This window comes from Triticum urartu, chromosome 5 (genome assembly GCF_003073215.2).
Source record: "Triticum urartu cultivar G1812 chromosome 5, Tu2.1, whole genome shotgun sequence".
Taxonomy (NCBI): Eukaryota; Viridiplantae; Streptophyta; class Magnoliopsida; order Poales; family Poaceae; genus Triticum; species Triticum urartu.
In genome coordinates this window covers 386,740,049-386,812,137 of record NC_053026.1, presented here as the reverse complement: position 1 = coordinate 386,812,137, position 72,089 = coordinate 386,740,049, and the positions used below count along the sequence as shown (strand labels likewise).

The following is a 72,089-nucleotide window of genomic DNA, read 5'->3' as shown; positions in this document are numbered from 1 at the left end:
AGGGGCCTTGAAGGCTCGAATACAAGAGCTCGATCATAGACGAGTTAGCGGAAGCAACAATATCTGAGTACAGAAATTAGTTAAACAAGTTTGCCTTAATAAGGCTAGCACAAACTGTTGGGGAACGTAGTAATTTCAAAAAAAATCCTACGCACACGCAAGATCATGGTGATGCACAGCAACGAGAGGGGAGAGTGTTGTCCACGTACCCTCATAGACCGAAAGCGGAAGCATTAGCACAACGTGGTTGATGTAGTCGTACGTCTTCATGATCCGACCGATCCAAGTATCGAACACACGGCACCTCCGAGTTCAGCACACGTTCAGCTCGATGATTTCCCGCGAACTCCGATCCAGCGGAGCTTCACGGGAGAGTTCCTCAGCACGATGGTGTGATGACGGTGATGATGTTGCTACCGACGCAGGGCTTCGCCTAAGCACTGCTACGATATGACCGAGGTGGAATATGGTGGAGGGGGCGCCACACACGGCTGGGAGAGATCAACAGATCAACTTGTGTGTCTAGAGGTGCCCCCTTGCCCCCGTATATAAAGGAGCAAGGGGGGAGGCCGGACGGACCTCTATGGGCGCGCTAGGAGGAGGAGTCCTCCTCCTAGTAGGAGTAGGACTCCCCTTTCCTACTCCTACTAGGAGGAGGAAAGGAAGGAGGAGAAGGAGAAGGAAGGAGAGGGAGGAAAAGGAGGAAAGGGGGTCGGCCCCCTAGTCCAATTCGGTTTGGGCTAAGGGGGCGCGCACCCTGCCTCCTCTCTTCCACCACTTGGCCCATGAGGCCCATTACTTCTTCCTCGTATTCCCGTAACTCCCCGGTACCCCCGAAAATACCCGAATCACTCGGAACCTTTCCGATGTCCGAATATAGTCGTACAATATATCGATCTTTACGTCTCGACCATTTCGAGACTCCTCGTCATGTCCCCGATCTCATCCGGGACTCCGACCTACCTTCGGTACATCAAATCACATAAACTCATAATACAATCATCACCGAAACTTTAAGCGTGCGGACCCTACGGGTTCGAGAACTATGTTGACATACCGAGACACGTCTCCGGCCAATAACCAATAGCGGAACCTGGATGCTCATATTGGCTCCCACATATTCTACGAAGATCTTTATCGGTCAAACGGCATAACAACATACATTGTTCCCTTTGTCATTGGTATGTTACTTGCCCGAGATTCGATCGTCAGTATCTCAATACCTAGTTCAATCTCGTTACCGGCAAGTCTCTTTACTCGTTCCGTAACACATCATCCCGCAACTAACTCATTAGTTGCAATGCTTGCAAGGCTTATAGTGATGTGCATTACCGAGTGGGCCTAGAGATACCTCTCCGACAATCGGAGTGACAAATCCTAATCTCGAAATACGCCAATCCAACAAGTACCTTCGGAGACACATGTAGAGCACCTTTATAATCACCCAGTTACTTGTGACGTTTGGTAGCACACAAAGTGTTCCTCCGGTAAACGTGAGTTGCATAATCTCATAGTCATAGGAACATGTATAAGTCATGAAGAAAGCAATAGCAACAAACTAAACGATCAAATGCTATGCTAACGGAATGGGTCAAGTCAATCACATCATTCTCCTAATGATGTGATCCCGTTAATCAAATGACAACTCATGTCTATGGTTAGGAAACTTAACCATCTTTGATTAACGAGCTAGTCAAGTAGAGGCATACTAGTGACACTATGTTTGTCTATGTATTCACACATGTATTATGTTTCCGGTTAATACAATTCTAGCATGAATAATAAACATTTATCATGAAATAAGGAAATAAATAATAACTTTATTATTGCCTCTAGGGCATATTTCCTTCAGTCTCCCACTTGCACTAGAGTCAATAATCTAGATCACATCACCATGTGATTAACATTGATAGTTCACAACATCATGTGATTAACACCCATAGTTCACATCGCCATGTGACCAACACCCAAAGGGTTTACTAGATTCAGTAATCTAGTTCACATCGCTATGTGATTAACACCCAAAGAGTAATAAGGTGTGATCATGTTTTGCTTGTGAGAGAATCTTAGTCAACGGGTCTTTCACATTCAAATCCGTTTATGTATTTTGCAATTTTCTATGTCTACAATGCTCTGCACGGAGCTACTCTAGCTAATTGCTCTCACTTTCAATATGTATCTAGATCGAGACTTAGAGTCATCCAGATCGGTGTCAAAGCTTGCATCGACGTAACTCTTTACGACAAACCTTTTGACACCTCCATAATCGAGAAACATATCCTTATTCCACTAAGGATAATTTTGACCGTTGTCTAGTGATGTACTCCTAGATCACTATTGTACTCCATTTCCAAAATCAGTGTAGGGTATACAATATATCTGGTACACAGCATGTCATACTTTATAGAACCTATGGCTGAGGCATAGGGAATGACTTTCACTCTCTTTCTATCTTCTGCCGTGGTCGGGCTTTGAGTCTTACTCAATTTCACACCTTGTTACACAGGCAAGAACTCTTTATTTGACTGTTCCATTTTGAACTACTTTAAAGTCTTGTCAAGGTATGCACTCATTGAAAAAACTTATCAAGCGTCTTGATCTATCTCTATAGATCTTGATGCTCAATATGTAAGTAGCTTCACCGAGGTCTTTCTCTGAAAAACTCCTTTCAAACACTCCTTTATGCTTTGTAGAATAATTCTACATTATTTCTGATCAACAATATGTCATTCACATATACTTATCAGAAATGTTGTAGTCCTCCCACTCACTTTCTTGTAAATACAGGCTTCACCGCAAGTCTGTATAAAACTATATGCTTTGATCAACTCATCAAAGCGTATATTCCAACTCCGAGATGCTTGCACCAGTCCATAGATGGATCGCTGGAGCTTGCACATTTTGTTAGCACCTTTAGGATTGACAAAACCTTCTAGTTGCATCATATACAACTCTTCTTTAAGAAATCCATTAAGGAATGCAGTTTTGTTTATCCATTTGCCAGATTTCATAAAATGCAGCAATTTCTAACATGATTCGGACAGACTTAAGCATAGATACGAGTGAGAAACTCTCATCGTAGTCAACACCTTGAACTTGTCAAAAACCTTTTTGCGACAATTCTAGCTTTGTAGATGGTAACACTACTATCAGCGTCCGTCTTCCTCTTGAAGATCCATTTAATCTCAATGCCTCGCCGATCATTGGGCAAGTCAATCAAAGTCCATACTTTGCTCTCATACATGGATCTCATCTCAGATTTCATGGCCTCAAGCCATTTCGCGGAATCTGGGCTCATCATCGCTTCCTCATAGTTCGTAGGTTCATCATGGTCAAGTAACATGACCTCCAGAACAGGATTACCATACCACTCTGGTGCGGATCTCACTCTGGTTTACCTACGAGGTTCGGTAGTAACTTGATCTGAAGTTACATGATCATCATCATTAGCTTCCTCACTAATTGGTGTAGTAGTCACAGGAACAGATTTCTGTGATGAACTACTTTCTAATAAGGGAGCAGGTACAGTTACCTCATCAAGTTCTACTTTCCTACCACTCACTTCTTTCGAGAGAAACGCCTTCTCTAGAAAGGATCCATTCTCAGCAATGAATATCTTGCCTTCGGATCTGTGATAGAAGGTGTACCCAACATTTTCTTTTGGGTATCCTATGAAGATTTACTTCTCCGATTTGGGTTCGAGCTTATCATGTTGAAATTTTTTCACATAAGCATCGCAGTCCCAAACTTTAAGAAATGACAGCTTAGGTTTCTCGCCAAACCACAGTTCATACGGTGTCGTCTCAAAGGATTTAGATGGTGCCCTATTTAACGTGAATGTAGCTGTCTCTAATGCATAACCCCAAAACGATAGTGGTAATCGGTAAGAGACATCATAGATCGCATCATATCTAATAAAGCACGGTTACAACGTTTGGACACACCATTACACTGTGGTGTTCCAGGTGGCGTGAGTAGTGAAACTATTTCACATTGTTTTAACTGAAGGCCAAACTCGTAACTCAAATATTTTACTTCTACGATCATATCGTAGAAACTTTTATTTTTGTTACGATGATTCTCCACTTCACTCTGAAATTCTTTGAACTTTTCAAATATTTCAGACTTGTGTTTCATCAAGTAGATATACTCATATCTGCTCAAATCATCTGTGAAGATCAGAAAATAATGATACCTGCCGCGAGCCTCAATATTCATCGGACCACATACATCAGTATGTATGATTTCCAACAAATTTGTTGTTCGCTCCATTGTTCCGGAGAACGGAGTCTTAGTCATCTTGCGCATGAGGCATGGTTCGCAAGCATTAACTGATTCATAATCAAGTGATTCCAAAAGCCCATTAGCATGGATTTTCTTCATGCGCTTTACACCAATATGACCTAAACGGTAGTGCCACAAATAAGTTGCATTATCATTATTAACTTTGCATCTTTTGGCTTAAATATTATGAATATGTGTATCACTACGATCGAGATTCAACAAACCATTTTCATTGGTGTATAACCATAGAAGGTTTTATTCATGTAAACAGAATAACAATTATTCTTAACTTAAATGAATAACTGTATTGCAATAAACATGATCAAATCATATTCATGCTCAACGCAAACACCAAATAACACTTATTTAGGTTCAACACTAATCCCGAAAGTATAGGGAGTGTGCGATGATGATCATATCATTCTTGGAACTACTTCCAACACACATCGCCACTTCACCCTTAACTAGTCTCTGTTCATTCTGCAACTCTTGTTTCAAGTTACTACTCTTAGCAATTGAACTAGTATCAAATACCGAGGGGTTGCTATAAACACTAGTAAAGTACACATCAATAACATGTATATCCAATATACCTTTTTTCACCCCGCCATCCTTCTTATCCGCCAAATACTTGGGGCAGTTCCGCTTCTAGTGACCAGTCCCTTTGCAGTAGAAGCACTCAGTCTCAGGCTTAGGTTCAGACTTGGGCTTCTTCACTTGAGCAACAACTTGCCTTTCGTTCTTCTTGAAGTTCCCTTTCTTCCCTTTGCCCTTTTTGAAACAAGTGGTCTTTGTCAACCATCAACACTTGATGCTTTTCTTGATTTCTACCTTCGTCGATTTCAGCATCACGAAGAGCTTGGGAATTACTTTTGTCATCCCTTGCATATTATAGTTCATCACTAAGTTCTAGTAACTCGGTGATAGTGACTAGAGAACTTTGTCAATTACTCTCTTATCTGGAAGATTAACTCCCACTTGAATCAAGCAATTGTAGTACTCAAACAATCTGAACACATGCTCACTGGTTGAGCTATTCTCCTCCATCTTGTAGGCAAAGTACTGTCAGAGGTCTCATACCTCTCGACACGGGCATGAGTATGAAATACCAATTTCAACTCTTGGAACATCTTATATGCTCCATGGCATTCAAAACGTCTTTGAAGCCCCAATTCTAAGCCGTTAAGCATGGTGCACTAAACTATCAAGTAGTCATCATATTGAGCTAGCCAAACGTTCATAACGTCTGCATCTGCTCCTGCAATAGGTCAGTCACCTAGCGGTGCATCAAGGACATAATTCTTCTGTGCAGCAATGAGGATAAACCTCAGATCACGGACCCAGTCCGCATCATTGCTACTATCATCTTTCAACTTAGTTTTCTCTAGGAACATATCTAAAATAAAACAGGGGAGCTAAACGCGAGCTATTGATCTACAACATAGATATGCTAATACTACCAGGACTAAGTTCATGATAAAATTAAGTTCAATTAATCATATTACTTAAGAACTCCCACTTAGAAAGACATCCCTCTAATCTTCTAAGTGATCACGTGATCCAAATCAACTAAACCATAACCGATCATCACGTGAAATGGGGTAGTTTTCAATGGTGAACATCACTATGTTGATCATATCTACTATATGATTCACGCTCGACCTTTCGGTCTCAGTGTTCCGAGGCCATATCTGCATATTCTAGGCTCGTCAAGTTTAACCTGAGTATTCTGCGTGTGCAAAACTGGCTTGCACCCGTTGTAGATGGATGTAGAGCTTATCACACCCGATCATCACATGGTGTCTGGGCACGACGAATTTTGGCAACGGTGCATACTCAGGGAGAACACTTTTTATCTTGAAATTTAGTGAGAGATCATCTTATAAAGCTACCGTCGAACTAAGCAAAATAAGATGCATAAAAGATAAACATCACATGCAATCAAAATATGTGACATGATATGGCCATCATCATCCTGTGCCTTTGATCTCCATCTCAAAAGCATCGTCATGATTTCCATCGTCACCGGCATGACACCATGATCTCCATCATCTTGATTTATATCAATGTGTCGTCACATGGTCGTCTCGCCAACTATTGCTCTTGCAACTATTGCTATCGCATAGCGATAAAGTAAAGCAATTATTTGGCACTTGCATCTTATGCAATAAAGAGACAACCATAAGGCTTCTGCCAATTGCCGATAACTTCAACAAAAAATGATCATCTCATACAACAACTTATATATCATCACGTCTTGAACATATCACATCACAACATGCCCTGCAAAAAACAAGTTAGACGTCCTCTACTTTGTTGTTGCAAGTTTTACATGGCTGCTACCGGGCTTAGCAAGAACCATTGTTACCTACGCATCAAAACCACAACGATAGTTTGTCAAGTTGGTGATGTTTTAACCTTCACAAGGACCGGGCGTAGCCACACTCGGTTCAACTAGAGTTGGAGAAAGTGACACCCGCCAGCCACCTGTGTGCAAAGCACGTCGGTAGAACCGGTCTCGCGTAAGCGTATGCGTAATGTCGGTCCGGGCCGCTTCATCCAACAATACCGCTGAACCAAAGTATGACATGCTGGTAAGCAGTATGACTTATATCGCCCATAACTCACTTGTGTTCTACTCATGCATATGACATCTACGCATAAAACCAGGCTCGGATGCCACTGTTGGGGCACATAGTAATTTCAAAAAAATTCCTACGCACACGCAAGATCATGGTGATGCACAGCAACGAGAGGGAAGAGTGTTGTCCACGTACCCTCGTAGACCGAAAGCGGAAGCGTTAGCACAACGTGGTTGATGTAGTCGTACGTCTTCACGATCCGACCGATCCAAGTACCAAACGCACAGCACCTCTGAGTTCAGCACACGTTCAGCTCGATGACGTCCCGCGAGCTCCGATCCAGCAGAGTTTCGCGGGAGAGTTCCGTCAGCACGATGGCGTGATGACGGTGATGATGTTGCTACCGACACAGGGCTTCGCCTAAGCACCACTACGATATGACCGAGGTGGAATATGGTGGAGGGGGCACCGCACACGGCTGGGAGAGATCAACAGATCAACTTGTGTGTCTAGAGGTGCCCACTTGCCTCCGTATATAAAGGAGCAAGGGGGAGGCCGGCCGGCCCTCTATGGGCGCGCCAGGAGGAGGAGTCCTCCTCCTAGTAGGAGTAGGACTCCCCTTTCCTACTCCTACTAGGAGGAGGAAAGGAAGGAGGAGAAGGAGAAGGAAGGAGAGGGAGGAAAAGGAGGAAAGGGGGGCCCGACCCCCTAGTCCAATTCGGTTTGGGCTAGGGGGGCCGCGCGCCCTGCCTCCTCTCTTCCACCACTTGGCCCATGAGGCCCATTACTTCTTCCTCGTATTCCCGTAACTCCCCGGTACCCCCGAAAATACCCGAATCACTCGGAACCTTTCCGATGTCCGAATATAGTCGTCCAATATATCGATCTTTATGTCTCGACCATTTCGAGACTCCTCGTCATGTCCCCGATCTCATCCGGGACTCCGAACTACCTTCGGTACATCAAATCACATAAACTCATAATACAATCGTCACCGAAACTTTAAGCGTGCGGACCCTACGGGTTCAAGAACTATGTAGACATGACCGAGACACGTCTCCGGCCAATAAGCAATAGCGGAACCTGGATGCTCATATTGGCTCCACACATATTCTACGAAGATCTTTATCGGTCAAACCGCATAACAACATACGTTGTTCCCTTTGTCATCGGTATGTTACTTGCTCGAGATTCGATCGTCGGTATCTCAATACCTAGTTCAATCTCGTTACCGGCAAGTCTCTTTACTCGTTCCGTAACACATCATCCCGCAACTAACTCATTAGTTGCAATGCTTGCAAGGCTTATAGTGATGTGCATTACCGAGTGGGCCTAGAGATACCTCTCCGACAATCGGAGTGACAAATCCTAATCTCGAAATACGCCAATCCAACAAGTACCTTCGGAGACACATGTAGAGCACCTTTATAATCACCCAGTTACTTGTGACATTTGGTAGCACACAAAGTGTTCCTCCGGTAAACGTGAGTTGCATAATCTCATAGTCATAGGAACATGTATAAGTCATGAAGAAAGCAATAGCAACAAACTAAACGATCAAATGCTATGCTAACGGAATGGGTCAAGTCAATCACATCATTCTCCTAATGATGTGATCCCGTTAATCAAATGACAACTCATGTCTATGGTTAGGAAACTTAACCATCTTTGATTAACGAGCTAGTCAAGTAGAGGCATACTAGTGACACTATGTTTGTCTATGTATTCACACATGTATTATGTTTCCGGTTAATACAATTCTAGCATGAATAATAAACATTTATCATGAAATAAGGAAATAAATAATAACTTTATTATTGCCTCTAGGGCATATTTCCTTCACAAACTGGGATACAGATCGAAAGAGGCGCAGGCCTCCTGCCTGGGATCCTCCTAAACTACTCCTGGTCGTCGTGAGCGGGCTGCACGTAGTAGTAGGCACCTCCCGAGTAGTAGTAGTCGTCATCGACAGTGGCGTCTGGCTCCTGGGCTCCATCGTCTGGTCGCGGCAATCGAGTAGAGAAAAGGGGGAAAAGGGGGTGCAAATCAACCGTGAGTACTTATCCAAAGTACTCGCAAGCAAGGAGCTACACTACATATGTATGCATTGGTATCGAATGGCAAAAAGGGGGTATCATATGTGGACTGAACTGCGGAATGCTGGAATAAGAGGGGGATAGCTAGTCCTTTCAAAGACTACGCTTCTGGTAATCTCCATCTTGCAGCAGGAGAAGAGAGTAGATGGTAAGTTCACCAAGTAACATCGCATAGCATAATCCTAACCAATGATCCTCCCCTCATCGCCCTGTGAGAGCGCGATCACCGGTTGTATCTGTCACTTGGAATGGTGTGTTTTATTAAGTATCCGGTTCTAGTTGTCATAAGGTCAAGGTACAACTCCAAGTCGTCCTTTACCGAGGATCACGGCTATTCGAATAGATTAACTTCCCTGCAGGGGTGCACCACATTTCCCAACACGCTCGGTCCCCTTTGTCCGGACACACTTTCTTGGGTCATGCCCGGCCTCGGAAGATCAACACGTCGCAGCCCTACCTAGGCACAACAGAGAGGTCAGCACGCCGGTCTAAATCCTATGGCGCAGGGGTCTGGGCCCATCGCCCATTGCACACCTGCACGTTGCGAGGGTGCCCGGAAGCAGAACTAGCCCCCTAATACAAGAGCAGGCTTACGGTCCAATCCGGCGCGCGCCGCTCAGTCGCTGACGTCACGAAGGCTTCGGCTGATACCACGACGTCGAGTGCCCATAACTGTTCCCGCGTAGTTGGTTAGTGCGTATGGGCCAGTGGCCAGACTCAGATCAAATACCAAGATCTCGTTAAGCGTGTTATTTTGAAGTAACCGCGGACGCGGACCAGGGCCAGGCCCACCTCTCTCCTAGGTGGTCTCAACCTGCCCTGTCGCTCCGCCATAAAGATCCACCCAAAGGGCTGTCGGGACGAAGGTCCTTTCAGCCCCCAATCCGTGAATCACTCGCGGGTACTCCTCGAGCCGACCCGTCTTTTGTCACCACAAATATCATATATTATGTATAAGTATATACCCGTGATCACCTCTTGAGTGATCACGGCCCAATAGTATAGCATGGCAGACTGACAAGAATGTAGGGCCACTGATGATAAACTAGCATCCTATACTAAGCATTTAGGATTGCAGGTAAGGTATCAACAATTGTAGCAATAATGACAAGCTATGCATCAGAATAGGATTAACGGAAAGCAATAACATGCTACACTACTCTAGTGCAAGCAGTATCGAGAAGAGTAGGCGATATCCGGTGATCAAGGGGGGCTTGCCTGGTTGCTCCCGCAAGGAGGGGTCGTCAACACCGTAGTCGATCGGGGGTACCGGCAGCGGTCCCGGGGTCTACCGGAAAGAAGTAACGGAGGGGGGACACAATAAATAACAGAGCAAACGAAGAAACACAAAGCATAACATGGCAATGCGCAGTGTTAGGGGTGACCTAACGCAGTATGAGGTGATACCGGTGAAGGGGGGAAACATCCAGGAAAATATCCGTGATGTTTCGCTTTTTCAGACAGATGAATCGGAGGGGAAAAGTTGCGTGTTCGCTATGCTAGGGATGCGTGGCGGACGAACGGGCTGCGTGTCCGGACTCGTCTCGTCGTTCTGAGCAACCTTCATGTACAAAGTATTTTCATCCAAGTTATGGATTAATTTATATTATTTTTTTAATTTATTTATATTTAGAAATTACACAGTAAATTAATTTTGTCTCCTAGTGCTATTCTAGCAGTGTATGACAGTGGGGCCAGGGGTTGGGTTGACCCAATCAAAGGTTGACTAGTCAACATACGGACAGTGTACGGGGCCACATGTCGTTGACTTAGACAATTATTTTAAATTTTGTTTTTCTCTAAACCATTAGTGGGTCCACATGTCATCTAGTATTGGATAAATTAGCTAGTACTACTAATTATAAACTAACTAAAAGGCTGGCCAGGGTCTGGCATAGCCGGCCACACACGGCTGTGGTGCCTACACACTACGCACTCACGTACACACACTATGCTAGGGAGTAACTCTATTCCTTTTAACACAAGATAGCATTTTGTGGTTTTTGTAGGATTTAATCCATGCATTATCTGAAGCAGGTCCAATGGAACAAAATGAGGCTTATTACGTCTACTTTCCATTTATATAATTTTTACCCGTGTTAGAGTTGTGTCAAATATAGTGTACAAGGTAGGTTACAGTGTGACTAGGAGTTGTATTGTGTTTACATAGGATGTGGAGTCGTGTCCTAATAGGACACTTGTATCCTAGGCCTCTCTTATATAGCGAGGATAGACACATGATGTAACCTATGCCAACATAATAGCACAGGCTCGCAAGGGGGAGCCGGCGGCATGTGCCGGTGCCCGGGTGGCCGGTGTGCGGTATTGTGACGGTGTCACGGGAGGAGCGCCTGTAGTCAGGCCCCGGGGATGTAGCCATATCGGTGAACCTCGTTAACAAATCTCGGTGTCGTGCTCGTGTGATTTCTTGGTCCTCGGATGATCGACGGTATGCCTCGGATTTATTCTAACAAGTGGTATCAGAGCAAGGTTTGAGATCGAGGCGGATCACGTGGATTCAGTGGACGGCTTGATTTTCTAGATCGGTATCGTTGGCATAAAGCAATAAGTGTTGCACGATTGAAATCGATTGGAAGAAGTTAGACGAAAAGCAATGTCGGCGATTTGCGGTTGGAATCGGATCAGGCGGCTCGATCCGTTTGAGCGGCGGTGGCGTAACGTATGCACAGCAGGGCAGAGCGCTCGGCGCAGTGCTTGGAGAGTCCTGGAAGGAGCGCGTGGCTGGCCGGGCCCTGTGTGAGGCCCAGGTGGCGTGCTGTGGCCGGGCAGGCCGAAGGTGCTGTGTGGTATGCAGGTTGTGCTGGTGGAATTGCAATTTGGGTCGTATAGCGAAGGCACCTGATGAGATTTGTCTGGACCAAAAGTGGACCGAGTCCACGTATGACACGGCGAGAGGCAAATCAATCGGCGAAAGAAGAATCCAAAGGATATGGATCCATCGGAATAGCACAGGGTTGGCAAAGCAAAGCAAGGCAACAATCAGCATTGTAATTAGTGCCAAGGGAGCTGCCCATCGCGTGAAGACCAGGAGGTCTTGTTTTGCTGGAGTTGTGCACGGAAGTGCTTGTGTACTTCGGCGTCGCGGTGATAGCTCGGATATTTTTCACGGGTCAGCTGTACAAAGAACCATGGTGTCAATGGGTGTCAGGTTTGAGGTGGAGAAGTTCGTGGAACTGAAAACCTTGGGTTATAGCAGACATGGGTGAAAGATTGTTGGCGCGACAGGGATGCTTGAAGGCGTTGCAGGAAGTCATGTCAATTGTGATGGAATTATCATGTGATGGATGGGAATTCGCTGAAGACGGTATGGGAGCCTCGAGCGTGTCGTGCAGTCGAACGAGTTCGGCTGGGTCGGACTGGACAGTTTGACGGGATCGACGCAAGTCGGTTGGTACAGAAGACGGTGGTGAGAGCGGCGACGACGACATAGAAGCGTGATGCTAATGGTGACCGACTTCTGGGCGTGGAAACACGTGGCACAAGTCCGAGGGCTTGTGTGGCTTCGACAAGACTATGGCGCGGGGTTGATTCAAGGTGGTGTACACACGAAGCTTGATGTCGACGGGACGCGGGGTGGACTAATCATCTACCATGGAGTCATGTTGAAGGTGGAGCTGGATTGAGGGGCTATGATGTACGGATCCAGGGAATCGAAGCCTATTCAGCAAAGAGGAAAAAAGCGAGTGACACACAGTTCGGACTAGAGCCCAATGGTCTGATGGAGGCGTGAAACTCGTCATCGGTAGGTGATAATCGATGGTACTCTGCAGTGGGGTTGAGTGGTGTGGGTTCGCGACCCTTGAGACTCGACCGGGACAGCGGAGGCTCGATGCGGTAATAGCGGTGAGGCGTGCAGTATGCACGGGACATGGAGACGGGCCAGGGCTCTGGTGGTCATACATGTGGTGAGACAACTGCGAATTTGACTCGGGATGATTACAAGCAATGGTGAAATTCCTCCAAGTTCAGACAGACGGTCAAGAAAGGAGCGGTGATATTGAGTTCAGGTAACTCTTATGTGTGACACCCAATATGTGAGTTGTTCAATTTCACGCAGGTCAGTGATCAGTGTGTGATGGCGTTGGACTGATACTCTAGAAGTTGGGAGCGCAAACTAGAGTAATGTGGAACTTAATTTCGTTCGAGTGTTGACTCTGGTCAAGAAAAGAAGGGACTAGAAGTTGCAGGTGGAGTCACATGGAGTCTTTGGAGTAGCAGCAGTACTCACGGGATAAACTCAAGTCCAATGTACATGAAAGTTTGACGCATGAACGAATTCAAGGTGGTGGAGAATATTCGCCAAGGTGGAGTTTGTTAGAGTTGTGTCAAATATAGTGTACAAGGTAGGTTACAGTTTGACTAGGAGTTGTATTGTGTTTACATAGGATGTGGAGTCGTGTCCTAATAGGACACTTGTATCCTAGGCCTCTCTTATATAGCGATGGTAGACACACGATGTAACCTATGCCAACATAATAGCACAGGCTCGCAAGGGGGAGCCGACGGCATGTGCCGGCGCCCGGGTGGCCGGTGTGCGGTATTGTGACGGTGTCACGGGGAGGAGCGCCCGTAGTCACGCCCCGGGGATGTAGCCATATCGATGAACCTCGTTAACAAATCTCGGTGTCGTGCTCGTGTGATTGCTTGGTCCTCGGATGATCGACGGTATGCCTCGGATTTATTCTAACATTATCGCTGTTTAGTGGCAGTTTAGAAGGCTAGTCATTGTAGAAATACAAAAGCTAGCTACCCACTACAGTACTTGCAGTAGTATACAAAGGGTAGCAGCTGTGGCTAGAAGCAGACAAGCAGTAGTAGAGCAGCGACGGATGAAGCCGCCCCGGCCATGGCCAAGCCGGCCACACGCACGGCGACACACACACAGAGCACACACCTCACGTACACACACACAATACGCACACACGATGCACACACTCACACACCGCTCGGCCATGGCCGGAGCAGCGGCGGCAGCGTGAGGCGGCATCGACGAACAGTGGCGGTTTGCAGGCAAGCGCAGCACCTAGTGACAGTAGCAACTAAGCAACGCAAGTAGCTTAGCAGGAGCAGAGCAGCAGCAATACGTAGAGCAGCAGCAGTTCGCTAGGAGGAGGAGCAGTTCGCTAGGAGGAGCAACAGATACGCGGGCGCGCGTGCACACACGAAGCGCGGCCAGAGGACGGCCAGCGCGCGGCCGTTCGCGGCCAGGGGGCGGGGCGGGCGCACATGGGGCGACCGTGGTGCGAAGTGTAGGCGCCGCAGGGCGCGCCGTGATCGCGGCCAATGGCCGGAGCCTGGGGCGGCGTGGGGCGGCAACAAACGACGTCGGGGAGAGGGGCAAAAGGGGGAACGGGCGGAGGCTCACCCCGGGGAGGCCGTGGACGAGCATCAGCGAGGCCGGGAGGCGCCGACGGTGGAGATCGACGGAGATGACCGTGGCGGCCGTGTAGTGGAGGAAGTGGCGATGACGAGCCTAAGTGGCGTTCCTGCTCGATTTGAGGCGTCTAGGTGAAGGTGATGAGGTTGGGGAGGCGCCTAGCCACCTTGTAGCAGCTCGGGGAAGCCTCGGAGAACGGCAACAACGACGCGGCGGCGACGGGGGTCTCGGGCGGCTACTGTAGTGGAGCAGAGCGAGGTGAGGAGGAGAGATGTGAGGTCCAGAGGGGGGGTTGGGCTCGATCTAGGGTTCTTGGGCGACGTTTATAAGCCCAGGGAGGCGACGTGGAGGGCATCCACGGCCATGGCCGTCGTGGATGTGCACCACGCACACCCTCTGTTCCTGTAGCCGGAGGTAGGGGAAGGTTTTGGTGGGCTGGGCCGTGTGGCCACTTAAGGCCCAGTGGCACTTTAGTTTAGGTCCATTTCGCTTTTACCCTTTTCTTTGTATTTTCATATCCTATTTTTTATTAGGTTGGGCCATCAAATTATTTTTGTTATATATGAAATTTTCCATATAATTACTACGTAATATTTGTGAAAGCCACACAAAGTTTGGAGCTTAACTAAACTCATTTGAATTTTGCTTAAACACAAATGGATTAAAAAGGCTGTTTTGGGCACAATTTTAACTAAGCTAGGGGCAATTTAATATTCCAGATAATATTGGATTATTTATGAAAATTAGTTAGTGAATTATTGCAACCCAGCAAACATTTTTGTTTTACCGTTTGCGGAAATAATAATTTGACTTTCTTTTCAATTTGAATTTGAATTCGGTTTGGATCAAAGCGCGGTTTAGAAATTTAATTGGGATCACATGGAACCATTAGTGTGTGGTTACTATAGCTTAACTACCGGGGCGTTACACATCACATGGCCTAAACCATGACAATGCCTTTCCCTTCAAAGATAACATAGATTAGGTGCAAATCGGGATGTAATGTTCCATCTCCTGTAAAAGGATTAGCTAGCAGTTTCTCTATCATACCCGAAGGAATTTCAAAGTAAACATTTGCAGTAGGTTCAGTAGGTTGAGGAGCAACTCTTTGCTCTACTGGTCGGGGTGAAGATACCCCGAACAAGCCCTCAAAGGATTATGTTCCATAGTAACAAGTGACAGTAAATTTGCACACTATATAAATCTTTCCTTACCAAATTCCACCTACCAAAGGCGCTTCACTCCCCGGCAACGGCGCCAGAAAAGAGTCTTGATGACCCACAAGTATAGGGGATCTATCGTAGTCCTTTGATAAGTAAGAGTGTCGAACCCAACGAGGAGCGGAAGGAAATGACAAGCGGTTTTCAGTAAGGTATTCTCTGCAAGCACTGAAATTATTGGTAACAGATAGTTTTGTGATAAGGTAATTTGTAACGAGTAACAAATAATGAAAGTAAATAAGGTGCGGCAAGATGGCCCAATCCTTTTTGTAGCAAAGGACAAGCCTGGACAAACTCTTATATGAAAGAAAACGCTCCCGAGGACACATAGGAGTTATCGTCAAGCTAGTTTTCATCACGCTCATATGATTCGCGTTCGTTACTTTGATAATTTGGTATGTGGGTGGACCGGTACTTGGGTACTGCCATTTCTTGGACAAGCATCCCACTTATGATTAACCCCTATTGCAAGCATCCGCAACTACAAAAGAAGTATTAAGGTAAACCTAACCATAGCATGAAACATATGGATCCAAATCAGCCCCTTACGAAGCAACGCATAAAGTAGGGTTTAAGCTTCTGTCACTCTAGCAACCCATCATCTACTTATTACTTCCCAATGCCTTCCTCTAGGCCCAAACAATGGTGAAGTGCCATGTAGTCGACGTTCACATAACACCACTAGTGGAGAGACAACATACATCTCATCAAAATATCGAACGAATACCAAATTCACATGACTACTTATAGCAAGACTTCTCCCATGTCCTCAGGAACAAACTTAACTACTCACAAATCATATTCATGTTCATAATTAGAGGGGTATTAATATGCATAAAGGATCTGAACATATGATCTTCCACCAAATAAACCAACTAGCATCAACTACAAGGAGTAATCAACACTACTAGGAACCCACATGTACCAATCTGAGGTTTTGGGACAAAGATTGGATACAAGAGATGAACAAGGGTTTGAGAGGAGATGGTGCTGGTGAAGATGTTGATGGAGATTGACCCCCTCCCGATGAGAGGATCGATGGTGATGACGATGGCGATGATTTCCCCCTCCCGGAGGGATGTTTCCCCGGCAGAACAGCTCCGCCGGGGCCCTAGATTGCTTCCGCCAAGGTTCCGCCCCGTGGCGGCGGTGTCTCGTCCTGAAAGCTTGCTTATGATTTTTCCAGGGTAAAAGACTTCGTATAGTAGAAGATGGGCACCGGAGGCCTGCCAGGGGGCCCACGAGGCAGGGGCGCGCCCAGTGGGGTAGGGCGCACCCCCACCATTGGCCAGGGTGTGGGCCCCCTTTGGTTGATTCTTTCTCCAGTATTTTTTAGATATTCCAAAACGTGCCTCCGTGAAGTTTTAGGACTTTTGGAGTTGTGCAGAATAGGTCTCTAATATTGGCTCCTTTTCCTGCCGAGAATTCCAACTGCCGGCATTCTCCCTCTTCATGTAAACCTTGTAAAATAAGAGAGAATAGGTATAAGTATTGTGACATAACATGTAATAACAGCCCATAATGCAATAAATATTGATATAAAAGCATGATGCAAAATGGACGTATCAGTAACACAGGCAAGAAGCCTTTCTTTGCTTGATCCATTTTGAACTTCTTCAAAACTTTATCAAGGTATGTGCTTTGTGAAAGTCCAATTAAGCGTCTCGATCTATCTCTATAGATCTTGATGCCCAATATATAAGCAGCTTCACCGAGGTCTTTCATTGAAAAACTCTTGTTCAAGTATCCTTTTATGCTATCCAGAAATTCTATATCATTTCCAATCAACAATATGCCATCCATATATAATATTAGAAATGCTACAGAGCTCCCACTCACTTTCTTGTAAATACAGACTTCTCCAAAAGTTTGTATAAAACCATATGCTTTGATCACACTATCAAAACGTTTATTCCAACTCCGAGATGCTTGCACCAGTCCATAAATGGATCGCTGGAACTTGCACACTTTGTTAGCATCCTTTGGATCGATAAAACCTTCAGGTTGCATCATATACAACTCCTCTTCCAGAAATCCATTCAGGAATGAAGTCTTTACACCCATTTGCCAAATTTCATAATCATAAAATGCGGCATTTGCTAACATGATTCGGACGGACTTAAGCATCGCTATGGGTGAGAAGGTCTGATCGTAGTCAACTCCTTGAACTTGTGAAAACCTTTCGCATAAAGTTGAGCTTTGTAGACAGTAACATTATCGTCAGCGTCAGTCTTCTTCTTGAAGATCCATTGATTCTCGATGGCTTGCCGATCATCGGACAAGTCAACCAAAGTCCACACTTTGTTCTCATACATGGACCCCATCTCAGATTTCATGGCCTCAAGCCATTTCACGGAATCTGGGCTCATCATCGCTTCCTCATAGTTCGCAGGTTCGTCATGGTCAAGTAACATGACCTACAGAACAGGATTATCATACCACTCTGGTGCGGATCTTACTCTGGTTGACCTACGAGGTTCGGTAGTAACTTAATCTGAAGTTACATGATCATCATCATTAGCTTCCTCACTAATTGGTGTAGGAGTCACAGGAATAGATTTCTGTGATGAACTACTTTCAAATAAGGGAGCAGGTACAGTTACCTCATCAAATTCTACTTTCCTCCCACTCACTTCTTTTAAGAGAAACTCCTTCTCTAGAAAGGATCCATTCTTAGCAACGAATGTCTTGCCTTCAGATCTATGATAGAAGGCGTACCCAATAGTCTCCTTTGGGTATCCTATGAAGACACATTTCTCTGATTTGGGCTCGAGCTTATCAGGTTGAAGCTTTTTTACATAAGCATCGCAGCCCCAAACTTTAAGAAACGACAACTTTGGTTTCTTGCCAAACCATAGTGAAGGAAATATGCCCTAGAGGCAATAATAAAGTTATTATATATTTCCTTATATCATGATAAATGTTTATTATTCATGCTAGAATTGTATTAACCGGAAACATAATACATGTGTGAATACATATACAAATAGAGTGTCACTAGTATGCCTCTACTTGACTAGCTCGTTGATTAAAGATGGTTATGTTTACTAACCCATAGACATGAGTTGTCATTTGATTAAGGGGGTCACATCATTAGAGAATGATGTGATTGACTTGACCCATTCCGTTAGCATAGCACTTGATCGTTTAGTTTGTTGCTATTGCTTTCTTCATGACTTATACATGTTCCTATGACTATGAGATTATGCAACTCCCGTTTACCGGAGGAACACTTTGTGTTCTACCAAACATCACAACGTAACTGGGTGACTATAAAGGTGCTCTACAGGTGTCTCCGAAGGTACTTGTTGGGTTGCCGTATTTCGAGATTTGGATTTGTCACTCCGATTGTCGGAGAGGTATCTCTGGGCCCTCTCGGTAATGCACATCACCTTAAGCCTTGCAAGCAATGCAACTAATAAGTTAGTTGCAAGATGATGTATTACGGAACGAGTAAAGAGACTTGCCGGTAACGAGATTGAACTAGGTATTGAGATACCGATGATCGAATCTCGGGCAGGTAACATACCGATGACAAAGGGAACAACGTATGTTGTTATGCGGTCTGACTGATAAAAATCTTCGTAGAATATATGGGAGCCAATATGAGCATCCAGGTTCCGCTATTGGTTATTGACCGGAGACGTGTCTCGGTCATGTCTACATTGTTCTCGAACCCGTAGGGTCCGCACGCTTAAGGTTTCGATGATAGTTATATTATGAGTTTATGAGTTTTGATGTACCGAAGGAGTTCGGAGTCCCGGATGAGATCGGGGACATGACGAGGAGTCTCGAAATGGTCAAAACGTAAAGATCGATATATTGGACGACTATATTCGGACATCGGAAAGGTTCCGAGTGATTCGGGTATTTTTCGGAGTACCGGAGAGTTACGGGAATTCGCCGGGAGGTATATGGGCCTTATTGGGCCTTAGTGGAAAGGAGGGGAAAGGAGCAAGGGAGGGGGCGCCCCCCCAAGCCCAATCAGAATTGGGAGGGGGGCCGGCCCCCCTTTCCTTCCTCCCTCCTTCCTCTTCCTTCCCTCTCCTACTCCTAATAGGAAAAGGGGGATTCCTACTCCCGGTGGGAGTTGGACTCCCCCCTTGGGCGCGCCACCCTCCTTGGCAGGCCCCCTCCTCCACTCCTTTATATACGGGGGCAGGGGGCGCCCCAGAGACACAACAATTGATCATTGATCTCTTAGCCGTGTACGGTGCCCCCCTCCACCATAATCCTCGATAATATTGTAGTGGTGCTTAGGCGAAGCCCTGCGACGGTAGAACATCAAGATCGTCACCACGCCGTCGTGCTGACAGAACTCATCCCGACACTTTGCTGGATCGGAGTCCGGGGATCGTTATCGAGCTGAACGTGTGCAAAAACTCGGAGGTGCCGTAGTTTCGGTGCTTGATCGATCGGGCCATGAAGACGTACAACTACATCAACCGCGTTGTTATAACGCTTCCGCTTTCGGTCTACGAGGGTACGTAGACAACACTCTCCTCTCTTGTTGCTATGCATCACCATGATCTTGCGTGTGCGTAGGAAATTTTTGAAATTACTATGTTCCCCAACAATGGCATCCGAGCCTAGGTTTTATGCGTTGATGTTGTGCACGAGTAGAACACAAGTGAGTTGTGGGTGATATAAGTCATACAGCTTACCAGCATGTCACACTTTGGTTCGGCGGTATTTTTGGATGAAGCGGCCCAGACCGACATTACGCGTATGCTTACACGAGACTGGTTCTACTGGCGTGCTTTGCACACAGGTGGCTGGCGGGTGTCAGTTTCTCCAACTTTAGTTGAACCGAGTGTGGCTACGCCCGGTCCTTGCGAAGGTTAAAACAGCACCAACTTGACAAACTATCGTTGTGGTTTTGATGCGTAGGTAAGAACGGTTCTTGCTCAGCCCGTAGCAGCCACGTAAAACTTGCAACAACAAAGTAGAGGACGTCTAACTTGTTTTTGCAGGGCATGTTGTGATGTGATATGGTCAAGACGTGATGAGATATAAGTTGTATGAGATGATCATGTTTTGTTGAAGTTATCGGCAACAGGCAAAAGCCTTATGGTTATCTATCTATTGCATAAGATGCAAGCGCCAAATAATTGCTTTACTTTATCGCTATGCGATAGCAATAGTTGCAAGAGCAATTGTTGGCGAGACAACCATGTGATGACACATTGATATAGATCAAGATGATAGAGATCATGGTGTCATGCCGGTGACGATGGAGATCATGATGATGCTTTGGAGATGGAGATCAAAGGCACAGGATGATGATGGCCATATCATGTCACATATTATGATTGCATGTGATGTTTATATTTTATACATCTTATTTTTCTTAGTTCGACGGTAGCTTTATAAGATGATCTCTCACTAAATTTCAAGATAAAAAGTGTTCTCCCTGAGTATGCACCGTTGCCAAAGTTCGTCGTGCCCAGACACCACGTGATGATCGGGTGTGATAAGCTCTACATCCATCTATAACGGGTGCAAGCCAGTTTTGCACACGCAGAATACTCAGGTTAAACTTGACGAGCCTAGCATATGCAGATATGGCCTCGGAACACTGAGACTGAAAGGTCGAGCGTGAATCATATAGTAGATATGATCAACATAGTGATGTTCACCATTGAAAACTACTCCATTTCACGTGATGATCGGTTGATTTGGATCACGTGATCACTTAGAAGATTAGAGGGATGTCTTTCTAAGTGGGAGTTCTTAAGTAATATGATTAATTGAACTTTAATTTATCATGAACTTAGTCCTGGTAGTATTAGCATATCTATGTTGTAGATCAATAGCTCGCGTTTAGCTCCCCTGTTTTATTTTTGATATGTTCCTAGAGAAAAATTATGTTGAAAAATGTTAGTAGCAATGATGCGGATTGGATCCGTGATCTGAGGATTATCCTCATTGCTGCACAGAAGAATTATGTCCTTAATGCACCGCTAGGTGAAATACCTATTGCAGGAGAAGATGCAGACGTTATGAACGTTTGGCTAGCTCAATATGATGACTACTTGATAGTTTAGTGCACCATGCTTAAACGGCTTAGAATCGGGACTTCAAAGACGTTTTGAACGTCATGGATCATATGGATGTTCCAGGAGTTGAAGTTAATATTTCAAGAAAATACCCGAGTTGAGAGATATGAAGTCTCCAACAAGTTCTATAGCTAAAAGATGGAGGAGAATAGCTCAAGCAGTGAGCATGCGTTCAGATTGTCTGGGTACTACAATCGCTTGAATCAAGTGGGATTTAATCTTCCAGATAAAATAGTGATTGACAGAATTCTCTAGTCACCATCACCAAGTTAGTAGAACTTCGTGATGAACTATGATATGCAAGGGATGATGAAAACGATTCCTGAGCTTTTCATGATGATGAAATCGATGAAGGTAGAAATCAAGAAAGAACATCAAGTGTTGATGATTAACAAGACCACTAGTTTCAAGAAAAGAGCAAAGGGAAAGAAAGGGAACTTCAAGAAGAATGGCAAGCAAGTTGCTGCTCAAGTGAAGAAGCCCAAGTCTGGTCCTAAGCCTGAGACTAAGTGCTTCTACTGCAAAGGGACTGGTCACTAGAAGCGGAACTGCCCTAAGTATTTGGCGGATAAGAAGGATGGCAAAGTGAACAATGGTATATTTGATATACAGATTATTGATGTGTATTTTACTAGTGTTCATAGCAACCCCTTGGTATTTGATACTGGTTCAGTTGCTAAGAATAGTAACTCGAAACGGGAGTTGCAGAATGAACAGAGACTAGTTAAGGGTGAGGTGACGATGTGTATTGGAAATGGTTCCAAGATTGATATGATCATCATCGCACACTCCCTATACTTTCGGGATTAGTGTTAAACCTAATATAAATGTTATTTAGTGTTTGCGTTGAGCATAAATATGATTGGATCATGTTTATTGCAATACGGTTATTCATGTAAGTTAGAGAATAATTATTGTTCTGTTTACATGAATAAAACCTTCTATGGTCATACACCCAATGAAAATGGTTTGTTGGATCTCGATCGTAGTGATACACATTTTCATAATATTGAAGCCAAAAGATGCAAAGTTAATAATGATAGTGCAACTTATTTATGGCACAGCCGTTTAGGTCATATTGGTGTAAAGCGCATGAAGAAAATCCATGCTGATGGGCTTTTGGAATCACTTGATTATGAATCAGTTGATGCTTGCGAACCATGCCTCATGGGCAAGATGACTAAGACTCTGTTCTCCGGAACAATGGAGCGAGCAAAAGATTTGTTGGAAATCATACATACTGATGTATGTGGTCCGATGAATATTGAGGCTCGCGGCAGGTATCATTATTTTCTGATCTTCACAGATGATTTGAGCAGATATGAGTATATCTACTTGATGAAACACAAGTCTGAAACATTTGAAAAGTTCAAAGAATTTCAGAGTGAAGTGGAGAATCATCGTAACAAAAATAAAAGTTTCTACGATATGATCGCAGAAGTAAAATATTTGAGTTACGAGTTTGGCCTTCAGTTAAAACAATGTGAAATAGTTTCACTACTCACACCACCTGGAACACCACAGTGTAATGGTGTGTCCGAACGTCATAACCATACTTTATTAGATATAGTACGATCTATGATGTCTCTTACCGATCTACCACTATCGTTTTGGGGTTATGCATTAGAGATAGCTACATTCACGTTAAATAGGGCACCATCTAAATCCGTGGAGATGACACCGTATGAACTATGGTTTGGCGAGAAACCTAAGTTGTCGTTTCTTAAAGTTTGGGACTGCGATGCTTATGTGAAAAAGTTTCAACATGATAAGCTCGAACCCAAATCGGAGAAGTAAATCTTCATAGGATACCCAAAAGAAACTGTTGGGTACACCTTCTATCACAAATCCGAAGGCAAGTTATTCATTGCTGAGAATGGATCCTTTCTAGAGAAGGAGTTTCTCTCGAAAGAAGTGAGTGGGAGGAAAGTAGAACTTGATGAGGTAACTGTACCTGCTCCCTTATTGGAAAGTAGTTTGTCACAGAAATTTGTTCATGTGACTACTACACCAATTAGTGAGGAAGCTAATGATGATGATCATGTAACTTCAGATCAAGTTACTACCGAACCTCGTAGGTAAACCAGAGTGAGATCCGCACCAGAGTGGTACGATAATCCTGTTCTGGAGGTCATGTTACTTGACCATGACGAACCTACGAACTATGAGGAAGCGATGATGAGCCCAGATTCCGCGAAATGGCTTGAGGCCATGAAATCTGAGATGGGATCCATGTATAAGAACAAAGTATGGACTTTGATTGACTTTCCCATTGATTGGTGAGCCAGTGAGATTAAATGGATCTTCAAGAGGAAGACGAACGCTGATAGTAGTGTTACTATCTACAAAGGTAGAATTGTCGCAAAAAGGTTTTCGACAAGTTCAAGGTGATGACTACGATGAGAGTTTCCCACTCGTATCTATGCTTAAGTCTGTCCGAATCATGTTAGCAATTGCCGCATTTTATGAAATCTGGCAAATGGATAAACAAAACTGCATTCCTTAATGGATTTATTAAAGAAGAGTTGTATATGATGCAACCAGAAGGTTTTGTCAATCCTAAAGGTACTAACAAAATATGCAAGCTCCAGCAATCCATCTATGGATTGGTGCAAGCATCTCGGAGTTGGAATATACGCTTTGATAAGTTGATCAAAGCATATAGTTTTATACAGACTTGCGGTGAAGCATGTATTTACAAGAAAGTGAGTGGGAGCACTACAGCATTTCTGATAAGTAGATGTGAATGACATATTGTTGATCGGAGATAATGTAGAATTATTCTGCAAAGCATAAAGGAATATTTGAAAGGAGTTTTTCAAAGAAAGACCTCGGTGAAGCTGCTTACATATTGAGCATCAAGATCTATAAAGATAGATCAATACGCTTGATAAGTTTTTTCAATGAGTACATACCTTGACAAGATTTTGAAGTAGTTCACAATGGAACAGTTAAAGAAGGAGTTCTTGCCTGTGTTACAAGGTGAGAAGTTGAGTAAGAATCAAAACCCGACCACGACAGAAGATAGAGAGAGAATGAAAGTCATTCCCTATGCCTCGGCCATAGGTTCTATAAAGTATGCCATGTTGTGTACCAGACCTATTGTATACCCTGTCCTGAGTTTCGCAAAGGAGTACAATAGTGATCTAGGAGTATATCACTGGACATTGGTCAAAATTATCCTTAGTGGAATAAGGATATGTTTCTCGATTATGGAAGTGACAAAAGGTTCGTCGTAAAGGGTTATGTAACGCCCCGAGACCGATGTGCCAGGTGTCCTCCAGTTATTCGCTGTCGTTGCCATGTCATTTGCTTGCATGTTGCTTTTCATCATGTCATCATGTGCATTGCATCATCATGTTTTCGAAACCTGCATCCGTCCGGGTTCTCCCAGTTCCTTCCGTTGTTCGTTCTGAGCCCAGACACACTTGCACACGCCTGCGGCATGTCCGAAATAGTATTTTATAAGTGGCCGGAAAATTTCTCTGAATGGGATGAGAGTTGGCGTGTGGTCTTATTTTAGTGTAGATAGACCGCCTATCAAGTTTTCATCGCATTCGGAGATCGTTTGATGCCCCAACAGATAACTATAGCGGCAGTATAGCCGGTCTAACGTCGGACGTTTTCGGTCTCCGGAAACAGTCGCCGGGCCTCTCTCTCTTCTCTTCTCTCAGCTCGAGACCGTCTACACAGCTCACTACCTACCGCCAGGTCCAACCTAACCTCTCTCGCCAGCCCGCAGCCCCCCTCGCGGGCGTCCGAAAGTTGTCCCGAACCCGACCCGGACTGTCGCCACCGTTGTGTCCGGATCATCCACAAACATCTACAAAGCGTCTCCGTTTTCTTATATGGGCTCCCCAGCCTATTTATTCTCGACCTCCCGATTACGATCGGAGGGTCCCTCTAGCCCCTAATCAGCCACCTACTGTATATATAATGCACAACCCTAAAAACTAGGGGAGATGTCCCATCTTTTCCTCCTTGCCGCCGCCACTCTCTCGCTTTCCCCTCGGGATCTCCCCCTCGATCCAAAATCCCCAATCAGAAACTCCCCTCGATCTCCACCTACCCCCCCATCCTCCCCTGCCTCAAGCCAGGAGCTCGTCCTCGACCCGAGCCACTTCTCCTGCCGGCAAACGAAGCCACCGACCAGGACCCCGTCGCGCCCACAGCCTCTCTTGCTCGAGGGCTCCCGAGCACACCTGCGAGTTCCGATCCGAACCCCGCTGTCCTCGTCTGTCTGTCGTGCCACCGAGGCCCTACTTCTCTGTCTCCCTCCAACCACAGTCGCGCAAGCTCCCCTGCTCCACCCCTGCAAGCTGCAGCTCGCCGGAGTCAGCAGATGAGGGTTGCCTTTCCCTTTACTCTTTCTTTTCTTCCGATTGCTCCCTCCTTCCTCCTCTAATCTCCCTCCCTTTCCTCTTCGTTTTCTTCTCTGTCAGGAAACGGTCGAAGCTCGCCCTCTTCTGCCATGGCCGCACCAACCGCAAGCCGTCGCCGGATCCGCCTCCATCGGCCTGTGTTCGGCGCGGCACCGCCGGGATCCGCTCGCCACCTCGACGACCTGCAGCTTCCCGCGCTTGCCGGCCCCGCCGCAAGTCCCCAGCGCTGCCTCCTTCTGTTCGAGCGAGGGAGACGAGCGGCGACTCTTCTGCATCGAGCCGCTCTAACTCGAGCGCTCACGTTGACCCAGCGCTTGCTGACCGTGCCCAGCTCCACCTCAACCCGCGACCAGCAGCGCGCGTCGACCGGCCCAGCTTCGCCTCTACCAGGCCCTCCTCCAGCAAGGCCCCTCGAAGCCCAGCCGTCTGCCTCGTCCAGCCCAGCACCAACCGGGCCAAGCCCAATGTGAGAAGCACCCCTCCAGCCCCTGTGCACTGTCGGGCCAGCAAGATTCGGCCCAGTAGTTGTTTTTTTTGGTTCTGCGAATTTGATTTTTAACCAGGGATTTACATATTTGTAGAAAAACCCTTGCACTTCATGCTTATAAAAACTCGTCAACCGTGCATCGGATTAAAATATTTTATATATGAAATATGCTTAGTTTTTCATCTAGTTTCGTGATATGCCACTTTCATGCATGTTTGCAATGTTTAAAATGCTGTTTGGTTAAATTTGCTCCTATGCCATGTTAAAATGATTTAATCCATAACTAATTAACCGTAGCTCAGAATTTATTAAACTTTATATGTAAATGGGGTGAAGAAATGCCTAGTTTAACATGGTGCACTTTTCTTGCATGTTTAATAACTCTAAAATTATGTTTAGGGCAGAACAGTACCAAATCTAATTTATGCACATTAGGAGTTTCCGGATTTGTTGTTCGTTGCTTCCGGCCTCATTTAACCTTGACTAGATAGGTAGTTTTACTTTGCTTCACCCTCTTGCCATGTTTAACAACATTTAATATTGTTGGGTACATAAACAAGATCGAACTAAATAACTTGATGTGGTGTTCCGTCAATATGCAACCCGTTGCATATTGAGCTCCACTTAACTAGTAGTGTTGTTTGTGCACTTTGCCATGCCATGTATATTTAAACCGGACATGCATCATTCTTGTTTGCGCATCATGCCATGTCTATGTGGTGGTTGTTTACTAGGTTGTTTGCTCTTTTCTGGTGTTGCTTCTTCGGGTTGGTTCGAATAACGTCGTGTGTGTGTGTGAGGATCCGTTCGACTACGCCCGTTTGTCTTCTTCATGGACTCATTCTTCTTCCTTGCTGGATTTCAGGCAAGATGACCATACCCTCGAAATCACTTCTATCTTTGCTTGCTAGTTGCTCGCTCTTTTGCTATGTCTATGCTGCGATCCCTACCACTTGCTTATCATGCCTCCCATATTATTGAACCAAGCCTCTAACCCACCTTGTCCTAGCAAACCGTTGTTTGGCTATGTTACCACTTTGCTCAGCCCCTCTTATAGCATTGTTAGTTGCAGGTGAAGTTTGAAGTTTGTTCCTTGTTGGAACATGGACATGTTGTTCCTTGTTGGAACATGTTTACTTGTTGGGATATCACAATAACTCTTATTTAATTAATGTATCTATATACTTGGTAAAGGGTGGAAGGCTCGGCCTTATGCCTGGCGTTTTGTTCCACTCTTGCCGCCCTAGTTTCCGTCATATCGGTGTTATGTTCCCGGATTTTGCGTTCCTTACGCGGTTGGGTAATAATGGGAACCCCTTGACAGTTCGCCTTGAATAAAACTCCTCCAGCAATGCCCAACCTTGGTTTTACCATTTGCCTCACCACCACCTACTTTTCCCTTGGGAGTCACTCTCTCGAGGGTCATCATTATTTTAACCCCCCCGGGCCAGTGCTCCTCTGAGTGTTGGTCCGACCGAGTAGACTGCGGGGCCACCTTGGGGCAACTTGAGGGTTGGTTTTACTCGTAGGATGTCTCATCTGAGTGTGCCCTGAGAACGAGATATGTGCAGCTCCTATCGGGATTTGCCGGCACATTCGGGCGGTGTTGCTGGATTTGTTTTAACTTGTCGAAATGTCTTGTAGCCGGGATTCCGAGTCTAATCGGGTCTTCCTGCTAGAAGGAACATCCTTCGTTGACCGTGAGAGCTTGTGATGGGCTAAGTTGGGACACCCCTGCAGGGATTTGAACTTTTGAAAGCCGTGCCCGCGGTTATGGGCAGATGGGAATTTGTTAATGTCTGGTTGTAGAAAACCTGAAGTTGACCTTAATTAAAATACATCAACCGCGTGTGTAACCATGATGGTCTCTTTCCGGCGGAGTCCGGGAAGTGAACACGGTGTTGGAGTTATGCTTGACGTAGGTTGCTCTAGGATCACTTCTTGATCATAGTTTCTCGATCGTGCCTTGCCTTCTCTTCTCGCTCTCATTTGTGTATGTTAGCCACCATATATGCTAGTCGCTTGCTGCAGCTCCACCTCATACCTTTTACCTTACCCATGAGCTTAAATAGTCTTGATCGCGAGGGTGTGAGATTGCTGAGCCCCCGTGACTCACAGATACTTCCAAAACCAGTTTGCAGGTGCCGATGTTACCGAGCAGGTGACGCAATCAAGCTCAAGGAGGAGCTCGATGAAGATCTTGTTCTTTGTGTTATTTCATTCTAGTTGATCAGTAGTGGAGCCCAGTCGGGATGATCGGGGATCTGTGTAGCTTCTGGGGTAGTCTTCTTTTATTTTGGGTTCCGTAGTCGGACCTTGTGCGTATCTGGTTGATGTAATGCTTTATTCATGTATTTGTGTGAAGTGGCGATTGTAAGCCAACTATGTTTCCTTTTCCCCTTATTGTATTACATGGGTTGTTGTGAAGATCACCTCACTTGCGACATTGCTTTCAATACGGTTATGCCTCTAAGTCGTGCTTCGACACGTGGGAGATATAGCCGCATCGAGGGCGTTACAGGTTACATCGATGCAAATTTTGACACTGATCCAGATGACTCTAAATCTCAATCTGGATACATATTGAAAGTGGGAGCAATTAGCTAGAGTAGCTCTGTGCAGAGCATTGTTGACATAGAAATTTGCAAAATACTTACGGATCTGAATGTGGCAGACCCGTTGACTAAAATTCTCTCACAAGCAAAACATGATCACACCTCAGTACTCTTTGGGTGTTAATCACATAGCGATGTGAACTAGATTATTGACTACAGTAAACCCTTTGGGTGTTGGTCACATGTCGATGTGAACTATGGGTGTTAATCACATGGTGATGTGAACTATTGATGTTAAATCACATGGCGATGTGAACTAGATTATTGACTCTAGTGCAAGTGGGAGACTGAAGGAAATATGCCCTAGAGGCAATAATAAATTTATTATATATTTCCTTATATCATGATAAATGTTTATTATTCATGCTAGAATTGCATTAACCAGAAACATAATACATGTGTGAATACATAGACAAACAGAGTGTCACTAGTATGCCTCTACTTGACTAGCTCGTTGATTAAAGATGGTTATGTTTCCTAACCATAGACATGAGTTGTCATTTGATTAACGGGATCACATCATTAGGAGAATGATGTGATTGACATGACCCATTCATTAGCTTAGCACCCGATCGTTTAGTATGTTGCTATTGCTTTCTTCATGACTTATACATGTTCCTATGACTATGAGATTATGCAACTTCCGTTTACCGGAGGAACACTTTGTGTGCTACCAAACGTCACAACGTAACTGGGTGATTATAAAGGTGCTCTACGGGTGTCTCCAAAGGTACATGTTGGGTTGGCGTATTTCGAGATTAGGATTTGTCGCTCCGATTGTCGGAGAGGTATCTCTGGGCCTTCTCGGTAATGCACATCACTTAAGCCTTGCAAGCAATCCAACTAATAAGTTAGTTGCAAGATGATGTATTACGGAACGAGTAAAGATACTTCCCGGTAACGAGATTGAACTAGGTATTGAGATACCGACGATCGAATCTCGGGCAAGTAACATACCGATGACAAAGGGAACAACGTATGTTGTTATGCGGTTTGACCGATAAAGATCTTCGTAGAATATGTGGGAGCCAATATGAGCATCCAGGTTCCGCTATTGTTTATTGACCGGAGACGTGTCTCGGTCATGTCTACATTGTTCTCGAACCCGTAGGGTCCGCACGCTTAAGGTTTCGATGACAGTTATATTATGAGTTTATGAGTTTTGATGTACCGAAGGAGTTCGGAGTCCCGTATGAGATCGGGGACATGACGAGGAGTCTCGAAATGGTCGAGATGTAAAGATCGATATATTGGACGACTATATTCGGACATCAGAAAGGTTCCGAGTGATTCGGGTATTTTTCGGAGTACCGAAGAGTTACGGGAATTCGCCGGGAAAGGAGGGGAAAGGAGCAAGGGAGGGGGCGCCCCCCCCAAGCCCAATCCGAATTGGGAGGGGGGCCGGCCCCCCTTTCCTTCCTCCCTCCTTCCTCTTCCTTCCCTCTCCTACTCCTAATAGGAAAAGGGGGAGTCCTACTCCCGGTGGGAGTTGGACTCCCCCCCTTGGGCGCGCCACCCTCCTTGGCCAGCCCCCTCCTCCACTCCTTTATATACGGGGGCAGGGGGCGCCCCAGAGACACAACAATTGATCATTGATCTCTTAGCCGTGTGCGGTGCCCCCCTCCACCATAATCCTCGATAATATTGTAGCGGTGCTTGGGCGAAGCTCTGCGACGGTAGAACATCAAGATCGTCACCACGCCGTCGTGCTGACGGAACTCATCCCCGACACTTTGCTGGATCAGAGTCCGGGGATCGTCATCGAGCTGAACGTGTGCAAAAACTCGGAGGTGTCGTAGTTTCGGTGCTTGATCGGTCGGGCCGTGAAGACGTACGACTACATCAACCACGTTGTTATAACGCTTCCGCTTTCGGTCTACGAGGGTACGTAGACAACACTCTCCTCTCTTGTTGCTATGCATCACCATGATCTTGCGTGTGCGTAGGAAATTTTTGAAATTACTACGTTCCCCAACACATAGTTCATAAGGTGTCGTCTCAACGGATTTAGATGGTGCCTTATTTAACGTGAATGCAGTCGTCTCTAAAGCATAAACCCAAAATGATTGCGGTAAATCAGTAAGAGACATCGTAGACCACACCATGTCTAATAAAGTACGATTACGATGTTCGGACACACCATTACGCTGTGGTGTTCCGGGTGGCGTGAGTTGTGAAATTATTCCGCGTTGTTTCAAATGAAGACCAAACTCGTAACTCAAATATTCTCCTCCACGATTAGATCGTAGAAACTTTATTTTTCTTGTTACGATGATTTTCCACTTCACTCTGATGTGCATTACCGAGAGGGCCCAGAGACACCTCTCCGATACTCAGAGTGACAAATCCTAATCTCGATCTATGCCAACTCAACAAACACCATCGGAGACACTTGTAGAGCATCTTTATAATCACCTAGTTATGTTGTGACGTTTGATAACACACTAAGTGTTCCTCCGGTATTCGGGAGTTGCATAATCTCATAGTCATAGGAACATGTATAAGTCATGAAGAAAGCAATAGCAACATACTAAACGATCAAGTGCTAACCTAACGAAATGGGTCAAGTCAATCACATCATTCTCTAATGATATGATCCCATTAATCAAATGACAACTCATGTCTATGGCTAGGAAACTTAACCTTCTTTGATTCAATGAGCTAGTCGAGTAGAGACATACTAGTGACACTCTGTTTGTCTATATATTCACACATGTACTAAGTTTTCGGTTAATACAATTCTAGCATTAATAATAAACATTTATCATGATATAAGGAAATATAAATAACAACTTTATTATTGCCTCTAGGGCTCTAGGGCATATTTGCCGCGTCCATCGTGAACGCGGTTGTCCTGCACGCTCACGCCGGAGCAGTCGGAGAAGATGACCCTGTTAGAAATTTTTGGAGCCAGAGTTGCACCTCCCAACAAATAGTATCAGCCCTGATTTGGAACAGGACGAGGCGCGACAAAGCTAGCCGCTGCAAGTCTCTTAACTAGGTGCCCCCGTCACCGGCTCGTCGGTGAAGCCGTGTTGCTCAGACGTAGGCATGTAGCACTACAGATATGTGAGAGAAGGAAACATGATGGAGGAAGAGGAATTGAATCCATAGTGCTCCTGTCCAACGCGCTAATGCATCTCAGCACGTTATATTATCGTGAATGTAATTGAATTCATCAGGACGATGGATTCAATCTTTCGTCTAGCTCGTGTTTGTTGCCGCAGCGTGCTGCACGGCCTGCACCTCCACACCAGCTTGCCCGGGGACAAGACAGTCGCCTGCAGGCCTGCACATGAGAAGGATGGATTGACGCTTTGATCTGGCACCGGAGCAGAGGGAGAGGTCAGCTTCGGAGGCAGCAGCCGGCTAGACATTATTACAGAGAGAGAGACGTCAAGGGAGGACGCTGAGTGCCTCACAGTTGGCTTCCTGTACGTGGTACATGTCAGTACATTATGTATTCTTTTGCGTATAGGCTGTGGTATTTCCTCAAAAACTGAATTTGGCTCACATCACGATGCTCTATTGAATGGTATAGATAGCAGGAGCAGCTGGGCTCGGGAGCCAAAACGCTGTTCTCTAAGAATAGAGACTAACCCTGAAACAAATTGATGGTTAACTTGACTGAAGCTAGATCCTATTTTCTGAACCAAAGATAAGGTAAACAGTAGAAGTCACTCATAAATTATTTGACTATAAGATCTGTTCATGGTATCCCCTAGTCCAAGGTTGTACCATCCTAAAAGATTTCATTATTGCAGCCGAACTCTAAATACAATTAGTGCCTGCATCTAGCACCTCCGGTTCCATTGCTCCCACACATGTCATGGATAGCTCTCCATTGTACTGTATTGACACAAAATAATGAACATTCGATTAGCTTGAATCAAAATAATGAACAAGCAGATCTTGGTGCTTTAGATTAATCTGGTTCACACAGAAGTATCAATAGCCGGCAAATTTAGTATTGTGCTAATCACATCGAATCAGGAAGAAGACCACAAAACAAATTTCACAACTAAAAGTATTAAGAAAAACTTCTAAGTCATAGGCCTAATTTAACTGATTAGAGTAGAATGCAAAAGGTTAAGAAACACCAAAATTATGCTTGATGTTATGGACGCCTGAAGGAATTGTGAAAGGTCAAGGAATAATCCCACATGGCGGAGAAGCCGCCGCCGACGTCCTTGTCGTGGTCCAGCTGCTCCCTGATCTTGCCAAGTTGGCCTCTGGTCCGCTATTAGGATCTTTACTCTCCATCTGGCCCTGACCATCTTGTTCACATTGACCACCTTCCCAACACCCTTAGAATTTGGTAGAAACAAAAGAAGAGGAGAAGGCAAGGACGTTTGTCAGTCATTCCGAAACATACAACATACATATAGTCCTAAGGAATTTGTGGCAAGAGCATGTGGTGCAAGTGCAACTTGGCCGACCGAGAAGTTAAGAGTCAGAGAATTATTATTGACCTGCCAGATGTGCACGAGGCCGGTGACGGAGGGCTCGAACCTGTCGAGGCAGATCCGGCTGGGTTGCCATGCAGCAGCGGGAGCAGCTCGTCCTGCTGACAAGCTCCTCAACGGTGCTCTGCAGCGTCTTCACACACTCCTCCACACCCATCGACGCCACCATACTGCTCCGGCCGCGTCCGCCTGTCTTTGCCTCTAGTAGTCTTGCGCCCTTCATTTCCTTGCCCTTTCTTTTTTGAGTTCTCGCTTCGAATTTGTAAAGGAATCTGTTGTCTGAATCCGCCTCCAACTCGATCGCATTAGGATCTATTTGGTCTAGAACATAATGACTGGAGAATGAAAGATGAAAAGAATCCATCTCACCCGGCAGAGTCGAGGACGTCCTTGAAGATCTTGGTGGCACCCTTGTGTAGGTCTTCTCCAGGTGCCGTTCGATCCTTCCTAGTCGATCCTCCCAAACGCCTCCCATGACCCGGGAGAAAATCCGGCGGCGATAGCGGCACTGCGCCTGCGCTTCATTTCCTTTGCCTGTTCATGGTCATCGGCGAGAGGAGCGGAAGGGACACAGAGGATGGCCGATGTCATGGATCAATGAAATAATTACATAAAAATGAATTTTAGTGAACAAGAGAATCTTCTCCTGAGATTGAGGTAAGAAAATGGGATGAGTTCACCTTTGATCTATAATAGCACATTTAGGAATACCAAATTTCTTCTTCAATCATGCAAGTATCCAGGACAAAAATACTCCCAGCTCATTGGTGAGCAACCTTACTGAAGCTACTACATATAGGAAAAGGATGATTTCAGGAGGGGAAATGACAGCAATAGCTATCAGGCATAGCTCACTGTATGATGTTGGTGCCATTTGCAGATTTGATACAGCAGATCTAGCGATAAACAAAAGATGCAGCACTATATAAAGTCAGGTAACTGTACACTCAAATGCATCCCTACATGAAAACAAAAGCCAGCAAAGCACACATTTTAGTGAACATGTTTCAACTTTCTTTTCTTATTCGCATTCGCAAGGGATCAAATAGAACACAAGCAAAGCTAATAACCTCACAATCAAACAAAATATACACAATTTCATATATCTTTTGTTTCTTCATACTTTTATTCACCTCATGGATTCTTATTAATCTAAAATCATCTTGTTATGATTGTCTGGAACTGATTTTTTGAAGAATGAAATCACATGGCTTATATAGACCACTCCTTCCCTGCTAGCCCTATGGGATTTTCATCAAATACCTTGTAGGCGTACAAAACTAAAAATCTGCACAAGCAAAGACTATAAGTGCTGGAAGCAGGGCACCGGAAAGAGAGAAAAAGTCAAGAAGTGGTGAGGTTAATCTCTTTAGTTGTAAATGATATAGCCCTCCTGTCCTTTGAATAAAGAAGATTTAACTGTCAAAAAAATATAGTGGACATTTTGCCATAATAGAATCTGCACTTCTATTAAGATAAAAATAAGCAGTCAAGCAGTACTGAAGATGATGGAGTAAGAACATCGTCAGCCAAGTAAAATTTCAGAGGATGTTCTGAAGATGAACAACAGGGTACCCACTACAGAAAATTTCAGAGGATGTTCAGCCTAAAGATGAGAGGTTCATGTGGAATCGTGCGGTGTAGTGGCTCTCCTTCTCATCTGCAGCGACGCCGCAACCCTCGTCGCTCTTCTCCGTGGCAGCGCCCCCCTCCCCGTTCTCCTACGCGATAGCCTTGGGCTGCCTCGCTTTCACCATGGGCGCAACTTTCCTTCCTCTCCCCTGCGTGGCAGCTCGTCTTCCTCTCCTCCGCCACGGCGACTGCCGCCCGCCACCCTCTTGTCCGCGGTGCAGCGCGGGAGACGACCTTCTCCACTCCTCCCTTGTCTACTCCTTCCCCTTGTCGCCGCCCCTACTCTGCAGCTCCACCCCATCACGACACCGACGACCGCATCTCGACTGGGTTGTGCTTGTCCTTCCGCGGCTTCCTCGGGACGAGAGCTCGCGGCACCACTCACCTTCTAGCTCTTGCCGCCACCTTCCGTCGGTGGCCAGCGCCGAAGGAGCGATGGGGCGGTGGCGGTGGCAACCCTACCTGGGGAGAGAGGAGATTGCTTGTGGGAAGAAAGAAATTTCTGGGAGAGGAGGCGCGTGCGTCAGGAGAGGAGGAGAGCAGAGGGCTTTCTTCGCGACGAAGCGAACGACGCAGCTTGCCGACGTGGAGTCAACTCATTTGTCTTGTAGCTTGCCGACATGTAACGCGCGAGCGACTGCCCATTGTTTTTTATTAGGGAAAAATAAAAATAAAAGCAACTAAACGTGCCGGGCCGAATCGACACTCGTGCCCAGCCTCGGGCCAGGCCGCATGCCGGCACGACCCGATTATAAACGTGCCGGGCTAGGCCCCCATTTGGTCATCCAGGCAGCAGGCACGCGTTGCGCCTTAGCCCATCCAGCGTTCCTCAAAAAAAAAAAGCCCATTCAGCATTCCTCCACCGCAGGCCGCGAATATATAATGGTCATCCCACCCCCAACCTAGGGTTAGCGGAAAGGAGGAGAGAGATTAGAATAGAGATGCGCCGGTCGTGTGTCGAGCTCCTCCGCCGTCGCCGCCAGCCGTGTGCCGAGCTCCTCCGCCGTCGCCGCCTCGCCACCCAAGTGATCCTCGTATGAGGATCGAGCCGTGTTCCAGTCGAGGCGAGTAAATAAGCAGCTCCAAAGTTTGGAGCTGCAATTTAGAATCGAGAAGCTCTTTTCGGAGCGGCAGTCCGCAATCAAGCGGCTCCTTTCGGAGCGGCAGTCCGCAATCAAGCAGCTCATTTTTGAGCTGCAACCCGCAATCAAGCGGCTCCTTACGGTGCCGCGATCGAAGCAATCATCCGTCTCCAAATTCGACTAGATCTCTTATTTCCTAGAATAAGATCGACTACATCTCTTTTGGGTCTCCAAGTTGCCATCGGTCTTCCGGCCCTAGGTTCATGGCGGCGAGTGCGACAGCCTAGGGCCCAGCACGAGCAGGGGCCCATACCCTATGCGTGCATACAATACACAGTATATTCATAGAAAGAAAAATTGTACGCAGGACAAACAGCCCAGCCCATGAAGAAGCGAGCAGCAACGCACGAACGAAGCCAACAATCCCGTTCGCTCCCAGTCCCAGAAACACGCCGCCAGCCGCCAACTCATCGTCTCCCTCTCGTTCTCATCCTCTTCCCCAAATCCAATTGATTGCCCTGAGTTCCTATGAGGCCAGAACCCCAACTCCCCAAGCTAATCAATGAATTGTCCATTAGTATCACACTTCAGTGTATTTCTTTGCATCCTACAAATACCCCAAGGGCCCCGGTGAACGGATCCAGAGAGGCGAGCTGGCCAGTGACGACACACCCTGTGCCCTGGCAGGAACACGGAGAGTAGCAGCCGGCAGATGGCCATCGATAGTTGGGGCTGTGGTCCGCGTGTCCGGCAGTGGAGAGCGGAGACGTGGAGTCCAGGCAACTCCTCGTAATTTTTTGCATCTCAATTTTTTCCCTTGTCTATTTTCTGCTTATGATGAATTGATGCGAGCAGTGTGGAGCAGCGTTGGATTTCTTCTATCTGCTCCAAGAGACCAAGAACAGGATTCGTGAAGACAAGAATTCAGGTGTTCTCTCTCCTTTTAACTGTTCCTTTTTCAAAACTTAAATCACTAAAGAACTATTTGAGATCAACCATGCTACAGGAGAGATTGAATGGCTTGGCCATGGTGCTTTATTGAGAAAGATATGTTGAATAACATTGATCTTAACACTATTATTAGTGATTTTCCATCCAGAAATGCTCGAAGGTGTCGTTTTTTTTGAGTATGCCATTCACTTCATTTTTGTGTATTTGTCAAGTGGCTCCTGATATTTGCTAATGCACGTTTGTGGTTGGATTGGGAGAGTTGGAATTGTAGCTTCCGTCGAATTGGATCAAGAATTTGAGAACAATGTCACATATATATTTAGTTAAGAATTAAGACAACACTTCTAGATTGTTGGAGCGTGTATCCTAATAATCCTATAATCATCTGATATATCCGTGGAACGGAGGGAGTATATATCTGCCCAGGACGCCCCGGCAGTCATCAGATCTCGAAGCAGAACCGCAACCCATGAGCCATCAGCTGCAAGTTCTTCTCGGGCCTCTGCAGACCTACACGGGAGCCATGGAGGTGAGTTCCTTGCCCTCTCCTTCCACTGAACATATTTCTTTGTTAAGACAGTTCTTCCTCTGAAACTAGGGTCAAAATTTAATATTTTACACCGAATCAAAATTGCTTCTTTGAGCATACAAAAAATTACTTTCGGTGAAGTAAGAAAATAAAATAAAAAATAGAAGCATGTATATCTTTTAACCTTATAAAAGCTGCATCTTTGCTTACTTAAAAAAGCTGCTAAAACTTGAATTATCTTAGGGTAGCCATGGAGGTGAGTTCATTGTCCTTCCGTTCCATCTAGGCCCATTCATAGTTGCTTCATTAAAACTTGAATTTTTTTACGGGAAAATTATCAAGGTTGTATCTTCTGGACTACATTAAAATGGCATCTTGGAGACTGAATCAAAATACTCCCTCCGTCCCATAATGTAAGACACTTTTTTTGACACTACACTAGGGTAAAAAAGCGTCTTACATTATGGGACGGAGGGAGTAGCTTCTTTCACGATTGCAGTTATTTTGTGGAAAAAGTATTTCAAGTTTGTATCTCTTGGTACTACATAGAAATTCCATCCATGAGAATATCGAAAGTGTGTTTTTGCGACTAGTGCGAAATCAACTCTGATTTGTTCCCATGCCAAATGCAGAAAGACAGCGGAGATGATAGAATCAGCACCTTGCCCAGTGACATTCTGGTCAACATTCTTGACCGACTCGATTTCCGTGAAGTTGCGAGAACCAGCATCCTCTCCAGACGGTGGTGCCAGCTCTCTTGCAAGGTCTCCCGACTTATCATAAATGCTCAGCCTGATGGCGTGTCTACCTCCAACATCTCTGATGGTGACTTGGTTCGGATCAATGCAGCTGCTCTTGAAGCGACAAAGAGCTTACTGGCCAGCAGATGTCCAGGCGAAGACACCATCCGCCTCCTGTCTACCACGTTCTACTTGAGAGGTGATGTCCCCATATCCATTGGACATACTGTTGGCAGTGCCATGACGACACACAAGATTGAGAAAGCTGAATTCACAGTTTTGACAGTGAAGAAACGCCGACAGTGCACTCTTGATGATGTGTTGAACTATGGGACACAGTTTGTGTCATTTTTTAATGAGTGTCTGAATGCATTTACTGGTTTGACGCGCCTCTACATGGAGAATTTGAGATTTGTTGAATCTGACTTTGTCTCCAACATCTTCGTCACTTGCAAGCGATTAAAATATTTGGGTTTTTTCAATTGCGACACACAGAATCATTTAACACTCCAGGTTGAACACGCTCAACTCAGTGAGCTCAGTATGGTCAACTGCCGTTTTTACAAAGTCAAACTCAAGTGGCTCCCAAAACTCACCCGGACAACGTTCACATATTGGATGGCTTTTGAAGAACTACCATTGTCATTTGGTCATGTCCCACTGCTTGACTTTTTGAACCTCACTAATGTTGGTCTTAGTCGGCACAAAATGGTCGTGTTTGAGTACATTATTTTGTGAGACACACATCCAAGAACTGCATTTGGGGTTTAAATGCGAAAAGGTAAGTCGGGATGATTGCTTTGTACCGGCTTCACTTGTTCTCTACTCATCCTATTATGTGTTCTTAAAAAAAATCATCATATTATGTGTTTATTGTTGCAGATTTGGGTTCAACCAGAGTGTCTGAGCGAAAGGCTGGCATCTGCGTTCCACAGACTAAGGATTGTCAGTCTAGTTAGCATTCCTGAAGGGTCTGATCTCACCTGGACAATTTTCATTCTGGAAGCTGCGCCATCACTTGAAGAGTTGTACATGTTGGTATGTTCTTACCTAAATCCACTTGTTCTTTCTCTATGGTTTACTCTGCTAATAACGGTACCTAGAGCTTGTTCTATTCTTTTTTGTTTGAGTTGCTCTATTATTATTACCCTTGCATGATTGCACACACCCGTGGAGTACAGCTGTCCTATGAGTGGCAAAACTAACCTGTTTCCTTTACCTATGTTGGAGTGCAGGTAATTGATCATCCGTGTGAAATGATAATGGATAAGAAAAGGAGGATGGAACTCTCGCTTAGCGAGATGAAGGGCGTCGAGTGGGAATCACCTAGATCAAATTTCAAGCACCGACGCCTTGCCAAGCTCATCATCTTTTGCTTTGTAAATTGCATGGTGAGTCATGTCAGGCGTGTCATGAAAGCAGCGGTGAATCTGAAGGATGTGTACCTGTATGATAGACTGGCATGTAGCAAGTGCAAACACATGGCCATTTTTAAGCCTGATAGGCTTCCACGGGCAAAGAAGAAGTTGGATGCGATGAAGAAGCTGTTGACCCAGGGCATCGAGTCTGCTCCCAGAATTCACTTGCTGACCGATTGTGAAATGGAGGCTGACCATGCTGCAAGGGTTAAAGGCTACTTGTGTTCCTGAAGATAGCTGAAGGCTTTTCAGGAAGTTCATGTAATAACAGTCGGTTGGAGTACTCTATCACTTGTCTGGCTCTTGTTTTATCTCCTTTTCTTTACTCAACCTGTTGGAAGTAGCAAAATAAGAATTACTTGATCCTGTTTTACCATAAGTAATTTTAGGACCTGGTCTGTATTTGGATTTTGATGCTATGATGTGTTATTATGGTGATGAGTGCATCAGTTGATACGGTTCCATGAGATCTGGAAGCTGAATTATACATCTGTCGTGGCTTCTTAGAGCTAGAAAATCCTGTACTCCCTCATAAAAAAAAATCACCTGGCCAGATACCGTAGAAGTGGCCCGGCTTGTAAAAGCTTATATACTGGAGCGGCTGCGTTTCAGGGTGGCAAAATCCTCTTTCCCTCTCCGCCGCAAACTTGCAATCTCCGTCGACAAATCCATTCCCCTCCGGCAGCACTTTGCCGCGCGCACAGGCACAAAAGTCCCAGGATGTCGGGTGCTGGACACGGGTGGGGTGGCCGAGGTGGCTCGCCCGCTTGCAAGTGCCGCCATGACGACGAGGCCGGGAGCTCCTCCCTTAGCCCGCCGGTGGAAGAATGGCGCCGCAAGCAGGCGCGGGAGCGCGACGCCCTCTCCTGCAGCGGTGGGACGCAGGCGTGGAGGAACTTCCACTGGCTCGACGAGAAAGCGCCTTCGGGAGGCGGAGCCCGAGTTCTCTTTGAGGCGAAGGAGGCCGTCGCCGCCGGAGTAAAAGGGGCCGCCACGTGGCTAGCGGGCGGCCAAGGAAGAGGACGACTTTGCTTTCGCCCTCTCCAGTTCGGCGATGGAGTACCATCTCAACATCAAGAAGGATTTTAGCTTTTATTTAGCGCAAACTTAAATTCCGAACCAATGAAATTTCGTAACAGATCCGAACGCATCGCCTAGCATTGGATTGAGATCGAGCGACCGCGATCTTGTTTGCTTTTTCTTCCATTTCTCACTATCCCGCAATTTATTGGATTGTATTAATTGTCTTAGCGCTATTTAATGAATCGACTTAATTATCCCGGTATCCTTTAACGGCATCTTCTAATTTTAGGCATGCCCATTTAAACCATGATTTGGGCAAGGATTATCCCAATCTTCTTTAACTGTACCTCCTTATTTTATGCATGCATTTAAACCATGATTTCGGGGATTCGAACTCTGGTTGTTTGGTTTAGCCTCTAGCTAGCCAACCAATCAATCCACCATCTGTTTGTTGTTTATGTCGAAGACAACTTGTATTTGATCTATTAGTTTGAACTACTATCAAATTGGCAAACTGACAAACAACAAAACTAATCAGAATTTTTAGAGAAAGATTGACCACACAATGCTCCAACACATATGGGATCTAAAGCAAAGTTGGGTGAATCACTATTTCCAATCTTTCACCCTCTCCCCTGTCAGGATCGTGGAAGAGAGGATGAGATGTGAGATGGGTTGTCTCGCTCGAAGGCCTAATCATGATAACTTCTATGTGAATAACATGATAATCATCACATTGCAAACCTTATAACTTTCAAACACCATGGTAACTTTTGACCAATGGAAGAAGTTGTTGAAACAAACCCCGGTAACTTATTTGTCAATAGCATGATAATTTATGCACCGCAGGCATGATAACTTATGTACAAACACCGCGGTAACTTTTTGAACATGAGAAAAAAGTTGTTGACAAACACCCCCCGATAACTTCTATGTAAATAACATGGTAGTTTACGCATCATAGATGTGATAACTTCCATACAAATACTGCGGCAAATTTTTGACCCAGGGGAAAAAGTTGTTGTAAAACATACCTCTGATAAGTATAAATATCATGGTAACTATGAAGGAAATATGCCCTAGAGGCAATAATAAAGTTGTTATTTATATTTCCTTATATCATGATAAATGTTTATTATTCATGCTAGAATTGTATTAACCGAAAACTTGATACATGTGTGAATACATAGACAAAACAGAGTGTTCCTAGTATGCCTCTACTTGACTAGCTCGTTAATCAAAGATGATTAAATTTCCTAGCCATAGACGTGTGTTGTCATTTGATGAACGGGATCACATTATTAGAGAATGATGTGATGGACAAGATCCATCCATTAGCTTAGCATAATGATTGTTTAATTTTATTGCTATTGCTTTCTTCATGACTTATACATGTTCCTCTGACTATGAGATTATGCAACTCCCGAATACCAGAGGAACACCTTGTGTGCTATCAAACGTCACAACGTAACTGGGTGATTATAAAGATGCTCTACAGGTGTCTCCGATGGTGTTTGTTGAGTTGGCATAGATCAATATTAGGATTTGTCATTCCGAGTATCGGAGAGGTATCTCTGGGCCCTCTCGGTAATGATCATCACTATAAGCCTTGCAAGCAATGTGACTAATGAGTTAGTTACGGGATGATGCATTATGGAACGAGTAAAGAGACTTGCCAGTAACGAGATTGAACTAGGTATGATGATACCGACGATCGAATCTCGGGCAAGTAACATACGGATGACAAAGGGAACAACGTATGTTGTTATGCGGTTTGACCGATAAAGATCTTCGTAGAATATGTAGGAGCTAATATGAGCATCCAGGTTCCGCTATTGGTTATTGATCGGAGATGTGTCTCGGTCATGTCTACATAGTTCTCGAACCCGTAGGGTCCGCACGCTTAACGTTCGATGACGATTTATATTATGAGTTATGTGATTTGATGTACCAAAGATAGTTCGGAGTCCCAGATGTGATCACGGACATGACGAGGAGTCTCGAAATGGTCGAGACATGAAGATTGATATATTGGAAGATTATGTTTGGACACCGGAAAGGTTTCAGATAAGTTCGGGCTTTTTCCGGAGTACCGAAGGGTTACCGGAACCCCGCGGGGAGTTAATGTGCCTTGATGGGCCATAGTGGAAGAGAGGAGGAGGCGGCCAAGTGGAGGCGCACGCCCCCAAGCCCAATCCGAATTGGGAAGGGGGGTCGCCCCCCCTTTCATTCTCCCCTCTTCCCCTTCCTTCCTGATGAGTACATGACTACCTTAGATACGACCAAAAATATTGCATACATGCATATTTGTGAGGTGATTTCTAGTCCAAACTATTCAATAATCTATTTATGTTATCCAGAACAAAAATACTTCACACACTTTTGTGTTTTGTATAATTGTAGGTGTATGGGACATTTGTACAATCCACATATGAAGATAAGGGAAAAGGAGAAGTTTAGGTTCTGTTCAAAAAGTTCTCTCACGTCACTTTTGGGCCAAGAGAAGATAGAGTCCAAGTCTCTCACGTTCTGGATTCAGATTCGGACTGCACAGACATACCTGACTCAAAACATCAACAACTTTTTCATACGGACTCCAAATTGGGTGATTCTTTTTTTTGTTGGAAAGTAGATTTCATGCTCTTTCCAACCCAATTGGAATCACCTTCAAATTAGTCCGGAGCATAGAGATATCGACGAAACAATCTGACGCTGCAGCAGAATCCGAGTCAAACAACAAGTCCAAAGGTGTTGCACCACCTCCACTTGGGCCCATGAGCCCTGTATGACCTAGGGTTAGTTTTAGGCTGCCTTGGGATGTCCTCCCACCTCCTTGGCCGCCACCCCTTGCTCCTATATAAGTAGATCCATCTAGTAGCTTTTTGCTTGGGTTTTGTTTAGATTAAAGTTCGCCATAGCTGCAACTTCGCGTACTTCGTTTGTGTTCAACGACCAGACAAAGGCGTCACAGAACCCCACCTTGATCAATAAAGCTTTCATCTTATATTCGCAATATCCAGATTGCAAGCTCAGTTTCTTGCTTATTCTTCGTTTGCTCGCAGGAAACAGACCCTCGTGGTCAGGTTGATCGTGCTCCGGCGTGGTCAATAACCCTCGGAAGTTGGTTTAGCGATTGCTAAGGCGCGACGTCTCGCACGTTCGTAGTCGGATCGTCAAGGTCGACTCTCACAGAAAATGATAGCCACCATCTCATCGAAACATCGGGACAACTTAGCCTCTATCAAGTGGTATCAGTTTTCAGGTTGCTCGGTGAGAATTTCCATTTTTTTCTAGATTAGATTTATTTTTCTTACCTATTGTTCAAGAAAAAGCCACAAGAAAAAGTTAGATCTATTCATCCTTTGTCCAAGCCAGTCTGAGCCTTTGCAATTTTATTTTCATTGCTTGCATAGTTGAATTATCGGTTGCATCATCGTGTCGAGTTGCTGGTCTTAGTGTCTAGGTCGTTTAGAGTTTCGAGTTCTTTTCACATTAGTCACGTCTCCGCTGCATCGTTATCCCTTCCGCTGTCCACCACCCATCCATCAATTTCCTCCACGTGCTACCCACCGTTCATTGTCATAATCGTAGTTGAGATCGTTCCCATCTTCGCTTGATCCAATCTACATCTTATCTAGTTTGTTTTGGAAAGAGGAAGAGAGAAAAAAAGACAGAAAAAAAACGAGAGAAAAAAAAGTAAAAAAAAGTCAGAGAAAAAAAAGAAAGAAAAAAGAAAAAAAAGTGTGAGGAAAAAAAGAGAGGAGAAAAAAACAAAATTCGGATCTATCTAGACTCAATCTCGTAGTTGAATTCGGATTGGAATCTGTTTTGTGCACTGTTCAGTAAAACAGGCATAACTTCCTCATACGAAGTCCGTTTTGCCTCCGCGAGTACTCAAATAGAAAGCTAGCAACGAGCCGCATCTAAATAGTTGCATAAGCTAGTTCAATATTTGGCACGTCAAAATCGTCTTCTAAATAGGTCTTTTTGCCCTCCGAAGTTCACGGACATAGCTTATTCTAGTTTTTCAGACCAGTTTTAGAATTTTTTGACTCCTCATATCAACTCGGAATTGAGTGATTCTTTTTGCATTTGAAAGCTTGAGTCAGTGCTATTCTTGAGAAAAATTGGCACAAATTTTTCCAAAGAAAAAGTTGGAGAGAAAGATGTTGATATATCCTGCTTGGCTGTTGTTTCATATCATTATCTTTACTGCTATTGTGATCTTCACTTATATCTTGCTGTCCAGAGCTACTTCATATCTTTTATTGATGCTAGTTGTGCTATGGCGTGACCTCATTAGTGTTCTAGGCTCGTGTCTCTAGTTCGGTCTAGCCTAGGACCAGCACAATACCGTCGTTAAACGTTTATTCAACATTGCATCTTTGAATTGATTATTGCTAATCTTTTGCTACCACATATAGCCAACCCAGCTCCACATATTTCTACACCGTGTATACGTACGTTCTCCTGGCAATCGCTTTACTCAATCTTCAGAGTTATTTGACACTGCTGGTTGCCGATCACCACCTGCTGCATGGTAAGAACTTGTAAGATATTGAGATTTGCTATACTGTGAGCGTTTTACCACCACTTCCAAGTAGTTCATAGGAACATTTTTTTGGATTCTATTTCTTGTTTCTACTAATCATGATAGAATCCAGAGTCAATTCATGGGCTTTGTCGATCGTGGGAGACGTGCCACCACCTTTGCAAATACCACAACCATCACAAGAGGTGCACAAACATCCAAATGCACATGACCAGGTTAATGTATCTATACCACCATTTAATGGCCGTTTTAGACCTGCTTTATATATTGAATGCGAGTTCAACATAAAAAAATATATTTGCTTCCCATAATTTTGATGAACATAAAAAGGTTAAGGTTGCGGTTGGTTCTTTCATTGATTATGCTTTGGTTCGGTGGAGTGAATATTGTCGGTTACACCCTGATTATATACCTACTACTTGGGATGATTTGAAACTTGCCATGCGACATACTTTCGTTCCCGCTTATTATACTCGTGACATGATTAAGAAGTTGCAACATTTAAAACAAGGTAGTGACACTGTATCAAAATATTATGATGATTTACAAACTACCTTGTTGCATTCCTATTTAGAAGAAAGTGAAGATGATTTTATGGATAGATTTTGGGGAGGATTAAACCGTGATATTCAAGAGATATTAATTCATGAAGAGTGTTATACTATGGACAATTTGTTTCGTCTTGCTTGCAAAGCTGAACAGGAAATAAAACGATGTGTTGCCCACGAGGAGAACAAGCGCATGGTGCACATTCCAAGAGTTGATATGATTGTTCCTTCAACTACTAGGCATACTATGACAACCACATCCGTTGTTGTGAGGACTACATCACCTCCACCATGTGACGCATCGCCCCCGAGAGTCGCTACATCATCTGAGTTGATCATAAGAGGTAATGGCAAAGGTACTGATCTTCCATCTCTACATGAGAATGATGAATGCCTTGTCAATTTGAATGCACCATCTGATGAGCTACCCACTACTTTGATCATACCACCTATTTTAGAGGACTATGTTGATAATTTGACTTTGCCATGTGATCAAACAACTGAAATACCAACAATTTTTAGTGCACCCATTGAATTAATTGTTGATGCAAAAGAACCAATGTTTAATCATTTTGATATGACCTCTAATCTTGGTGATGATTCTATGTCCAATGACTTATTGCATGTTTGCTTATTTAAGCATATTGTAGCATGTAAATTTGATGCAAGTAAGGTTTATTCACCAATGTTGGGATGGTTTAATGATGAACATTGCCATTCTTTTGAAATGAATAAGAGCTTCACTTATATGTGCAAACTGAGTTGCAATATTTTCATGCCTTCTACTTCTTGTGATAATTTTTTGGCTTTAGATTTTATGAACTATGAAAGTCACTCATGTATACATGTGTCATATGTGCAAAAATCAAGGGAAGTAAAAATGGATGACATATACATATACAACATGTACACCTTGTCTCTTTTGTTAGCCACATTTCAGATTAAGCAACGCCGAGGACGGCTTTGTTTTCAAAAAGGGGAGGATGATGAGGACATGACTACCTTGGATACGACCAAAAATATTGCATACATGCATATTTGTGAGGTGATTTCTAGTCCAAACTATTCAATAATCTATTTATGTTATCCAGAACAAAAATACTTCACACCTTTTGTGTCTTGTATAATTGTAGGTGTATGGGACATTTGTACAATCCACATATGAAGATAAGGGAAAAGGAGAAGTTTAGGTTCTGTTCAAAAAGTTCTCTCACGTCACTTTTGGGCCAAGAGAAGATAGAGTCCAAGTCTCTCACGTTCTGGATTCAGATTCGGACTGCACAGACATACCTGACTCAAAACATCAACAACTTTTTCATACGGACTCCAAATTGGGTGATTCTTTTTTTTGTTGGAAAGTAGATTTCATGCTCTTTCCAACCCAATTGGAATCACCTTCAAATTAGTCCGGAGCATAGAGATATCGACGAAACAATCTGACGCTGCAGCAGAATCCGAGTCAAACAACAAGTCCAAAGGTGTTGCACCACCTCCACTTGGGCCCATGAGCCCTGTATGACCTAGGGTTAGTTTTAGGCTGCCTTGGGATGTCCTCCCACCTCCTTGGCCGCCACCCCTTGCTCCTATATAAGTAGATCCATCTAGTAGCTTTTTGCTTGGGTTTTGTTTAGATTAAAGTTCGCCATAGCTGCAACTTCGCGTACTTCGTTTGTGTTCAACGACCAGACAAAGGCGTCACAGAACCCCACCTTGATCAATAAAGCTTTCATCTTATATTCGCAATATCCAGATTGCAAGCTCAGTTTCTTGCTTATTCTTCGTTTGCTCGCAGGAAACAGACCCTCATGGTCAGGTTGATCATGCTCCGGCGTGGTCAATAACCCTCGGAAGTTGGTTTAGCGATTGCTAAGGCGCAACGTCTCGCACGTTCGTAGTCAGATCGTCAAGGCCGACTCCCACAGAAAATGATAGCCACCATCTCATCGAAACATCGGGACACCTTAGCCTCTATCACTTCCCCCTCCTAGTTGGACCAGGAAAGGGGGGAACCTACTCCTAGTTGGAGTAGGATTCCCCCCTTGGGGCGCGCCCCATGAGGCCGGCCGACCCCCTCCTCCACTCCTTTATATACGGGGGAAGGGGGCACCCCATAGACACACAACTTGATTGTTTTAGCCATGTGCGGTGTCCCCCTCCATAGAATTCCACCTCGGTCATATCGTTGTAGTGCTTAGGCGAAGCCCTGCGTCGGTAACTTCATCAGCGCCGTCATCACGCCGTCGTGCTGAAGAAACTCTCCCTCGGCCTCAGCTGGATCAAGATTTCAAGGGACGTCACCGAGCTGAACGTGTGCAGATTGCGGAGGTGCCGTGCGTTCGGTACTTGATCGGTTGGATCGCGAAGATGTTCGACTACATCAACCGCGTTACTAAATGTTTCCGCTTTCCGTCTACGAGGGTACATGGACACACTCTCTCGCTCGTTGCTATGCATCACATAGATAGATCTTGCGTGATCGTAGGTAAATTTTTTGAAATACTACGTTCCCCAACAGTGGCATCCGAGCCAGGTCTATGCGTAGATGTTATATGCACGAGTAGAACACAAAGAGTTGTGGGTGATAATAGTCATACTGCTTACCAGCATGTCATACTTTGATTCAGCGGTATTGTTGGATGAAGCGGCCCAGACTGACATTACATGACCGCGTTCATGAGACTGGTTCTATCGTCGTGCTTCGCACACATGTGGCTAGTGGTGTCTGTTTCTCCAGCTTTAGTTGAATCGAGTGTGACTACGCCCATTCCTTGTTAAAGGTTAAAATAGCACACTTGACGAAAAATCGTTGTGGTTTTGATGCGTAGGTAAGAACGGTTCTTGCTAGAAGCCCGTAGCAGCCACGTAAAACTTGCAACAACAAAGTAGAGGATGTCTAACTTGTTTTTGCAGGGCTTGCTGTGATGTGATATGGTCATAAAGTGATGATATATAATTTGTTGTATGAGATGATCATCTTTTGTAACAGTTATCGGTAACTGGCAGGAGCCATATGGTTTTCGCTTTATTGTATGAAATGCAATTGCCATGTAATTGATTTACTTTATCACTAAGCGATAGTGATAGTCGTAGAAGCAATAGTTGGTGAGACGACAACGAAGCTTCGATGGAGATCAAGGTGTCAAGCCGGTGACGATGGTGATCATGACGGTGCTTTGGAGATGGAGATCAAAGGCACAAGATGATGATGGCCATATCATATCACTTATTTTGATTGCATGTGATGTTTATATTTTATGCATCTTATTTTGCTTAGTACGGCGGTAGCATTATAAGATGACCTCTCACTAAAATTTCAAGGTATAAATGTTCTCCCTGAGTATGCACCGTTGCGACAATTCTTCATGCCAAGACACCACATGATGATTGAGTGTGACAAGCTCTGCATTCACATACAATGGGTGCAAGCCAGTTTTGCACATGCAGAATACTCGGGTTAAACTTGACGAGCCTAGCATATGCAGATATGGCCTCGGAACACTGAGACCGAAAGGTCGAGCATGAATCATATAATAGATATGATCAACATAGTGATGTTCACCATTGAAAACTACTCCATCTCACCTGATGATCGAACATGGTTTAGTTGATATGGATCACATGGTCATTTAGATGACTAGAGGGATGTCTATCTAAGTGGGAGTTCTTAAGTAATATGATTAAATTGAACTTTAATTTATCATGAAGTTAGTCCTGATAGTATTTGCATAACTATGTTGTAGATCAATAGCTCGCGATGTAGCTCCCCGTTTATTTTTGATATGTTCCTAGAGAAAAATAAGTTGAAAGATGATAGTAGCAATGATGCGGACTTGGTCCGTGATCAGAGGATTATCCTCATTGTTGCACAGAAGAATTATGTCCTTGATGCACCGCTAGGTGACAGACCTATTGCAGGAGTAGATACAGATGTTATGAATGTTTGACAAAGCTCGGTATGATGACTACTTGATAGTTTAGTGCACCATGCTTTACGGCTTAGAACCGGGATTTCAAAAACGTTTTGAACACCAAGGAGCATATTGGATGTTCCAAGAGCTAGAATTGGTATTTTAGACTCATGCCCGTGTCGAGAGGTATGAGACCTCTGACGAAGTATTTTGCCTACAAGATGGAGGAGAATAGCTCAACCAGTGAGCATGTGCTCAGAATATCCGAGTACTACAATCACTTGAATCAAGTGGGAGTTAATCTTCCAGATAATATAGTGATTGACAAGAGTTCTCTAGTCACTATCATCAAGTTACTAGAACCTCGTGATGAACTATAATATGCAAGGGATAACGAAAATGATTCCCAAGCTCTTCACGATGCTGAAATCGGCGAAGGTAGAAATCAAGAAAAAGCATCAAGTGTTTATGGTTGACAAGACCACTAGTTTCAAGTAAAAGGACAAGGAAAAGAAAGGGAACTTCAAGAAAGAATGGAAAGCAAGTTGCCACTCCCACGAAGAAGCCCAAAGCTAGACCAAAGCCTGAAACTGAGTGCTTCTACTGCAAAGGAAATGGTCACTGGAAGAGGAACTTCCCTAGATACTTGGCGGATAAGAAGGATGGCAAAGTGAACAAAAGGTATATTGGATATACATGTTATTGATGTGTACTTTACTAGTGTTTATAGCAACCCCTCGGTATTTGATACTGGTTCAGTTGCTAAGAGTAGTAACTCAAAACAGGAGTTGCAAAATAAACAGAGACTAGTTAAGGGCGAAGTGATGATGTAAATAACATGGTAGTTTACGCATCATAGATGTGATAACTTCCATACAAATACTGCGGCAAATTTTTGACCCAGGGGAAAAAGTTGCTGTAAAACATACCTCTGATAAGTATAAATATAATGGTAACTAAGAAGGAAATATGCCCTAGAGGCAATAATAAAGTTGTTATTTATATTTCCTTATATCATGATAAATGTTTATTATTCATGCTAGAATTGTATTAACTGGAAACTTGATACATGTGTGAATACATAGACAAAACAGAGTGTCCCTAGTATGCCTCTACTTGACTAGCTCGTTAATCAAAGATGGTTAAGTTTCCTAGCCATAGACATGTGTTGTCATTTGATGAATGGGATCACATCATTAGAGAATGATGTGATGGACAAGACCCATCTGTTAGCTTAGCATAATGATTGTTTAATTTTATTGCTATTGCTTTCTTCATGACTTATACATGTTCCTCTGACTATGAGATTATGCAACTCCCGAATACCCGCACAAGGCTTGTTAGTGCATGTCTCACTCCCTTGAGACATGCTCAGTCCTATGTTAGTAAACCTAACAATCTAACACCTTGTGTGCTATCAAACGTCACAACGTAACTGGGTGATTATAAAGATGCTCTACAGGTGTCTCCGATGGTGTTTGTGTTGGGGAACGTAGCAGAATTTTAAAATTTTCTACGCATCACCAAGATCAGTCTATGGAGTCATCTAGCAACGAGGGAGAGAGGAGTGCATCTACATACCCTTGTAGATCGCGCGCGGAAGCGTTCAAGAGAACGGGGTTGATGGAGTCGTACTCGTCGTAATCCAAATCACCGATGACCTAGCGCCGAACGGACGGCACCTCCGCGTTCAACACACGTACGGTTGGGAAGATGTCTCATCCAACTTGATCCAGCAAGGGGGAAGGAGAGGTTGATGAAGATCCAGCAGCACGACGGCGTGGTGGTGGAAGCAACGGTGATCTCGGCAGGGCTTCGCCAAGCACAGGGAGATGGAGGAGTGTCACGGGAGGGAGAGGGAGAGGCCAGGGGCTAGGGTGCGGCTGCCCTCCCCCCACTATATATAGGGTCCCTAGGGGGGGCGCCGGCCCTAGGAGATCCAATCTCCAAGGGGGGGCGGCGGCCAAGGGGGTGGCTTGCCCCCCAAGCCAAGTGGGGCGCCCCCCCACCCCTAGGGTTTCCAACCCTAGGCGCAGGGGAGGCCCAAGGGGGGCGCACCAGCCCACTAGGGGCTGGTTCCCCTCCCACTTCAGCCCATGGGGCCGTCTGGGATAGGTGGCCCCACCCGGTGGACCCCCGGAACCCTTCCGGTGGTCCCGGTACAATACCGATTACCCCTGAAACTTTCCCGATGGCCGAAACTTGACATCCTATATATAAATCTTCACCTCCGGACCATTCCGGAACTCCTCGTGACGTCCGGGATCTCATCCAGGACTCCGAACAACTTTCGGGTTACCGTATACTAATATCTCAACAACCCTAGCGTCACCGAACCTTAAGTGTGTAGACCCTACGGGTTCGGGAGACACGCAGACATGACCGAGACGACTCTCCGGTCAATAACCAATAGCAAGATCTAGATACCCATGTTGGCTCCCACATGCTCCTCGATGATCTCATCGGATGAACCACGATGTCGAGGATTCAATCAATCCGTATACAATTCCCTTTGTCAATCGGTACGTTACTTGCCCGAGACTCGATCGTCGGTATCCCAATACCTCGTTCAATCTCGTTACCGGCAAGTCACTTTACTCGTGCCATAATGCATGATCCCGTGATCAACCACTTGGTCACATTGAGCTCATTATGATAATGCATTACCGAGTGGGCCTTGAGACACCTCTCCGTCATACGGAGTGACAAATCCCAGTCTCGATTCGTGCCAACCCAACAGACACTTTCGGAGATACCTGTAGTGTACCTTTATAGTCACCCAGTTACGTTGTGACGTTTGGCACACCCAAAGCACTCCTATGGTATCCGGGAGTTGCACAATCTCATGGTCTAAGGAAATGATACTTGACATTTGGAAAAGCTATAGCAAACGAACTACACGATCTTTGATCTATGCTTAGGATTGGGTCTTGTCCATCACATCATTCTCCTAATGATGTGATCCCGTTATTAATGACATCCAATGTCCATAGTCAGGAAACCATGACTATCTTTTGATCAACGAGCTAGTCAACTAGAGGCTCACTAGGGACGTGTTGTGGTCTATGTATTCACACATGTATTACGATTTCCGGATAACACGATTATAGCATGAACAATAGACAATTATCATGAACAAAGAAATATAACAATAACCATTTTATTATTGCCTCTAGGGCATATTTCCAACAGTTTGTTGTGTTGGCATAGATCAAGATTAGGATTTGTCATTCCGAGTATCGGAGAGGTATCTCTGGGCCCTCTCGGTAATGATCATCACTATAAGCCTTGCAAGCAATGTGACTAATGAGCTAGTTGCGGGATTATGCATTACGGAACGAGTAAAGAGACTTGCCGGTAACGAGATTGAACTAGGTATGATGATACCGACGATCGAATCTCGGGCAAGTAACATACCGATGACAAAGGGAACATCGTATGTTGTTATGCGGTTTGACCAATAAAGATCTTTGTAGAATATGTAGGAGCCAATATGAGCATCCAGGTTCTGCTATTGGTTATTGATCGGAGATGTGTCTCGGTCATGTCTACATAGTTCTCGAACCCGTAGGGTCCACACGCTTAACGTTCGATGACGATTTGTATTATGAGTTATGTGATTTGATGTACCAAAGGTAGTTCGGAGTCCCGGATGTGATCACGGACATGACGAGGAGTCTCGAAATGGTCGAGACATGAAGATTGATATATTGGAAGGTTATGTTTGGACACCGGAAAGGTTTCGGATGAGTTCGGGCATTTTCCGGAGTACCGGAGGTTTACCGGAACCCCCCGGGGAGTTAATGGGCCTTGATGGGCCATAGTGTAAGAGAGGAGGAGGCGGCAAGGTGGAGGCGCCCCCCAAGCCCAATCCAAATTGGGGAGGGGGTCCGGCCCCCCTTTCCTTCTCTCCGTCTTCCCCTTCCTTCCCCCTCCTAGTTGGACTAGGAAAGGGGGGAACCTACTCCTAGTTGGAGTAGGATTCCCCCCTTGGGGCGCGCCCCATGAGGCCGGCTGACCCCCTCCTCCACTCCTTTATATACGGGGGAAGGGGGCACCCCATAGACACACAACTTGATTGTTTTAGCCGTGTGCGGTGTCCCCCTCCACAGAATTCCACCTCGGTCATATCGTTGTAGTGCTTAGGCGAAGCCCTGCGTCGGTAACTTCATCAGCGCCGTCATCACGCCGTCGTGCTGAAGAAACTCTCCCTCGGCCTCAGCTGGATCAAGATTTCAAGGGACGTCACCGAGCTGAACGTGTGCAGATTGCGGAGGTGCCGTGCGTTCGGTACTTGATCGGTTGGATCGCGAAGATGTTCGACTACATCAACCGCGTTACTAAATGTTTCCGCTTTCCGTCTACGAGGGTACATGGACACACTCTCTCGCTCGTTGCTATGCATCACATAGATAGATCTTGCGTGATCGTAGGTAAATTTTTTTAAATACAACATTCCCAAACAAACTACACACACTAGAGCTGAGAACTCACATACAAACACAACGGTAACTTTTTGAGTCTTGAATAAAAGTTGTTGAAAATCATACCTCATAACTTTTGTGCAAATAGTATGATAATATATGCACCTCAGGGATGATAACTTACGTACAAATATTACGGTAACTTTGACCAGGGGATTTTTTTAAAAGACACACCTCCTGATAACTTTTGTGTAAATAGCATGATAAATTTACCTGCCATCAGACCTGACAACTCGCGTAGAAACATCGTGGTAACTTTTAACACACGAAAAAGTTGTTGAAGACTTACCCCTGAAAACTTCTGCGTGCATGGCATGATAATATATGCACCGCAGACCTGATAACTTACGTATAAACACCATGATGATTTTGACAAGTGGATTTTTTTGTTAAAAACATACCCTCCGTCCGAATTTATTGGGCCACAAGGCAACAGACATAGCATGGACGACCAAAATAGATCCGAACATCCACCGAATTATTTCACTCGCTAACAAGACACCTATTCGATGATGCATACTGATGGTCGTCGAATTAAGTGAAAAGTATGTCTCCACCTTTATAGTATGGTGAGGGAGGGAAAGTCTCCCAGTAACATTGCAAATATCATGACAATATACGTATCACAAAGCTGATAGCTCACATAGAAACACCATTGTAACTTTTTTGACCCTGAATAAAAGTTGTTGAAATGCTACAGAGCTCCCATCAACCGTATCTCATCCACATACAATATGAGAAATGCTACAGAGCTCCCACTCACTTTCTTGTAAATGCAGGCTTCTCCATAAGTCTGCGTAAACCCAAACGCTTTGATCATCTCATCAAAACGAATGTTCCAACTCCGAGATGCTTGCACCAGCCCATAAATCGAGCGTTGGAGCTTGCACACCTTGTCAGCATTCTTAGGATCGACAAAACCTTCCGGCTGCATCATATACAATTCTTCCTTAAGCAAACCATTAAGGAATGCCGTTTTGACGTCCATTTGCCATATCTCATAATCATAGAATGCGGCAATTGCTAACATGATTCGGACGGACTTCAGCTTCACTACGGGTGAGAAAGTCTCATCGTAGTCAACCCCTTGAACTTGTCGATAACCCTTAGCAACAAGCTGAGCTTTATAGATGGTTACGTTACCATCCGCGTCTGTCTTCTTCTTAAAGATCCATTTATTTTCTATGGCTCGCCGATCATCGGACAAGTCAGTCAAAGTCCATACTTCGTTTTCATACATGGATCCTATCTCGGATTTCATGGCTTCCAGCCATTTGTCAGAATCCGGGCCCGCCATCGCTTCTTCATAGTTCGAAGGTTCACCGTTGTCTAACAACATGATTTCCAAGACAGGGTTGCCGTACCACTCTAGTGCGGAACGTGTCCTCGTGGACCTACGAAGTTCAGTAGCAACTTGATCTGAAGTTTCATGATCATCATCATCAACTTCCTCTCTAGTCGGTGCAGGCACCTCAGGAACATTTTCTTGAGCTGCGCCACTTACCGGTTCAAGAGGTAATACTTCATCAAGTTCTACTTTCCTCCCACTTATTTCTTTCGAGAGAAACTCTTTCTCTAGAAAGGACCCATTCTTGGCAACAAAGATCTTGCCTTCGGATCTGAGGTAGAAGGTATACCCAATAGTTTCTTTAGGGTATCCTATGAAGACGCATTTTTCCGATTTGGGTTCGAGCTTTTCAGGTTGAAGTTTCTTGACATAAGCATCGCATCCCCAAACTTTTAGAAACGACAGCTTAGGTTTCTTCCCAAACCATAATTCATACGGTGTCGTCTCAACAGATTTCGATGGAGCCCTATTTAAAGTGAATGCTGCAGTCTCTAAAGCATAGCCCCAAAATGATAGCAGTAGATCGTTAAGAGACATCATAGATCGCACCATATCCAATAGAGTGCGATTACGACGTTCGGACACACCATTACGCTGAGGTGTTCCAGGCGGTGTGAGTTGTGAAACTATTCCACATTTTCTTAAGTGTGTGCCAAATTCGTGACTCAAGTATTCTCCTCCACGATCTGATCGCAAGAACTTGATTTTTCTGTCACGTTGATTCTCAACCTCGCTTTGAAATTCCTTGAACTTTTCAAAGGTCTCAGACTTGTGTTTCATTAAGTAGACATACCCATATCTACTCAAGTTATCAGTGAGGGTGAGAACATAACGATAGCCACCGCGAGCCTCAACACTCATTGGACCGCACACATCAGTATGTATGATTTCCAATAAGTTGGTTGCTCCCTCCATTGTTCCTGAGAACGAAGTCTTGGTCATTTTACCCATGAGGCATGGTTCACACGTGTCAAATGATTCGTAATCAAGAGACTCCAAAAGTCCATCTGCATGGAGCTTCTTCATGCGTTTGACACCTATGTGACCAAGGCGGCAGTGCCACAAGTATGTGGGACTATCATTATCAACCTTACATCTTTTGGTATTCACACTATGAATATGTGTAACATTACGCTCGAGATTCATTAAGAATAAACCATTCACCAACGGAGCATGACCATAAAACATATCTCTCATATAAATAGAACAACCATTATTCTCGGATTTAAATGAGTAGCCATCTCGAATTAAAGGAGATCCTGATACAATGTTCATGCTCAAAGCTGGCACTAAATAACAATTATTGAGGTTTAAAACTAATCCCGTAGGTAAATGTAGAGGCAGCGTGCCGACGGCGATCACATCGACCTTGGAACCATTCCCGACGCGCATCATCACCTCGTCCTTCGCCAGTCTCCGCTTATTCCGCAGCTCCTGCTTTGAGTTACAAATGTGAGCAACCGCACCGGTATCAAATACCCAGGAGCTACTACGAGTACTGGTAAGGTACACATCAATTACATGTATATCACATATACCTTTAGTGTTGCTGGCCTTCTTGTCCGCTAAGTATTTGGGGCAGTTCCGCTTCCAGTGACCACTTCCCTTGCAATAAAAACACTCAGTCTCGGGCTTGGGTCCATTCTTTGGCTTCTTCTCGGCAGCTTGCTTACCGGGCGCGGCAACTCCCTTGCCGTCCTTCTTGAAGTTCTTCTTACCCTTGCCTTTCTTGAACTTAGTGGTTTTATTCACCATCAACACTTGATGTTCCTTTTTGATTTCCACCTCTGCTGATTTCAGCATTGAATATACCTCAGGAATGGTCTTTTCCATCCCCTGCATATTGAATTTCATCACAAAGCTCTTGTAGCTCGGTGGAAGCGACTGAAGGATTCTGTTAATGACCGCGTCATCCGGGATATTAACTCCCAGCTGAGTCAAGCAGTTATGCAACCCAGACATTTTGAGTATGTGCTCACTGACAGAACTATTTTCCTCCATCTTACAGCTGAAGAACTTGTCATAGACTTCATATCTCTCGACCCGGGCATGAGCTTGGAAAACCATTTTCAGCTCTTCGAACATCTCATATGCTCCGTGTCTCTCAAAACGCTTTTGGAGCCCCGGTTCTAAGCTGTAAAGCATGCTGCACTGAACGAGGGAGTAATCATCAGCACGTGACTGCCAAGCATTCATAACGTCTTGGTTCTCTGGGATGGGTGCGTCACCTAGCGGTGCTTCTAGGACATAATCTTTCTTGGCAGCTATGAGGATGATCCTCAGGTTCCGGACCCAGTCCGTATAGTTGCTGCCATCATCTTTCAGCTTGGTTTTCTCTAGGAACGCGTTGAAGTTGAGGGCAACATTAGCGTGGGCCATTTGATCTACAAGACATAGTGTAAAGATTTTAGACTAAGTTCATGATAATTAAGTTCATCTAATCAAATTACTCAATGAACTCCCACTCAGATAGACATCCCTCTAGTCATCTAAGTGAAACATGATCCGAGTCAACTAGGCCGTGTCCGATCATCACGTGAGACGGACTAGTCAACATCGGTGAACATCTTCATGTTGATCGTATCTTCTATACGACTCATGCTCGACCTTTCGGTCTTCTGTGTTCCGAGGCCATGTCTGTACATGCTAGGCTCGTCAAGTCAACCTAAGTGTATTGCCTGTGTAAATCTGGCTTACACCCGTTGTATTCGAACGTTAGAATCTATCACACCCGATCATCACATGGTGCTTCGAAACAACGAACCTTCGCAACGGTGCACAGTTAGGGGGAACACTTTCTTGAAATTATTACAAGGGATCATCTTATTTAAGCTACCGTCGATCTAAGCAAATAAGATGTAAAACATGATAAACATCACATGCAATCAAATAGTGACATGATATGGCCAATATCATTTGCTCCTTTTGATCTCCATCTTCGGGGCTCCATGATCATCGTTGTCACCGGCATGACACCATGATCTCCATCATCATGATCTCCATCATCGTGTCTTCTTGAAGTTGTCTCGTCATCTATTACTTCTACTACTATGGCTAACGCTTTAGCAATAAAGTAAAGTAATTACATGACGCTTATGTTGACACGCAGGTCATAAATAAATAAAGACAACTCCTATGGCTCCTGCCGGTTGTCATACTCATCGACATGCAAGTCGTGATTCCTATTACAAGAACATGATCAATCTCATACATCACATATATCATTCATCACATCCTTTTGGCCATATCACATCACACGTCACATGCTGCAAAAACAAGTTAGACGTCCTCTAATTGTTGTTGCAAGTTTTTACGTGGCTGCTATAGGTTTCTAGCAAGAACGTTTCTTACCTACGCCAAAACCACAACGTGATATGCCAATTTCTATTTACCCTTCATAAGGACCCTTTTCATCGAATCCGATCCGACTAAAGTGGGAGAGACAGACACCCGCCAGCCACCTTATGCAACTAGTGCATGTCAATCGGTGGAACCAGTCTCACGTAAGCTTACGTGTAAGGTCGGTCCGGGCCGCTTCATCCCATGATGCCGCCGAATCAAGAGAAGACTAGTAACGGCAAGCAAATTGACAATATCGATGCCCACAACTGCTTTGTGTTCTACTCGTGCATAGAAACTATGCATAGACCTAGCTCATGATGCCACTGTTGGGGAACGTAGCAGAGTTTTAAAATTTTCTACGCATCACCAAGATCAATCTATGGAGTCATCTAGCAACGAGGGAGAGAGGAGTGCATCTACATACCCTTGTAGATCGCGCGCGGAAGCGTTCAAGAGAACGGGGTTGATGGAGTCGTACTCGTCGTGATCCAAATCACCGATGACCTAGCGCCGAACGGATGGCACCTCCGCGTTCAACACACGTACGGTTGGGAAGACGTCTCCTCCAACTTGATCCAGCAAGGGGGAAGGAGAGGTTGATGAAGATCCAGCAGCACGACGGCGTGGTGGTGGAAGCAACGGTGATCTCGGCAGGGCTTCGCCAAGCACAGGGAGATGGAGGAGTGTCACGGGAGGGAGAGGGAGAGGCCAGGGGCTAGGGTGCGGCTGCCCTCCCTCCCCCCACTATATATAGGGTCCCTAGGGGGGGGGGCGCCGGCCCTAGGAGATCCAATCTCCAAGGGGGCGGCGGCCAAGGGGGTGGCTTGCCCCCCAAGCCAAGTGGGGCGCCCCCCACCCCTAGGGTTTCCAACCCTAGGCGCAGGGGAGGCCCAAGGGGGACGCACCAGCCCACTAGGGGCTGGTTCCCCTCACAATTCAGCCCATGGGGCCCTCCGGGATAGGTGGCCCCACCCGGTGGACCCCCGGGACCCTTCCGGTGGTCCCGGTACAATACCGATTACCCCCGAAACTTTCCCGATGGCCGAAACTTGACATCCTATATATAAATATTCACCTCCGGACCATTCCAGAACTCCTCATGACGTCCGGGATCTCATCCAGGACTCCGAACAACTTTCGGGTTACCGTATACTAATATCTCAACAACCCTAGCGTCACCGAACCTTAAGTGTGTAGACCCTACGGGTTCGGGAGACACGCAGACATGACCGAGATGACTCTCCGGTCAATAACCAACAGTGGGATCTGGATACCCATGTTGGCTCCCACATGCTCCTCGATGATCTCATCGGATGAACCACGATGTCGAGGATTCAATCAATCCGTATACAATTCCCTTTGTCAATCGGTACGTTACTTGCCCGAGACTCGATCGTCGGTATCCCAATACCTCGTTCAATCTCGTTACCGGCAAGTAAATTTACACGTGCTGTAATGCATGATGCCATGATCAACCACTTGGTCACATTGAGCTCATTATGATGATGCATTACCGAGTGGGCCCAGAGATACCTCTCCGTCATACGGAGTGACAAATCCCAGTCTCGATTCGTGCCAACCCAACAGACACTTTCGGAGATACCTGTAGTGTACCTTTATAGTCACCCAGTTACGTTGTGACGTTTGGCACACCCAAAGCACTCCTACGGTATCCGGGAGTTGCACAATCTCATGGTCTAAGGAAATGATACTTGACATTCGGAAAAGCTATAGCAAACGAACTACACGATCTTTGAGCTATGCTTAGGATTGGGTCTTGTCCATCACATCATTCTCCTAATGATGTGATCCCATTATCAATGACATCCAATGTCCATAGTCAGGAAACCATGACTATCTTTTGATCAACGAGCTAGTCAACTAGAGGCTCAATAGGGACGTGTTGTGGTCTATGTATTCACACATGTATTACGATTTCCGGATAACACAATTATAGCATGAACAATAGTCAATTATCATGAACAAAGAAAGATAATAATAACCATTTTATTATTGCCTCTAGGGCATATTTCCAATAGTTTGTTGTGTTGGCATAGATCAAGATTAGGATTTGTCATTCCGAGTATCGGAGAGGTATCTCTGGGCCCTCTCGGTAATGACCATCACTATAAGCCTTGCAAGCAATGTGACTAATGAGTTAGTTGCGGGATTATGCATTACGGAACGAGTAAAGAGACTTGCCGGTAACGAGATTGAACTAGGTATGATGATACCGGCGATCGAATCTCGCGCAAGTAACATACCGATGACAAAGGGAACAACGTATGTTGTTATGCGGTTTGACCGATAAAGATCTTCGTAGAATATGTGGGAGCCAATATGAGCATCCAAGTTCCGCTATTGGTTATTGACCGGAGATGTGTCTCGGTCATGTCTACATAGTTCTCGAACCCATAGGGTCCGCACGCTTAAAGTTCGATGACGGTTATATTATGAGTTTATGTGTTTTGATGTACCGAAGGTAGTTCGGAGTCCCGGATGTGATCATGGACATGACGAGGAGTCTCGAAATGGTCGAGATGTAAAGATCGATATATTGGACGACTATGTTCGGACACCGGAATGGTTTCGGGGAGTTTCGGGCATATACCGGAGTACCGGGGGGGTTACCGGAACCCCCCGGGGAGACTAATGGGCCTATTGGGCCCAAGTGGAGAAGAGGAGGGGCGGAGATGCCGTGCGTTCGGTACTTGATCGGTTGGATCGCGAAGATGTTCGACTACATCAACTGCGTTACTAAATGTTTCCGCTTTCGGTCTACGAGGGTACATGGACACACTCTCTCGCTCGTTGCTATGCATCACATAGATAGATCTTGCGTGATCATAGGTAAATTTTTTGAAATACAACATTCCCCAACAAACTACACACACCAGAGCTGAGAACTCACATACAGACACAACGGTAACTTTTTGAGTCTTGAATAAAAGTTGTTGAAAATCATACCTCATAACTTTTGTGCAAATAGTATGATAATATATGCACCTCAGGGATGACAACTTACGTACAAATATTACGGTAACTTTGACCAGGGGATTTTTTTTGTTAAAGACACACCTCCTGATAACTTTTGTGTAAATAGCATGATAAATTTACCCGCCATCAGACCTGACAACTCGCGTAGAAACATCGTGGTAACTTTTAACACACGAAAAAGTTGTTGAAGACTTACCCCCGAAAACTTCTGCGTGCATGGCATGATAATATATGCACCGCAGACCTGATAACTTACGTATAAACACCATGATGATTTTGACAAGTGAATTTTTTTGTTAAAAACATACCCTCCGTCCGAATTTATTGGGCCACAAGGCAACAGACATAGCATGGACGACCAAAATAGATCCGAACATCCACCGAATTATTTCACTCGCTAACAAGACACCTATTCGATGATGCGTACTGATGGTCGTCGAATTAAGTGAAAAGTATGTCTCCACCTTTATAGTATGGTGAGGGAGGGAAAGTCTCCCAGTAACATTGCAAATATCATGACAATATACGTATCACAAAGCTGATAACTCACATAGAAACACCATATTAACTTTTTTGATCCCGAATAAAAGTTGTTGAAAAACATACCCTGGTAACTTCTGTGTAATAACATGGTGATATATGCACAACAGAGCTGATAGCTCACGTACAAACACCATGGTAACTTTTGAGTAAGTTTTTTTTGAAAAATATAAACCCAATAATTTATGTGCAAATAACATGGTAATATTCGGCCACATACCTGATAACTTACGTACAAACACCATGGTAACTTTGATCTGATCAAAAAAAGTTGAAAAGCATACTCTCAGTAACTTCTGTGTAAACAACATGGTACTTTACAAACAATAGACCTTATCATAGGTGGCCAACGGGTCAGCCTGGGCAGCGCACGACCCGACACACACCTAAACGGGCATGGCCCGGCACGACCTGCAAAAATCCGTTTTATAAGGGGTCATGTCATGTCGGCACGTGGATCTCACCTCGCGCCGAGAGACGACACCGATGGTATTACATACATGATAATTTAGTTACAAATAAAATGATAATTTTGACCCGGGCAAAGAAAGCAGTTGAAACACACCCAAGTAACTTCAGTGTAAACACCATGATAATTTATGTATTGTAGGCGTGATAGTTTACATAGTTCAGGCATGGAAACTTTTGACCTGAAAAAGGTTGTCGGAATATACCAATATGGGATCTAGTTTCGAAGATCTCGTCGAGAGGATTTTTTATGTGAAAACGGAATTTGAATCCGAACAATGGTTTGAGCTACAAAACATTTTGAAGTTTTGAAATAGGAAGAATCTTTTGCTAATATCATCTATTTTGTCTCTTAATTTGCATGCATGCATGGAATATGAGTGAACGCGGGCCATATATGTGATTAGTTAGAAAGGAAAAAAAAGAAAGGGTTCAGATCTATTACTATCTTCCAATCGTTCATAAGTTAGTCATGTCCTTTATGTAGTATGTTTCAAGCTTGTGATGAACTATGTTTAATTCTGGTGAAGTTTGGTGGCATGAAGTAGTTTGTTTAAATTTGCAGTGCGCTTTTACATGATTCGCTCTACCGTGTAAACCGTGATACCTCAAAATTCGTTTACGGTGGTTTATCAGATCTGCTAGAGATGCTCTTATGACGCTCATTTTGTGTGTAGAGGCAGGCAACTACTCTTCGCTATGCTAACATATGTATGTAGCAAAAATTCGGCTTGGCTCCCAAGCTCATTTGCACATATAATCTGGGACACATTCCCCACTCAAGATTTACCTTGAACTGTGAAATTTTTCTGCACATATCCCCTGCTTTCTTGGACATATTCAACAGTAGCATTGACCCAAGTATTTAATGTGTTCTTCACCATTCAATCACTGCTGCAGACGGATGCAACCTTGATGCATATGAACCAACACCATCATCGTCAGTCATTTTCAGTTGGCCGCTACATCATTGATGGAAGCATCTGATACGTCTCCATCGTATCTACTTCTCCAAACACTTTTGATCTTGTTTTGGACTCTAATTTGCATAATTTGAATGAAACTAACCCGGACTGACGCTGTTTTCACCAGAATTGTCATGGTGTTATTTTTTGTGCAGAAATAAAAGTCCTGGAACTTGGACGAAACTTTTTGGAGATTTTTTCCATAACAAAAAAATACTGGAGCAAAGACCCACTGGAGGGGGGCCACCTGCTACTCACGAGGCACCAGGGTGCGCCCACCCCCCTGGGGTGCTCTGGTGGCTCGTGGGGCCCACGAGGCTCTGATGACCCTAATCTCAACACTATAAATTCCCATTTCCTGAGAAAAAAAAGAGAGAAGGAATCATCGCGTTTCACGACACAGAGCCACCACCACCTCCTGTTCTTCATTAGGAGGCTAGATCTGGAGTCCGTTTGGGGTCCGGAGAGGGGGATTCGTTGTCATCATCATCACCAACCCTTCTTCATCACCAATTTCATGGTGCTCACCACCGGGTGAGAGTAATTCCTTCACAGGCTTGCTAGATGGTGATGGGTTGATGCGATTTATCATGTAATTGAGTTAGTTTTGTTAGGACTTGATCCCTAGTATCCACGATGTTCTGAGATTGATGTTGCTATGACTTTGCTATGCTTAATGCTTGTCACTAGGGTCCGAATGCCATGATTTCAGATCTGAACCCTTTATGTTTTCATGAATATAATTGTGTTTTTGATCCTACCATGCAAGTTATATGCACCTATTATGTGTTATGATCCACATACCCCAAGGTGACAATAATTGGGATTCTTTCCGATGATTACTGTAGTTTGAGGAGTTCATGTATTCATTATGTGCTAATGCTTTGTCCCGGATCTTAATTAAAAGGAGACCTTAATATCCCTTAGTTTCCATATGGACCCCGCTGCCATGGGAGGGTAGGACAAAATATGTCATGCAAGTTCTTATGATAAGCACGTACAACTATATACGAAATACATGCTTACATTACATTGATGAATTGGAGCTAGCTCCGTGTCACCCTAGGTTATATCTATTACATGATGAATGCCATCCAACATAATTATCCATCGCTGATACAATGCCTACATGCTTTTCAATATTAATCTTTGTAGGTTACTATTGCTATTGCCTCTGTTGTCACAATTACTACAAAACTATTGCTACTACTGTTACCGTTACTGTTGCTATCGTTACTACCGCTATCAAATTTCCATATTACTGTGCTACTGATCACTCTACTGTAGATATTTAGTCTCCAGGTGTTATTGAATTGACAACTCAACTACTAATAGTTGCAAATATTCTTTGGCTCCCCTTGTGTCGAATCAATAAATTTGGGTTGAATACTCTTGATACGTCTCCAACATATCTATAATTTATGAAGTATTCATGCTATTATATTATCAACCTTGGATGTTTTATATGCATTTATATGCTATTTTATATGGTTTTTGGGACTAACCTATTGACCTAGAGCCTAGTGCCAGTTTCTATTTTTTCCTTGTTTTAGAGTATCGCAGAAAAGGGAAACCAAACGGAGTCCAATTGACCTGAAACTTGACGGATCTTATTTTTGGACCAGAAGAAGGCCATGGAGTAAAAGAATTGGGCCAGAAGAGTCCTGGGCTGCCCACGAGGGTGGGAGGCGCGCCCACCCCCTGGGCGCGCCGCCCTACCTCGTGGACAGCCCGAAGCCCCCCTGACTTGTTCTCGACACCAAAACCTCATATATATACGGAAACCTCCAGAAATTAACCTGGATCAGAAGTTCCACCGCCGCAGGCCTCTGTGGCCATGAGAAATCAATCTAGGCCCTCTCTGGCACCCTACCGGAGAGGGCATCATCACCGAAGGCCATGGAGGAGGATCTCGGAGGGGCCACCATCGCCATGAAGGCCAAGGACCAGAGGGAGAACCTCTCCCCATCTAGGGGGGCATGGAGGAGGAAGCACAAGGGGGAGAACCTCTCCTCCTCTCTCTCGGTGGTGCCGGAGTGCCATCGGGAGGGGAATCATTGCCGCGGTGATCGTCTTCATCGACATCACCATCCTCATCTCTTTTACACGGTCCACTCTCCCGCACCCTGCTGTAATCCCTACTTAAACATGGTGCTTTATGCCACATATTATGATCCAATGATGTGTTGCCATCCTATGATGTTTTGAGTAGATATCCTTTGTCTTTGGGTTGATTGATGATCTAGATTGGTACGAGTTGTATGCTCTATTTTGGTGCTGTCCTATTGTGCCCTCCGTGTCACGCAAGCGTGAGGGACTCCCGCTGTAGGGTGTTGCAAATACGTTCATGATTCTCTTATAGTGGGTTGCTTGAGTGACAGAAGCATAAACCCGAGTAAGGGGGTTGTTGCGTATGGGATAAAGGGGACTTGATGCTTTAATGCTATGGTTGGGTTTTACCTTAATGATCTTTAGTAGTTGCGGATGCTTGCTAGAGTTCCAATCATAAGTGCATATGATCCAAGAAGAGAAAGTATGTTAGCTTATGCCTCTCCCTCATATGAAATTGCAATGACGACTACCGGTCTTGTTAACAATTGCCTAGGACAATTCCGCACACCGACCCATCATTATTCCACACTCGCTATTTATAATATTTAGTAATATATTCTAAATTTATGATAACAACACCTAATTTTATGTTTTATCTCTCCGATATCATGCAAAGTTATCCTCTTCATACCCACAACGTAGTTTTATTTCTTATTTCTAGTTGGAAGCAAACGTTTGATGTACATAGAGTCGTATCGGTGGCAGATAGGACTTTGATCTTACCTTTAGCTCCTTGTGGGTTTGACACTCCATCCTTATCACTTCCACCATTGGTAATTGCTACGATGATTCCCTGCACTTGGGGATTATCAAGCTCTTTTCTGGCGCCGTTGTCGGGGAGCAATAGCATGGGGTTGGTATTCTCGTGTGTGCTTGTTTGCTTTCTTCACTAAGTAGATTTTGTTTTTCCTTTTTGTTTCTGTTTGGTTGTGGGTGAAACATACAAAAAAAATTAAAAGAATGAAAATAAAAAATACTTGCCTTTCATGCCTAAAAAGTTTTTCAAAAAAGAGAAGTAATTGGAAAGTTATGCATTGAAGAAGCACTACAAAAAAAAGACACATCCGTGACATTTTGGGCCGAACGAAATTTTTTCTGTCATACATATGACACTTCTATGACGATAATTGTGACAAAACCCGGTATCATCATAGATGTGGTGGGCTCCTACTTCTATGACAAAAAATCATGACAAAAATGGGCTTTTCGTCCTGGGCGGGCCAGAGACGTAGCTGCATGACATTCTTTGGGCCGTCCATGACGGAAAAAACCGTGGTAGAAGCGAGGGGGAGGAAAATTTCGGGGAGTTCCCGGTTACGGTGGGAGGTCGGGGGCCGAGCGATGCGCGCTTCTCTCGTACACGTACGCGCGTGTGTGCGAGGTGTTGGCTCTAACTGAACCCGAGCGAGGCGTTGGGCTCTAACTAAACCCGAGCGATTGCACTGCAGGCTATGCATTACTGAACCCGAGCGATCGATCGATGGCTGTTAACTGAACCCGACCGAGCGATTCCTTCGCTACTGCTGCTAACTGAAGCCGATCGATGCTGCCTCTGGATGAACAGTGAGCATTGTGGGGGGGGGTTGGATGAACAGTTCCCGGTGGGGGTGGATGAACAGGACCCCGTGGTGTTGCCTCTGGATGAACAGGACCCCGATCGATCGAGCCGGTTGGGGCTGGATGAACAGGACCCCATGGAGGGCTAGATGAACAGGACCACCCCGTGGAGGGCATGATGAACAGTAGAAGATGAAGGGCAGGATGAACAGTAGCCTATGGAGGGGTGGTTGAACAGGAGCCCGTGGAGAGGGGTGGTTGAACAGTAGCCGGTGGAGTAGCGCGCGGTGGAGGCTGGATGAACAGGAGCCCGTGGATGAACAGTCACAGGTGGAGGCTGGAGGAGGTCGACAGTGGATGAACAGTAGCTCGTGGAGGCTGGAGGGGGTCGACGGTGGAGATGAACAGTATCCCGTGGAGTCCCGTTTTGCGGTACGCCACACCCCTCCCGATGAAGAGGACCCCCGTTTCGACCGTAGCACTCCAACACAAGTCCGTTTCGTCTATTTTGCGGTACGCCACACCCCTCCCGAGCAACAGGACCCCTGTTTCGACCGTAGGAGGTCCGTTTCCTCCATTTTGCGGTACGCCAGACCCCTCCTGATGAACAGGATCCCGTTTCGAACGTGGCCGGCCGAACACAAGGCCGTTTCCTCCGTTCTGCGGTATGCCAGGCCTCGTTTCCATTGCCTGTACCGTCCAAGCCCTCCCGATGAACACGACGCATTCCGTTGCCTCCCCATGAACACGACGCATTCCGTTCCCTCCCCATGAACACGATGACGACGTTGTTTCTCCGTTCCGACCCAGCAATGTACACGAGCCCTGGCTATACGTATGTGTGAGTAGGCGTTCGAGACCCCGCCCGTATGTACACATACGTGGCCGTATTTTCTTTCTTGCACCCTGGCCACTGTACGTACGTGTACATGCTACGTGCGCGCCTCTACTACGACACGTGCGCGCCTCTACATCGACCAGTATGTACGTACATGTTCGCGACCAGAATGACAACGCCACGTACGCTTCGACCAGGTGGGTCCCGACTGTCAGGCACTTCCTTGCCTGTGAAGATGTAGCTGGTGGGTCCCAGCAGTCAGGGGGGCGAAATACGGTGGCCCGTCCGGTGGGTCCCCGCTGTCAGGTGGAGGAATAATTATTTTGCACGTAATAAGGAGGCACTTCCTTGCTGCGGTCGTGGACCCATCTGTCATCCTCTCCACGTACAGTCCACGTCCGATGGAAGCCGTTCCTTGACCACGTTGACCACGCTGCGCCGAGAGCACCAGGGCGGTGGACGATGGCGAGGCCTAGGAAGGGGACGACGCGGAGCCGGGGAAGATGCGGCAGTGGATGCCCACGCGTAGAGGAGTACGAGGGCACTGGTTCGCTGCGGTGTGAGGTTGCCGTCGCCGCAGAGTAACAGGGGGTGTGGGTGAGTAGAGGGATGGCCTGGCCAGCGGTGGGAGTAGTAGGGTGCGGTGAGGCCTCCGTCGCATCGCAGCCGGCCACGGGAGGCAGGAGCACGAGGCACGACCGGCGCTGGTTTGGGCGGCTGGAGCAAGAAGACCAGAGGTTGAAGAAGCACTATGGCCGTTGGATGGACATCGTATGGTCACTGGAGCTAGAATCATGCATATTGACTAAGTTGACAAAGCCCTCCGTCCCCGTCAACTTAGTAGGCCCACAAGTCAGCCTGCCACTATACTGGGTCCCAACTAACAGGGGGAGTATTCATTTTTTTTGTGCGTAATAAGGAGGCACTTCCTTGCGTGCGAAGATATAGCTGGTGGGTCCGAGCTGTCAGCGGCGGTAACGTTTTTTCGCGAAATACAGAGGCCCTTTCGGTGGGTCCCTGATGTCAGGTGGAGGAATCATTATTTTGCGCGTGATAAGGAGGCATTTCCTTGCATGCGGCCGTGGAACCAGCTGTCGGCCTCTCCACGTACAGTCCACTTCAGATGCATGTCGGTCGTTGACCACGTTGACCAGGCTGCGCCAAGAGCACCAGGGCGGTGGACGACAGCGAGGCCTAGGAAGGGAACGGCACGGAGGCAGGGAAGACTCGGCAGTTGTTTCCCACGCGGAGGGGAGTACGATTGTACGAGGGTTTACTGGTTCGTCTGCCATCGCCGGAGAATAACAGCAGGTGTGGGTGAGTAGAGGGATGGCTAGGCCAGCGATGGGAGTACGGTGGGGCGGTGAGGCCTGCGCGGCAGCACAGCCGGCCACGGGGAGGAGGGAGCAGGCAGTCCCGCCGGCATTTGTTTGAGCGGCTGGAGCAGGAAGAGTAGAGATTAAAGAAGCACGACGGCCGTTGGATGGACATCCAACAGTCACTCTTGTGCGTCAACCTTTTTTTAGGAAAGCCTCAAATCTGTGGAAAACAGCATACAACCCATCTGCCATTATTTCTAATAATTTTCAGCCCATTTTCTAATTCTTAAGGTTTTTTTGGAGCCCATATTCTTTTTGTTAGCATTACAGCCCAAATTGTGGCCATGGTTAAAAAATTATACAAAATTTTGCATATTTCGGTGTGGTCCGAACTGTTTTTAATCCCGAAATTTTGACTCACATTCAAACTGATTTTAAAAATAAATGTATATCAATATAAAATCCAACAAATTCTCCATGCATAAAAATTAATGTAATTTAAAATCTTGAAATGAAAAAAAGATATTTGAAACTAATTGCGGGTTTGATGTGTTTTAAAATGTACAGCCCATTTCTCATTACTGATGGGCCATTTTCTTGGCCAGTCGAATGAAAGCTCTCCTCGTCTTGAAAGATTTGCAGCCCAACAGGCCTGACAAAGCGACTTACTTGGCAAATCACAAAAAAACTGGGCTGTGGCCGTGGACCCAGCTGTCAGCCTCTCCACGTACAGTACTCTTCCGATGGAATTCGTTCCTTGCCACGTTGACCACACCGCGCGGAGAGCACCACGGCGGTGGACGACGGCGAGGCCTAGGAAGGGGACGACACGGAGCCGGGGAAGACGCGGCAGTGGAAGCCTGCGCGGAGAGGAGTACGAGGGTTCACTAGTTCGGCTGTGGTGTGAGGCTGCCGTCGCCGCAGGGCCTGGCCAGCGGTGGGAATAGTAGGGGGCGGTGAGGCCTCCGCGGCAGCACAACCGGCCACGGGAGGCAGGAGCATGCGACACGACCGGTGCTGCTTTGGGCAGCTGGAGCAAGAAGACCAGAGGTTGAAGAAGCACTATGGCCGTTGGATGGACATCGTACGGTCACTTGAGCTAGAATCGTTCATATTGACTAAGTTGACAAAGCCCTCCGTCCCCGTCAACTTTGTTGACCCACAAGTCATCCTCCCACTATGGTGGGTCCCAGCTAGCAGGGGGGTATTCATTTTTTGTGCGTAATAAGGAGGCACTTCCTTGCGTGCGAAGATATAGCTGGTGGGTCCAACATGTCAGCGGGGTGAACGTTTTTTTCACGAAATATAGAGGCCCTTCCGGTGGGTCCCAGCTGTCAGGTGGAGGAATCATTATTTCAGAAAGGAAAAAAACAAACTGGGCTGGCCATGTGCTAAACATATGAAATAAAAGCCTGGGCTAGACGGGCCACGGATCCCGCACAACCTAGTTGATACCCTTCTCCGTCCCGAAAAAACAAAATTACTATGCGCGCTGCTGGGTCCCTACTGTCATCCTCACCATGTACAGTCATCTCCTTATTCCTCTCGGTTGTTGACCATGTTGACAACACCGGAGGACGGCACCGTGGCAAGCGAACCAAGGCAGAGGACGATGGTGAGGCCTCGGACGGGAAAGAACAGGAGCCGGGGCAGATCACAGCTAGCCGTGGGAGGCGGGAGCAGGCGGTCCCGCCGGCGCTGGTTTGGCTTTGGCGGCTCGAGGAAGAAGCGACTGAAGAAACGCGATAGACGTTGAATGTCAATCCAACAGTCAAGGTTGGCACAATCGTTTTGTTGACTAAGAGGACACCAAATAGCATACTTCTTTATATATAGGAAGAAAATTGCGAGGAAAATGCGTTCGTTTGCCGTGCTCCTCATAGGGAACGTTCGCCACATAAGTGACTAGCACCCTTGGTTTTCAACCGAGAGGTCTTGGGTTTGAGTCCCAGGAACTCTCAAATTTGTCCTCCTTCCTTCCTCGCGAAAAAGGGAAAGAAAATCAAAGACTTGGGAAGGCGTACAGAACAAGCTAGTGTACCAGTAATGAGACGTTGCCGAGTTTTAGAAAAAAGAAAGACGTGCTCCTGTAGCTGGTTCGAATCCAAACCTAGACTATGACTATATATGGTGCTATGCTACTCTGC

At 45.3% G+C, this 72,089-nt stretch overlaps 1 protein-coding gene and 1 pseudogene across 4 annotated transcripts; one reads left to right on the top strand and one right to left on the bottom strand.

Moving 5' to 3' along the window:
- Positions 1-32,782: 32,782 nt before the first annotated feature.
- On the bottom strand, positions 32,783-35,812 carry LOC125509208. 4 transcript variants are annotated; one of them, XR_007284000.1, is made up of 5 exons: positions 35,607-35,812; positions 34,270-34,378; positions 33,959-34,123; positions 33,596-33,868; positions 32,783-33,430 (listed from the first exon to the last, which is right to left on the bottom strand). XR_007284000.1 is itself a non-coding variant. In XM_048674120.1 (5 exons), the coding sequence occupies exons 2-5, from the start codon at positions 34,062-34,064 to the stop codon at positions 32,905-32,907; spliced, it is 591 nt and encodes a 196-aa protein (XP_048530077.1). In that variant the 5' UTR covers positions 34,065-34,378; positions 35,607-35,811; the 3' UTR covers positions 32,783-32,904. The 4 variants fall into 4 exon arrangements, 2 of the variants coding, with proteins under 2 accessions (XP_048530077.1, XP_048530078.1); XM_048674120.1 differs by having other exon boundaries at positions 32,783-32,972; positions 33,287-33,430; positions 33,959-34,378; positions 35,607-35,811; XM_048674121.1 differs by lacking the exon at positions 34,270-34,378 and having other exon boundaries at positions 32,783-32,972; positions 33,287-33,430; positions 35,607-35,811.
- Positions 35,813-38,032: 2,220 nt separating this feature from the next.
- On the top strand, positions 38,033-40,403 carry LOC125509207 (annotated as a pseudogene).
- Positions 40,404-72,089: the final 31,686 nt, after the last annotated feature.

What these genes read in the sequence shown, in the direction of transcription:
- LOC125509208 (XM_048674120.1), bottom strand. Translation starts at nt 34,064, where the DNA reads ATGGGAGGCGTTTGGGAGGATCGACTAGGAAGGATCGAACGGCACCTG. An exon ending in GACGTCCTCGACTCTGCCGG is followed by an intron (nt 33,869 to 33,958) that starts GTGAGATGGATT and finishes AGGCGGATTCAG; the next exon opens with ACAACAGATTCCTTTACAAA. An exon ending in GGCGGCGGCTTCTCCGCCAT is followed by an intron (nt 32,973 to 33,286) that starts GTGGGATTATTC and finishes GTGTCAATACAG; the next exon opens with TACAATGGAGAGCTATCCAT.